The following is a 60,645-nucleotide window of genomic DNA, read 5'->3' on the forward strand; positions in this document are numbered from 1 at the left end:
AAGTGAAATCTAATGACACGTATGCACGGGGCAGGACTGCTGCAACAGTAACCACCGCGCTTTCACATTTGGAGAGAAGAGCAAATTCTTCTGTAAACACAGGATGCAGCAACATTACCTGATCCAAGCCAGCCATGCCTGAAGGACAAGCATGCCACAACGTACAGCAGACCCAAAGTCAGCCTTGGCTTGGCAGTGCTCAGAGGCTTAGACCTGGCTTAGAGAACTAAGGTGCAGACTGTTTCTTCAGCAGTTTTGCCAGAACTTTATTATAATTTGGTTTCCACATTTAGGAAAAAAAAAAAAAAAGTGATTTATTACATTATTGCAGTGGACATTTTGGCAGAGAAAGCAAGCACACTGAAGTATGCATCTGTTATTTCCGAAAAAAGTGAAACAATTTCACTGATCTGGTTTAAAGAACTGGCCTGGACTGCGCAGAAGGCAGCGTTTAATTCAGATAGAGGATGGAGGAGAAGGGCAGAAATTACACACTGGGGGCAAGAAACACGCAGGAATCTGCAACCAACTTTTCTAGTTTGTGTTGAAGAAATTATAACAGGGAAGAAATTTCAGAAAACTGACAGCACAATCCACTGTGCTACAGGAATCTTCTCTTGCATCACTCAGAAGGATGCCCTGCTAAGATATTAACGTTGCATCCCTGTAATCCATCAAGTTCACATGCTATAAGCAAAGATCCAACAAATTTAAGAGGAAAAACTAGGATTTTTTTTGCTTTAAATTTCAGTTGGTGACTGTGGATCAGAGGAAATCCTTCAGGCAGCACGAGAAGGAATTGCAATGGAAAAACCCCAGGCTGCCACTAGGCAGCCGCTGCCATCTAGTGGGTACCGCTCGTGGACAGATGGACACGCGCACTGAAATGAAGACAAGCATCTCGTTTTCAAGTTGATTTTTGTAAATGGAAAAAATGTATAAAATCTATCCATACGTTAACAGATACAGGAAATTACACAATCCAGTTTACACCTAAAGGAACAGCAATCAGTCCATAATAAGAACAAGGAAAAGTTCCAATGCTGTAACTGGTCAGGAATCACTACAGGGCAGAAAATGGGCCAGGGTAGGGGTGGGGGGTTGTTGGCCTTTTTATTTTTAGGGGGGTGTGGGCATGTATGTTTGTGTGCAGATAAAACTGGCTACCTTCCCTACTTCCAAAAGAATGAGACAATTTCAACAGACATGTATTAGGAACACTTTTGAAATGTATCTGACTCTAGCATTAACACTGAATATTCAAAGTTTCATATTATTACAACAAAATGTTTGGACACTTTGGCCTCCAGGAAAAGGCAATGGACAGTAGATATTATCCAAGAGAAATCCTGCACCCGTCTTAGAATTTATACCATTGATTGAGTTAAGGATTTTAATTTTTTATGATTTTTGTCTATCCTGGAACACTTAAAATCTGTGTATCCTCAGCTCAGACACTCACAAAGCATGCAGTGACTGTTACTACTCAAGGAACGTTAGGAGGGTATGGAGAATGCACTGGTGGGCATTGGTCTCATTATCAGTGAACTCATGTCTATCGTTGCACACAAGCCACACCTGGCAGTAGCTTTCCCCTCACACCTCCATTTATTGGAGGTCTCAGAAGACAAGGCTTGAATGAACGGGCATGGAAGTTCAGGTACCGTTTTAAGGAACAGAAGAAAATTGCTAGCAGGGGCCGGGTTGTGGGAATGCCTGCCCTGCTACTGGTGTACCTGTGGGTGAACAGTGTCAGTCTAGGGCTCAGGAAAGATGCCTGATTGAATTTTAAAGAAACAGGTAGGCACCTTAAACCGTGAAGAGACAGGCTTCCTGTGTTTTACAAGTGTATTCAATATACACACACAAAGCAAGACAGTAAACTGTGCTCATCCACCCAGAAGACTGCATCATTTTTCTGGACACGTAGAATGGACAACCCCTTTTCAAAATAACAACAACAGTAATAATAATAATAATAATAATAATAATATTAAAGCAGAATTGCAGAGTCCAGACTGCTGGGTGGTCTGTGTTTAAAAAAAAACAAAACACAGAAGAAAGAATAAAAGCTAATGCTGTAAGACAACTATTCCCTTTCAAAGCAAAGGCCACATGAAACTGTGTTGCTCAGTTTGGTTTTTACTTCATGCCACCTGTAAACACAAGACTGGATATTCAGTTTCTGGGAAGAAATTAAACCACTTTTACATCCAGAGTAAAAGAACGGCCCTTCCTCTGCCTGGATCACAGATCATCCAGGAAAAAGTAGCTGGGGGAAAGCTTCCTTTTCAAATTTGCTCATTTCATTAGAAAGGTCATATCTGAGCGAAAGAGCTTTCCACAAAAGCCCAAGACATTTCTTGATGTTATTTCTGCCCTCTGTCTCTAAAGCTTGCTATGGGAACTAACACTTTCCATTCCTCACCAACAGATACATCACCTTTTTGGCACCAAGGGTGGAATTTCTTCCTAATGTATAACTTTGTGTTATATAAAAGTCGATTGTCTAATCATGCAAATCCAACAAATTCCAAAAAGTGCCAAAAGACAGCTTAACTCTTTGTAATCTACTACTTAGTTTGTACACTGCCATCGGAACCTCCCACAGAAGATCCTGTTCTCCTTACTTAGATCTGACAGTATATTTCATATATAGCATTTCAACCCGTTTCTGGGGGGACAGAATCAAAATCTAAGCCCTGATTCCATTGATTTTTATTTTTTTTTCTCTCAGAGCTCTGAAATGCATGGAAATTTCTTTGATTTGTTGAAGAGGTCTTCACTGAACAGCCTTATTAGAGAAAAACTTACTGATTCAATCAAATAGAAAATAAAGACAAAAACAGGTAGTGGTAGGTTTCTCAATCTTTGCTCCTGTCCTTGGAGATGAGTTTCACCGCTACTGCATCTTCCCCAGCTGGATCTTCTTCCAGGCTTCTGATGCTGTGAAAATGCAGGAGTCGAGGATCCCAGCTACAGTAAACGTTCCCCCAATGATGGCACATATCTGAAACATACAAAAGAGGAAACAAATGTTAGTGAGGAGGCAAATATTTACGCAGCTTGAAACTGAGAGGGAAGATATTGCCTACTGCTAGGGTATCTTCTGGAAGCATGGTAAGAACTGAGTAACAGTGCAGTAATTACATGACAATCAGTCAGGAAAAATGTTCTCTGTAGTGGAATAATTTAGTGTTATCCAGAATCATCGTAGCTTGAGCCAGTCATAAAACCCAGCTCCTAGGAGTACAGCATAAACGCTGTTCTTTTCCAGGCTGAACTCCACCTAACAAAGCTTTCTAGAAGCTCTGTGTTGCTCACGTCTTCCTACTACTGTTTTCTATTATAAATATCACGTCCTTGTAGTCTTTTCCCTATTTCACAAGATAGAGCATTCGCAAACAGGCAAAAGACACTTAAATAGCATGTTAAGGATAGTGACTAACAGAAAAAAGTAGCTACCGGTGACACCTACAGCTAAGTCTGTCTAACACTTTCCATTACAAGGGCTGCTTACAAAAGCACTGCCAACTTAACCACTCGTGAGCCAAAGTTTTCCATACAAGAAGTCTCGGGTAGAATTATATAAACACATAATCATTTTCAAGAACAGAGGTAGGGAAAAGTTTAATCTCCTGATAAGCAGAACAGCCTAAAGCAGTTCTCGAATGCTAGAAAAACACGGCAGTATTCTGACATCAAACTAAAGTACCTTGGCGTGGCGCACCCAAAATCAGGGGGCACCAGTTTCAGCCATTGCACCACATCGCTTCAATTCTTTTTATCTATGAAATGGGGACAAGGCCAAAACTGCCTCCCAGGGAAACTGCGAGGGAAAACGCATTTGAAGTGTCCAATACCACGCCAATAGCTGTCTCAGAGTCCTTGTGGAAACGCACAGCCCGAAGCTGGGTTAACACAGACCACCCGAGAGCAACAAGGCAGTAGGCAGGTGAATACCGTACGATGGGAAGAAACGGTGCTCACGGGGTGCCTCCCCACCACACACACTGCGCAGGGCTGGGTTCACATGGAAAGTGTGATGCACGGTAACGTAACCTAGTAACATTTAACAGCTAAGTTATAATTACACAGGACCTGGCATTTCTTAACGCCCACATTTTTTGGCTTCCTAACTGTGATGCTCTTTTAATTTGGTCTTTTGCATGTAATTCGCTGTGTAGGATTAGGTGGCTTTGAGAAGGAGAGACGGTGGGTCAGTGAGGATGGGACGCAACGCAGGGCTTACCTCCTGAGAAGGGCCTGCCTAGGAAAAGAGGAGCTGGCTGTGAGTGAGAAAAGCAGGGCTTCAGGGAAACGCAATGCAACTAACCCAGAGGGGAAGCGGAGCCACACTGACCTACCGTACCCCAAAAAACACTAAATCCCATGGGCAGAGTTACAGACAAAAGAGTAACGTAAGAGCAGCAGCATTGGGCTCGGCATGGAGTTAGCAACGGCAACAGAACAAACAGGTCATTAATGGTGAGTGAAGGCAGCAAGAAATAAATCACTCATTTACACGCATATTTATAACCAGGGTATTTGTGTGCAGTGAACTCAGTGAGACGAGGAGAAGCAGCAGGGACAGCAAGGCAAGGTAAACACGGCTTTTTGAGGGATGGTTGGCATTCCAGAAGATAAAGGCTTCAGAAACCAGAGCAGCAGCCTGAGGCAAAGTTAGTAATTTTAGGGAACAAGGCCAGTTCCTGCCCTCTGTGTCCCCCAATCCCCCACAGCATGACACAGGGTGACTTTTCAGGGAAAATGACAGCAATGGAGTTGGGTTAGTTCAGTTCAGAGCAGCTCAGCTGACGGGAGATTTTACACTGCAAACAGCAAAACCGTCCAACACTAAGATTTTGCATCATATGGTAGGAAAATGTGATTTCAGTGCAGCAGCGCAAGGTAGCGGGGAAGAGAAAAAAAATACATATTCATCTGCACTGCTCTGTGCTGCTGAGTGTTTATGACTCACACACACCTGGCATTCGCTTGGAGCCTGCCTCCAAGCACGCACACAGTGCTCGGCTTTGTTGCGACAAAAAAAGGCAGCGCTGGGGTTGGTCTCTAGGTCAGCACGGAAGCTGCACCACCACACTTCTGGATCATCGCTGCTCTAATACGTACGGAGCTCTGTTCCTCTGCAGCGCTGAAGGAAGTCAGGCATCGTGCACTTATTCATATTTAACGGAGTTTTATGCTGTGAATTATTTGTGCTTGGCCCCAGGAGTTTGACTCAGGCATTAAAGGAGGAAGGAAAAGGAATATAGAAATGTAGTAATTACAGAAGTGAGAGACAATGCAATGTGGGACATACAAGAGGCTTTTTAACAGCATACGATTATGGGATAGTTGCTGGGATGCAGGCTAAGTTTAAAGCAAAACGCCAGCAGATATGCAAGAGGCAAGGCTGCAAGCAAGATGACAGAAAGGCAAAAGTCAGATGTGACTGTGGACCTTTGGCAGGTCTTAAATCTGGAGGTGATTTAAAGGACAAAGACGACCAGTAGGAGCACCATGTAATTCCCAATACAGTAAGCTGCAGAATTCCACCCAGAGGCTTCTGGCTGACCTGCAGCACATCTTGTAAAACAACACTATCTTGGCTCTAAAAAAATCCATGGGACTGAGTCTGTGCTACCTGTTGGCAACAAGTCCCATGGCTGAAATAATTCTCCCTGCAACCGTTTTTTTACCACTACTTCCAGCTTAATTTTTTTCATACCTAGCAGGCTGACTAGTCCTGTCATATCAGGAAAAAAAAATACAGTTTTTTCTTTTCTTGGATTTCGAGTGCTTCACCAGAAATTTGGCTTGTTTTCTGCCTGCTGTCCCCCTCCAGTCCCTAGGCTGACCTCATGATAAAACACTTTCTTCAGCTTGGCCACTTGCAAGAACTCATGAATTTTCAGCAGTGAAACTTTCCCCTTTGCACCACAACCTCAACCACAAGGCTATGAATGGCTTCTCTTTACTGGGATATATCTTGATTTTACACTGTATGATTTAATAGGCAAAAACTCCTGTGTATAACACTGTGCTAGGTGTGTGTGGTTAACCTCAGGATCCATGGCAAATTCACAATGTGGCAACAGTGGCAGCATTGATTTACAAGCAATTCAAAATGCTACTTAGTACTGAATTTTTTGAAGCGTGACACATAAAGTAAAATCTATCCTAAAGCAATGCCTTTTGTCCTACCCAGGAGGCACCTCTAGCATGGTACAGAAAATAAGGATAATTCTGAATACCACAAAAGCCAAGGAACAGGCATGAGTTTGAGTGCTGAAATACACAGTGCAGGGGTTCAGCTGGGAATACAGAAGACCAGGGACCAACGCTAGGCATGCCACCCTTAGCAGCACTGAAATTTTTGGAAGGCAAGCACAACACCAACAAAGAGCATCAGATAACCTTCCCAGCAGCAGAATGAAATTCCTTTGGCTCTGCTGAGCAGCCAATACCCTTCTCACCTGATCACTCCACATGGGACCGTCCCTCTTCAGTGTATCTGCCCCTCCAATATCAACACTGCTTACCCTGACACACCATGCTACGTCTCTAACCCTGCTAAAGTTTCTTTTAAACCCTAAGGATCCTCTCACCTCCCCAGGACACACTTATTTTGCTGGAAGTCACATGGGTGCCTTAGTAAGCAATCTGCTCGATAAAAGCTGTCACAGCACCCACCCCAGAGCCCCTCTTGTCATTTTTAAAACCCAGCAGCTGCTGCTCAGAAAAAGCTGACGCGTTTCCACGGCCCCATTCAGCAACGACTCCAGATGCCCCAGCGCAACAGGCCAGATGCCTGGGCCAGGCAGGTGCAGCCTCAGCCCAGTGGTGATGATCATTAACCGGTCTCCAAAGCAACTGTGATGCAAAATGCCACGCAGCAAATACAGGAAGGGGCTAGAGCAGCGGAAAGGACAGAGCAGATCGTGTCATCAAAACAGGGCAAAGAAACCTAGGACAAAAGGTGTGTTAATCCTCTGCAGCCCTGCTCCCCTCCAACCTTTCCGGTGCCACTGGAATGCTCTAACACCCACGCCAAGTCAGAGCTGCCCTAGCGTAAAACTTTCCTAGCCTAAATGAATGCAAGAGCAGATTGTCTGCACTAGGGCCAGACAGGCCATGCTGATAGCCACGGCACGGCACCTGTAACAGGATCAGCTGCCTTTAAGTCAGCCATGTCTGAAAAGGGTCTGGAAAACCTGTGTCTGACACGCTGCATAACAGCTCCTGCAGATACCATTGCCATCCGCATGACTCCACAGGAAGGATGTTAAATTGGCATGGCCCCAAGTGAGCTGCTTCAGACTACAGCCAATTAAGACTGAAGTAGACCAAAATCAATTCTTAACCTCTTCTTCAGCAATCTAGCAGCCAGCATGCACCTAACTTTACAGACGGGACAGGGCAAAGCTCTAACTGGGTGATCCCAAATCCAGAAGGTCATCGTGGCAATCAGGGAGCCTCTCCTCTGAACTCCTTATGTGAACTCCGAAGCACAGCATCACATTCAACAAAGATGCTATTTATATGCATACAATGGCATACCAGCAGTAAATCAATACTACCAACAGACACGACAAAGAACAGTGCCAGCTATCAGTGATTTCTAAACATTGTTTCCTGTTAAAAGCACCTCCACACTTCCACCCCCACCAAGAAGCTTAAGTAACCTACGAGAACATAGTGCTAGGGAAAGAAATAGAGGCAGTATGAGATGCCAAGTAATAAAATGCTGATGTTTGACCTTTTTTAGGATTATCTTTGGAAGCCAGACAGACACGCTAAGAAGAGAAGGTCTTAAACCATGACTTTTAGGTTTTGCTTCAAGCCCCTTTGTCTTGGTATGTGTGTATCCTGGAGATCACACACATCTCCGATGTTAAGTGAAAAGAATTTGGTGTTTATCAGAAGCTGCAAAATCAAAATCCTTAAGTGCAACATAGCCACACTGTTTATGTTACTTCCAATTAAAATATTCAAACAGTTTAAAAATCAAAATCCGAGATCTTCATTCCAGACCATTTATCAACTACTTCATGTTGTATCGTGTCTCACTGGCACAAAGAGACTGCAGTTTAAATTTTAAGCCAACTCCCTCAAGACATTTTTTTTTAAAGTTCTGGAAGATCTTGAAATAACTCTTAGCCTATCTAGCAGTTTGGACAATACAGCTTTGTTACAGGTGCTGAGAGCAGTACTACAGGATGTGATCTGGATAGATCAAAACACAGCTGGTCGGGAAAACACCTCTGGAATTTGATAATGCTGCTCTTCTCCACTTCTGCCCAGGAGCAGAAGTCTGGAGCTGGCCTACCCATTTAAACCAAGCAGCTATACTGAATAAAACAACTGCCTTGTCTTCTCTCCAAGTTAGACCTCATCATCAGAAAGGTCATACTGAAGCCTGCTTTACTGCACGCCACATTAGTTTTAGTTCCAAGTTTCTGACATGCTACAATCATGCTCATCCTGCCTAGATAGAGTTTGGCACTTCTGTAATAGGGTAATTTTCTTCCTTCTTGTGTCTAACTATTAAATCAAATTGTCAGAGTATAGGACTTACCAGTTACCTCACTTACACCTCAGTACAAGTGTGGTGATGCACTGCTTTATTTCAATTATGTCTCTGAAGCAGAATTTATTTCAATTATGCTCTGAAGCAGAAACTCAATTTTTCTGGGAAAGTTAGGCTCAGAAAAGAAATGGAAGGCAGGCAGAAAAAAAGGAGAATTAGAGATTTAGAGTAACTCACCGATGTGATAAACCTGTACAAAGGCTGTCGCCTCTCTGTGTATTTCACTGTGATGGGGCTCAAATCGTAACGAAACCAGATAGCTGGGATAATGCGGCCAGTGTGACTGTAGGCTACATACTCCTAGAAGAGAAAGTGGGGAAAAACGTCACAAAGTGTGAGCAATCTTATTCCACGTACAGCATCTGCAATAAAACTGCTTCTGTGGATCTGGTCCTTAATTGACTGTTCTGTATTAATGATCAGACAAAGAAGTAAACAGTTAATTCCGGTATGATATTTTTTCCCCTATCCTTCTCAAACAGGAAAATAATTTCTTCACAGTCTGATTATGATATTGATGGGAACAGACAGTGATGAAGTTATGCTCACCTTCATTTGAAGTTACAGAAGTAAGGAGAAAGACTGTCTGTCACTGATTAGTCTAGCTTAGATCTGCTCTACTGAAATGCAGGGAGTCTCTAAGTGGTTGCAGGTGAAGTTTTTGTACTGTCAACATGTAAATTATATGCTGGGAAATTCATCAAACAGAACTTCGTTTGCAAGAACCTGAAAATCCCTGCTTGTCTATGCACTCAGAATAGCAAGCGGCAATTCCTGTCTGTGAGGCCCCCTTCACATGGGGACCAACAACATGAATGCTTTGCTCACTGCTCAGTATGAACCACACAGAGCCCTTAAAGCGTCTCTTTTAAAGACCCATTTAGCGGGTTTAAAAATCATGCTGAAAGCCGGCATGAAGCTGTATACAGAAAAATATTGACAAAGGTTACAAAAATATTTCAAGCTGGTTCAAGAGAGACATCTTTAGATTTCCATTGATAATCTCCTTTAATCCATTTAATTAAGAAGAGGTACAGTGCTATGTGTCAGCCACAGGACAACACCGTGGTAAGACATAGTGCACAATGCCAATGTAGAACAGATGCTAACATCAGCTTAGTATCAAGTGTTACATCTTTCTGAGCTAATATTTTGTCTGTGCTCTCAGTGGAAACATCTATCAAGCTTCAAGCAGCAGGACACTGATCTCAACTGACAAGCAAAACCAAAGAAAAATCTGCTAGGAACTCAGTACAGAGCCATCAGCATTTGCATGGCACACACCGCCTCTTTACCCAGCTGCTCTTCCCTTCTTTTATCCCTATGACATGCCTGCCAACTCAGATGACCTTTTCAGTCTCAGTTCTCCTTCATGCAGAGGCAAAGACAAGCTCATATACTTTGGAAAGATGAAGAAACGACAAGCGATATGACACCCATGAGCATGATACAAAAAAGACAACTGCTTTTCCCTTTGAGATCAGAGGGAACCAATGAGCCAGCATCAATCTCTTACCAATCTCCTTCGTTGATCTCATATAACTCTTAAATTTTGCTCTATTTAGGTTGGGTTTTTCTGTTCGTTTGTTTATTTCCCCTCCATGAATGAGGAGAAAAGTAAAATGGTGCTGAAATGTCAGAATACTTTCAGGACTCTTATTGCAGACATTTTCTGCAGCGTATGTTGAGAGAGTGGCTACCTGGGGAAGTGAGGAAACAGGATCTAGTAGCTAAAACTTTCTTCATCTCGTAATACTAGCCAATCTATGCCAGACTATTCCAATGGCTTCCAATTTCTTTTTCCCACTAACGAGAATGGCAAAGACTAAAAACAGTGATATGAAAATTTTTATTTTTAATGGGAAGAAAATGCAGAGGCAGTGCTGTTTCTCTGCACTTCAGTTTTGACAGAACTGACTTCATTTCTTCCTTCCTCTCCTGTTTTCTACACCAGCAATTCTACCTTAATGAGTCAGTCTTGGCTGAACTCGCAACCACGTTCACAGAAGTGTCAAAAGCTTCTGCTGTCTGTTTTCCAAATTACTTTCAGAGCTTGTGTCACACGAGTCTTATCAGAACAGCAGTGGTGACATAAAGCAGAAAGAAGACATTGTTATCTGAATAGAGAGAGACATCCAAATCATTGGGACAAGCAAACCCCAAAATCACTAGACAGGAACACTAATCTGAGAAGTAGCCCATGAAAGTGCGTGTTTGAATCTCAGTTATCACACACTAGCCGTCATTAGCTATTAGAAATGGATCCTGGACTTTCACTTAGCACCTGGGTGGCAAATTATTTTAAATTGAATGAGGAATTTTACCTTAATAATTAAATATATTTTTAAAGAAGAAAGTTCAATACATTTTATTATTAAAATACAAGTTTCTACACATTTATTGCAAATTCATTCAAGAATTATAAAGTTACAGTAACTATCATAATCCAGTATAATAAAGTAGATAACGTGAACTAGTCAAGCTTTGCATATTTGCTGCTGCAGATTCAATGGCTGAGTATCAGAAATCGACATTTGTAAAATGCTGAAAATTCTGGTACAATTCTCTTCTGCTAATTCAGAGGGTGTTATCTCCTTCATTTCAGTTTATTTAGCTACTTTTATACTGGCTGTTTTCTGAGTTAATAAAAAAAATACTGGAATTGAAAAATTAAAGAAAGCCCAAGAAATCTTATCTCCCCTTCTGACACACACTTAAAATGCAATGTAATAGGAGAGATCTACTACTTATAAAATCCTGAAGAACAAAAAAAAAAATCAGAAATGAGTCTCCTCCCTAGTCAGCTCAACTGAGTGACTTAATTTCATAAGCCAACTAGTAAACCAGAACCAGGAGCAACAGAAAGCCCTACTCTAAAGAGCTTCAGTTCCTCCTTCTCCCAGCAGAGGCTACTGCTCACCTACAAACAAATGTACATGGCTGTAGAGCAGAGGAGCAAGAGGGACGAGGAATGACGACTGAAGATCCTCCATGCATCCACTGGGCTGCAATGAGGAGCTTCTCTGAGAACTACCTGCTGCTTCTTTACCTTATTTGCTACAGTATATTGGTACGAGTATCGCTGCTTGCCGCTCATGTCTTCATACACCGTTGGGACTATCTTCAATATGTAATCATGAGAGGCTAGAGCTGTAGTCAGAAAAGGAAAGGAAAGTATAAATTAGTATTCAGAGAACAGAATCACAGCATGCATAGCATTTCAAAGTAAATATGGGAAATCAACTAAAACAAGTACGATTACAGAAAAGGTATCTCCTTCCTCATTACCTTCCAAGTTTGGATCACTTGAAACTTCCTAGCTGTTTGCAGTTAAAAATGATTAACACCACGAAAAGCTGTCCTGGTTAAATCAAGAAGTAGCTAAGGTTAGAGCTGTAGCTCAGCTGTTTTTGACAAAAAGTGCTGAGGCACAACCTCTGTAGTCCTATTTCTTTTGTGCACTCATCTCTACTCCTTTCTCTTCTTCCTTCTCCTACAGCTGCTTAACAATTACTCATTTTACATTATTTAAATGGATTGGGCCTTTTTTTGTGTCTGTTGAAACAGTTTTAAAACAGAATTTAATTTGTTTTTCTTCAAGATCCGTTGGTTAAATGTAACACAAAGGCATTTGACTCTTGGAGGAAAAAAAGAGCTATCTTCATGAATAGCCATAGAAATTTGTTCCAAGAAATGGGCAAAACTGATATCCTACAGGAACATGAAGAATTGAAGGAGAAAAACTGAGCTGAATTGTAGCATACATTAGAAATTTATTTCTGTGGTGTTGGTAATGAAGAAGGGCAGTGAAAAACAATCTATCCTTCCATCCACTGGGCAGAACTTATGGTAAGTGTTAACTTACAATACAACAAGGAAAAGCCTTGGTGGTGGTGGCAGCAGCAAAGGGGAGCTACAGGAATAGAATTTGGATAAATAAACATGCTCTAATTCTACAGCAGATGGTCATACAGCAGAGGGCAACGTCCAGAGTGCAGAAGGACTGCAAAGAACCTTTTGGATGAAAACTTCTCTATAGTACTAGAGAAAACGGAAATGTCTGTCAGAAATGTCTGGATCATTTTGGTTAAAGCAGCAAATTAAAGACTTCTGGATACACCAGTGTTGCATGAATGGCCCTGTTTTCCCTCCTGCAGAGAGTGGCTAAGACCTGTAATCACCAAGAATACATACGATTTGAGCTGAGTTTGTCTGCTCCCTCCAAGGCATTGAATGCTCCATGAACATTCTGGACCTGGAAAGCAGAAAGACACATGAAGAAACTATGCTCTAACTTGTCACTCTTGACCTTTGCTTCCCTATCCTACCCTGTAACAAGAAGATCAGCCTGATTCAACGTTTCTAAAAACAAAGCCTCAACCCAGTAAAAGATGACTTGAAATATCTCTCAGTGACCATCAGCACAAGGGTTGGTTCCAAGGAAAAAAGTTGATTTCACAATGTCTTACAAGATGAAACTCCAAAGCCACTCCAAAGGTAAAGGAATTGCAGTTGGAGGAGGCCAATTGTGAAACAGCATAGTGAGATATTTCTTAAGAGCTTTGCATAGCTAACTGAAATTCACCTATCAGGCCGAAGGGAAATAAATGGGAGTCAGATTCAGGATAAACTCCAGAGTCCTCCTGCAAAGGTAGCTTATGTCAGAGCAGCTGGGTTTGCACAGCTTTAACTCGTTAGCCCACCCCTCACACCATGCACACTATGCCCTTGGAGCTGGGAAGGACACATGCCAACACTGCCATCCATTCAGCTTTTCCCAGGCACGCAAGTATCTCTTTGCCTAGAATAACAGGATTTCCACCCCATACCTTCCACATACTGTGATCATCTGGAATCTAATGTCCACCAACAGAATAATCAATTTGTGAACTCTAAACAAGGAAAACCCCACAGAACAGCTGTGGATTCGATGTCGCATCATTCACATAATGTACAGTAAGCTATACAGAAGGAACAAATAACTGCAACCTAGAAATTCCTGACCTTAACTCAGACAAGAGGGAAGAAAAGTTAGGAAGAAGTATTCAGTCATGCGTGAGTTTTACCTCAATAACAGGACAACATAAAAGAATTTCCTTCCCAGACCCTCTTAATAACAGTCAGCATGTGGATGCATTTTTCTGATACTAGTGGCTGTTTCCCTGTTCTGAATGCTACAGAGTAGATGATGATTTGGAGGAAGAAGAAACTGCACTAGTTTCTCTACTCAGAAAGGAAACTAAAGACACAAAATCATCAGCAAATTCAACTAGCAAGGTGCTGGTAACAAACACTAAGTGAAAGGAACAGCAAAACCTCCTACAGTGCTTTTCGCTCTGCTGGGATTTCAAATATTTTACACAACAGCAACTATTTCTGAACTACACCTGCACCTACACATTCTTTCTCAGTTACTATACATACATGGACAACATCTATGTAAAAAAGCCTTCGAAGAAAGAGAAACCACCGGCTTGGGCTATGGCCATGTACCATGCCCAATGCTGCTGAGAAGTAAGCTGCTTACTGCATATCCGGGCCAGAGATCTTAAGACCATTTAAACCACTCTAACAGTAAATATTTGAGTCACTATTCAGCAAATATGTATCCTGTGAAGTACCTGTATGTTTGGACTTACGTTCTTGTCCTTGGTTCCTCAGCTTCCACACTTCTGTTTATAAGTAAAAGCTGTCTGATCTGCTGTCTCTCTAAAGGAGTTTGCAAAGCTGCAAAGTACAGCACTTCCACACAAAGTCACCAGACATCTCCACAAGCTCCTGTTTCTGTGTCATCAGGCCCTTTGCTGCACTTGCTTCTCCTGCCTTTGCAGCACGGTTGGCACCTGTAACTCAGCCTGATGTTTTACCATGATTTCCCGTGTGGAATATTTTGGACTCCCATTGCTGTACTTGCTGTCCGTAGACTGCTAATTAATCTCTGCTCTGCAAAGTGCACAGGTGTGTTCCTTGGGGGAACATACTTGTTTGTACCTTGTTAAATACCTGGAGGGACTTCAAGAAGCAATAAGATTTTGGCCACAGTAACAGAATTGTTTTGCAACAGAGAATTTACGCAAGCCTGTTTAGCTGGACATTCTCAGGACTACACTGCAGTACACTAAGGCCAAACCTAGTGCTTTGAGTAGTGGTACTGAAAGCAAAGGGGGCTATTCAGTTGTTTGTTAGTGCCAACACTTGATCCTCACGCAAGATGGACCTCCAAAAAAAAAAAAAAAAAAGATGTTTGCCAGGGCTCTGAGCACCCTAGGCTTTAGCCTCTACAAATGCATTCAAAGACATACATATAACTTGACTAATCAGGCAAAGTCAGCCTGAACAGCAAGTTAAAATAACTTCCAACCTTGTAACTATCACGGGAAGACAAGACCTCTTGTGAAAACTAGTATTTTTCAACACACAGGTCTGGCACCCAACACAATTTTACAATTTAAAATGTATAATCTCCTACTTTCCACATCTGTTTCTTTACTTGATTACCTGTCATGCAATAAGCTAAACAGTTTGAGTTTTGGTATTGTTTACATTAGAAAAAAATCTACAAGAAGCCTGCCACTATTGTACATGAACTAACACAGAAGAACTGATGCTCATTCAATGCCAGACAAGATTTAAATCTCTGTTTCAAACAGATTTATTTTTTTTTTCTGGAGAATGCAGCATGCACCTTAGTGACAGAGCTAGCAACAACCTACAAAGAACTAAGTCCCAGCCCATGACACACGTGAATCAGACAAGCCCCTCAGCCCCCTTTAAGTAATTTGAGTGTATATTATATCAAAGCAGGTGGAAGACAAACCAAAAAAAATATTTAAAGATGCATCTACATAGCTTTAAAGCTCTCCATACTTGCTGGCTCTCTACACTGCTTGCTGAGTCTTGATAGCACCTGTTTGGTGAACACACACTTCTTTAATTTGTGCTGTTAAACTCATGTTTGCCTACAGGATCAGCAGCACCTACATGCTCCATTCTTGTGTATGGAGATGATGAGTAGTTATTTTGAGCTTTGAAAAGACTAATCGGAACTTGTCCAAATCATGAGCCAACTACAAATCCGCTAAACAGGTTTCTCACCACCAGCACAGAAGACGCTCGCTCCTTTGCCCCCAACTGTCCAGGCTTCTCGTCTCATTGATGCTGATTCACATCAATAAGAATTGATGCTACATCATGAATTCAGCTACACTGCTCAAAGACTCCATGATAAAACAATGGGAACACTACCTTATAGCACCGATTTCCCACGCAAACTGCAGAACTCCCTATTAGCACTTACCTAATATTTTTCATAATCTCAGTGTACTTTACAGACATTAAGCCAAGCTTATTTATATGCTAATATTTCAGCGTTCCCACACAAGATATTTCCTAAAAGAAGCCGGGAGCAGAGTCAGAAGACTACAAAGCAACGCTTAGACTTGTTAGCATGAAAAAGGGTTTTGGAAGTGGGTGTACAAGAAGCAGACTAATGAGACGTCTGTGCTGAGGAAAGAAGATTACAGAGAGACTACAGGTAAGCAATGTTTAGGGTGAGTCGCAAACTGGGTGTGCACATATATAACTCCCACCTATGATGCTAGCTACTTGGAAGTAGGCTAGAAAAGCACTGTAATCTGTCCTTATTGAGAAATCAGGAATTATTACATAACTTGCAACACCTGGTGAAACTCTATCCACAGGGCAAGTGCACGCGTTCAGCTTCTTCCCAGCAGGGAACTGGCAATTCTAAGTCTAACTTGTGTTTCACAGAACAAATTTGACTAATAGGTGTCTGCTATAGAAGCCTGGTGATGTGAATTAAAAAGAACTTGCTTGGTGCCACAGTAAATACAGAAGAGAGCACACATCTTCCCTCGGTATACTTACTCACTGCTCCTCTGCAAAGAGGGTCAAGACATGTTTGCTAAATTAATACTAAAAACAGTACTGCATGGTATTTTACAGAAACACTCCCAGCAGGAACACGGCCCCAGTTTTACAAAGGCACCTTCAGTTTCAGATGAAAACATCTACAACTGAAAACTCTATGACTGAACGCTGCTCTTTCCTGAAGTGTTGGCATGCAAACACTTGCGAACTGTTCTGGACTGAGTGCGCATTGCATGAATCCATGGGATGTGCTTGCTTATTACCCAGGCAGTTCATTCTTTTGTTCTCCCCACACCGTACACGGCCCTTCCATAAAACCAAACAGTCCAATACCCAAGTTACTCTGTTTGCATTCAGTCCCCTAGAGAAAGGAAATTTTCAGGGAAGCAAACTCACTTGTAACTTGTCCCCAAATGAGAGCTTGTGGATGATGTGAGTCATGTCGGGATTCTGAGGCTGCGCAGTGGCACTGTGCGTTGACACATGAAAGTTACCAGGGACCTAAAATTAGTCAAGACAAGGAAGACAGGATTTCACATTTTATCCCTCAAGGCATTGCTAGGCTCTGTGATATGAAGCTGAAATGCCTGGATCCATCCAGCCTGGCAGGCTGTATCTACTTAGCAGCGGACAACTTCTGGCATGTCAGAGAAAGGCTCTGAAATATCTTTCTGCACGTGATCAGCACCACCATGTTTTATACAGAGCAGAGATCTGTTACATCTCAGGAGTCAGGCATCTTCTCATTGCTACCGCTGCTGACTAGGAGGTGATGAGTGGATCACTCCCAACTTTAGGGATTCCTAACACTTAAGGCTATGTCTTTCTTTCCCATTAAAATAAGATTCACGTCTCTGACAGGCAACAAACAATTGCTTAACATTTTACTCCCACATCTCACATTTGTAAATGGGCCCACTGTCGCAGAACAACCTAAGAAAGCTGTGCGTACTTTTTTACTGTAGTACCGGTCATGAAAAAAAATCGTATTTGAGAAGATTGGTAGTTTTTTTTTTGACATATAACTCATTCTTACCCAGAAGAACTTTGGGGCACCCTATATAAACTATGCAAGATCTTTAGCTTACAGCCCTGGCAAGTAGCTGGCTTCTAGACACTGGTTCTGCCAATACAGAATTTGCTATATATATTTTTTTTTTTAATTGAGGGAAATACAAAGTTCTGAAAAACACAGATTTCACCTAAGGTCTCAGTTTCAACGCAGGAGATGAGCACTGGTGTCATTCTGACTGGATCACTCTAGCATGCACAAACTTTTCAGGTCACTAGACTCACACTATGAAGTCTTTCAGCAACTTCAGCTGAACGACTGTTAGAGAGCAAGCAAGAAAATTTTCCTAGAGAGAAAAGGCTGGGAAATTCAATGGTTTTCATTTGCAAACCCTTTGGCAAAGCTGGAAATCAACCTGACAGTGCCTCAGACAACAGCAGGATGACAGCTATACAGCAAGGGCCCATTGTACTTACTGCAGAGACTTCACCATCAGGGCCAAGGGAGGCCACATGCTGGTTACATGTGCTTTCAGGAAAGCTAAACTAAATGACTTGAGGAACACCAGTGCACTCCTGGGAACACTTTCAGGCGTGGACATAAGCTGTGTCATCCACAGGCTTGGTAAACAGGGTGGCAGAGTCTGCAGTAAGAATTACACACAAGCATCTCACTGTTACCTTGTCCTTCCTCTCCAGGTTTGATGCCCTGCCATGTACTATCATGTGTCCTGGCTCTAATCAAGCCACCAGCTGCTCCTACAACTAACTTACATAAGCTCTTTAAAAAGAGGAGTGTCTTTGTTATGCATGCTTATGGCCCCACAGAATAATGCCCAACTGCAACACTCGGTCACGTTTCAAAGCAGGTCTGTGTCCCACTCTAGATACCAGCTCACACAGAAACCCGTAAAACTTCTGCTAAGGGTCTGAAGACTTTCCCCTCAGACATGAGAGACTCAGGTTTTCAGAGACAGAAGCCCTGGGTCAGGCCCCCTCCCTCTAGTCCCAGGCACTACATGGGACAACGTGATTAGTGGCTTTGCACAAACAAAGCAGAGAAGGGCGCTCCTCACGCCCACACACAGCAACCCCCTTTTGAGTTGCTTTGGTGCGCACAACGCACAACATATACCACACAAATCCCAAAGTGTTTTAGCTCTACGCTTTCGGGATTAGCAGAACAAGAACTACCTTTCAAGAAACCCTTTCCCAGTTTTGTGAACTACCAGCTGCCAGTAGTTTTGGTGGCTTAGAGGTCAGGAAAGAAACGTCTTCTTTTTAAGTCCCTAATCCTTTCCATGCCACAGAATCAGTAAGAGGTTCTGCCTGTTATTTTTAGATGCGATTTAACATGACCTGGGAGGAGAAGGAAGTAGGATTTTGTAGCCTGTGGTACATGAGGAGGCGTGAATAAAGGGTGTGCCCTTCTTAGGACATCACTGGCCCCACCACTACCTCCCCCACCCCATCTAGTCATCTCTAGCATTACATAGCAAGATTATTCAATTCTGAACACACCCAGCCCAGAGAGGAGCCTCCTCCAGGCCTGGATTTTCATTCTTTGAGGCAGAAGCAAAGCATTCCTACAAAGCATGCGCACAGGCCTCATGCATGTATTCCAAACATCTCAGCACGGAGCCGTTTCTGTTATGCTGGCATCCTCTAGCAAGAACATTCCTGTCATTCTGCAGCTCTAGGAACAAAAGAGCGCTAGGATAAAGACACTGCCAAAGACCTCTGCATAGTGAGTCACATTTTGGAGGTGCAAAAATCGTGACGAGTCAACACAGAAGCCATCGGCATCCGTAGGGAGTTCATAAATCCCCTAGACATCAGGCTGCTGCACTGAAAGAGACAGTACTGGCCGCAACACAGAGCCACTCTACTGTTAAGGAATGCTATCTGGATTACCTGCTTTGGAGAGTAAGTCTGATCTAACATGTCCTCTGTGGCTCTAACTACACAGCCTCCTCTCCCCATATTGTTCTGCAGCACCAAGAGCATCAACCTCACCTACTGATTAGGGGCATGAACGTAATCCCTGCAGGAGAGACACGAACACAGATTTTCACGAGCTTTTTACAAATAGATCTTCCTAGCATTTCCCCAGCCAGCCCAAACTCACCCATTGTCACATACTCACCTTGTTGATGCTGAAATGTCCCTCAAACCTGCAGCCATCCCCATTATTGAGAGGTATCCTCATCGAGTTGTCAATATGACCCACTTCATGCCTTCCCATTTCATCCTGGATGTCTAGTCCAACTACTGCATGGGTAGTAGGGGAGGAAACAAAAAAATCAAAATCAAAGAAATAACAGAAAGGTTGCATAGGAAAAGCGTGCACTGCTTTTACTGGGAAAAATTCCACATCTTTTTTCTTCACACATGACTAAACTGTGCTAATAACATCATCTGTCAAATACTGCTATACCAGAATGAAGTTTGTAACCACACTCTTCAGACTGCTTATTTGACATAAATATATCTCCTATGACCTGCCAGGCAACTTCAATCTCAATTACAGAATCAGAAAAACTTCAGGTAGAAAAGGCAGGTGATTTGTGAAAAGGCAATAAATGGCTGGTGCGCTCAGAGTTACAAATGAAACCTGGGAGGTTTCTGGCTTCCAGACAGTAAAAAGTCACTATAAAAAAGGAAACAAGACTTAGAAAGAAGCCAGCAAGGGGGATCAGCCACTAACACGGGCTGCAGAGAGCACAGGGTCCAAGAAAACAGGTGGCCTGGCCTGGAACACAAAGCAGTTAAATACTGGCAAAGGTTGCAGTGACTTGATCTCCATCCACCCTGTTACAGAAGAAGGGTCACTGTACCAACTCAAGCCTAGTCCAAGTAGTACTTAAAATACAACAAAAACCAGGTAATTGAAAGGGGGTACTCACATTCACAATTCAGGTTTGGTAAACTGATGTTCAGATTAACTTCTATTTTACCTCCACTGTCTTTGTCTGGGTCATCCACATACAGCTCATTAACTCTAGAGGACAGAAGACACAGGTGGATTCAATCACAGCTACTTTTCACAGGAGAAGGGAAAACAAACAAACAAACAAAAAAAATCAAACTCAACAACCAGCTTTGCATGGAAAGGGAAAAAGGACATTTTGAGGCACAGGATTTGACTGCATGACAGCCTGAATTACAAGACAGAGCAGGAAGAGCCCTCCATAACTGCACGGGGACAAATCCCTTTAATTTTCCTTATCGCTTGACAAGTGCAGGATATGGTGGCTTTAGGCAACTACTCCCTTGTCCCAGCAGAAACAAAACTGCTCTGATGTACGCTTCCTGCCCCTTCCCTAACCTGGGCTTCCATGACTGACACAGACCAAGAACCTAATGCTGAAGAGGTGGCAGGAGGTCTGCTAGCCCTCTGCACACCTGGGACATTACTCCTTTTAAGAAAGAAGGAAGCACGTGCTTTTCCACTTATTTCATGAATAGTTTTAGAGAAAGGCTGCTCTCAACTATCCCACAGGAAAGCTTATTTGTGTAACTAATTGCCATTTGTTATTGCCACCCAGTTGACACAGCAGTGGCAGGAGAAGGCAGCACGGCAGGCCACTGGGCATGAGAGTCCCTCTGTGATTAACCATGCCATGCAAGAAAGCTGCCTGCGTTTCTTCCTTTTTCTTCACTTCCCATCACTGGTACTCCATTTTTGTGTGCCAAGGTCTCCTCTTGCACTTTTCCCCTTGTACCTCTCTCCTTAATGTTTCATTTCAATCTGTGAGCCATAATCAAAAGGAACGACTAAAATTGAGGAGAAGAGGATTCAAGCCAGGAAACAGATGGAAGGAAACATCCTGGACAGCAGGATCTAACACACTACGCAACAGTCTCCCAACGAGTAATGATGTGCCAGCACTGTGGGTGCTATGAAACAGATTTCACAGAAGACAAAATAGAGATACAGTAAAAAAGAATACAAGAGTATAAATATTGATTGTTGGCACATGCAATCCATCTGAGATGTAAAATATAAACCAAAAGAACCAACAGAAGCACAAACAAATGAGCTAAAATGTCCTTGAGAATCCAATCCAGCAAAACACACCACACTGACCCAAGAAGATGCTGAGGGTACCTAACAACTCTTTCTCTCTCTCAAAGTCTGACACTGTTCAGCCTCATCAAGTGAGAAGATTTGACAATTTATCCTCCAGCAGGACAGATAATAAAGCTATGGGAACTTACATTTAGGCAAGGTGCATAAAATAAACTACCTTCGCTACGAAGTGCTCTGTTTTATTTTTATTTAATGCTCAAAGTGCACAAAACCCTTTGACAAGCCCTTGCCGAAGAATACATATGCTAATAGACAAACCAGACTAAGGGCAGCTAACAAGACAGAATCAAAGTGATTTTTGCTCTGGTGATACATCTCTGGACCATAATGAACTGTTTGCCCTGTGGATTCAGAAGAAACAAGTCTTCAGACTGAGAAACACATGGCTGCCAATTTTTTCTGAGGTAATTACTCACGGGTCAGTGGGGTTTACAGACACTCATTTAAAACCAGCACAGCATTTGTCTTCAGCTTCGCAGCCCTACCTTTCTCTGTTTTTAATTGGCTTGACAAGTTGCTTGCAATCATTACTCAACGTATTTTTCAAGTGATTAACAAAAATGACACAGAGGGAGAGGCAAGATTGCTCATCAGCGACCTAGTTAGAAGCTTCTTGGCTGAGCCTTCTCCTTCCAGGTGGAATGCACTAAATCTTCTACGTGTTCATTACTGGCAGATTGGGTAGCGATCAGGATTAAGTCATATGTCCAAATACGGTGGCGAGGAGCACTCCAGCCAGGAGAGGCGTTAGTTCCCCAAAGCAATGCACCTTTCTGCATTCTCCCATCCAGATCCCAGTTGCCAGCCAGCCTCTTTCGTAACCACGCCTGGCTTCTCCCCAGCTCTCCGCCATCCGAGATGGGTCCATGCCCAGCCAGCATCGCAGGCAACCCGATTTCAGTGGCAAAAGGGAGCATCTGCACCAGGGCTAGCAGGGAAGCACGTGAGGCTTGGCACCTGAGCTGATAAATCCCAGCTCTTGGGAGAAAAATACTAGGAAGGTCAATGTTTGTAGTTGCTGATTTCCAATTCTGAACAAGCTAGAAGATGTGCAGTCAGGTGTGCTGCGTGAAGAAAACGCCTGTACGCCTTTCAGTGACAAGTGAGCAAGAAGCGGTTGCTGGTACAAGTCGATGGATACACTGCGCACACAGAGCCTTTACGTGTAAAAGAAGCTTTTACATCGGAAGGCAAAGCGGTGAGGTCACTCTGTTGCAGACTGGATCACTGAGGCAAAGAGAAGTAGGCCAGTCTGCCCACGTCACGCCGCCCATTAGTCGCAGAGATAAAGGGAACTGGCGTCCTGTCCTGAGCTCCGGTCACTGGACTGATGGCTCCCAGCCTGTCTCTTGGGCAAGGCTCACAGCCGCTTCCTCCTCCTCCTCGTTACCTGGTAGTCCCCTGCTCCTCCTATCCATGAGGAATTTCACAGCCCTGTCTATCACCGTGTAGACATCTGGCAGCTTACAACAATCTCCTCACTTCACCTCCCTCGGGCCCGCAGCGCTGCCTCTGGTGGGGCACCCTGCCTGCTGGCCTGTGCTGCTGCCTCCTCCCAGCTCATTAGGAGGGCCTGTGCTAACAAACCCAGCAAGGTTTCTCATCAGGGGCTCCAAACCGTACCCCTCACACTGATCTGCTGCTACTGAGGTGCATCTCACCAAGGGGAACCTTGGGCACAGTGAGAACATACCACAGGCCAAGCTTGCCAGGGCAAACCTCTTTCAACAAACTGGAGATTTCACTCCCAAAACACTTTCTGGAAATCCCACAGGTAAAGCAGACTTCCAGGGTCAAGGCTGCTCCTTCCAGATCTCCCCCTGAAAGTCTGGATGGAGTTGGCAGAGAACTGGCACTCACATCTCAGTTGCTATCCTCCTCCTTAAGGCCAAAAAAAAAAACCCCAAAACAACAAATTGCACACAGCCTAATTATTTCATCGGACAGTTCTGGGATGTTGGGGAAGCCAGTATTTGCCACCTCTAGCAACTCCCCCTGAAGGGATAACGTCTCCAGAAGAAGAAAAGTTGGCTGTAATTTATACCTGTCTCTTCTGGAATGTAATGTGTCCTAGGATTAGAGCAACTGTGCCTAACAGTGAATATGGGACAGTCAGAAGGGAAATAAAATCTGAGGTCGGACAGGACTCCGTAAACACAGCTGCTTCTATAGCTCTTTACAGAGGCAGCATACAGGGTTGTATTGTGACTCCAGAGGTGGCACATATCTCCTCCAAAGACCCCAAGCAAGTAGGAATTGGTATTTTACTGGTCGATGTTAAGGTCTGTTTGAATAGAAGCGGTATAATAAAGCAGAGGCGAGATGCAGAGCTATGAAAGTATAACAAGGGCAATAGCAAAAGTAGGAGGTACACCTCTCCCTCCCCAGGGCCTCCGATCACTGCTTCAAGGAAACGGAGGAAAGTTTCTCTACGCAGCAGGGGCTATGATCTACACAGAAAGAATCTGCTTCACTTCTAGAAAGAGCCACTGTGAAATACTTCACATTCCTAAGCAATGCTGCTTGGTGATAGATGTTCATCCCGTTTGCTTATAAATTTGTAGCATTACACAGAAACAGTCATCTAAGATTGCAGATTGTGCAAGCGGCACAAGAGACAGAATGAAAGGGGGGAAGAGCAGCAAGAGGGCATTTCTTTAAGATTTTATCCAAAGACGGCCAGACTTGTTCTCCAAGCTCTGGGACTTAGATTTATGATACAACAGCTTTGTTTCCCCAGAAACAAAACTTCCCCAATAACTTATTTCCATCCAGCAACCCCGGCCACCCTCATTAGACACTTGAGCACTTCCACAGCTGAAGAGCCTGCGGCCCTTTGAATACAAGAGGAGACAAGACGAGACACAAGGCATCAGCCTTTCAGGCCTTCACGGTCTGCCTTGGGTGCTCTCTAAGCACATCGTCCTTGTCCTCCGTCTTCCTTGGCTTAGCATTTGCTTCAAATAGTATTTTTTTTTTTTCCCTCTTTCAGAGGGAAAAAACAAGCACTCTCCTCCCCAGTCATCTCCCATACAGACAAAAAATACAACCACTTACTCCAGCAAGCTACATTTTACCTTCTCCTCTAAATCCCAGGAGGCATTCTCCCCTCTCCAGCCCAAAGCTTCTCTCAAAAGACTTTCTCAGGCAAACTCTCCAAACCCTCTTGGCTCTGCTTGCCATTTCATCTTATCATCACAACCGTCCTAAGCCTAGAGTCCTGAGCTACCTCCTTCTCATTTGTGCCAAACAAGAGACGACCCAACAAAGGACAAACAAACCATCGTGTTCTCAATTTGTGTGAAGAAAAAATAAGCAAATCCGCAAATTCTCTGCTGTGTAATAAATTGTGCACATCTATTACTCTGCCACTCGTAAGCTTCCTTCTATGCTCTGAATCTCAATCGATTTGTCATTTAGAAGGTCTTTGTCCCACATTAGGTCTTTGCTCAGTGTGTTTTCTATGCTTCACAGCTGTCCTACAAAGGAAGGAATTACAGTTCTCCAGGAGGCAGGAAGAAGAAGGGTTCAAAAGACGTCAATGTATATTTGAATCAGAAATTGCAAATGACATCACGACAGCACCTTCCGCTTCCTGCTAACCCATACACGTACATTAGGACAAATGGCATAACGACACTTCACAAATATATAGCACCTTATATTAGGTAATCTCCAAGTTCCTACGCAAACACTAATTAAGCTTCTTAACACCCCTGAGAGGTAGGCAGCTAAGCATTACATCCTTCTACAGAAAACTGTCTATCCCAAGGTCAGACTGTGGAGAGAGCAGGATTGCAGCTCCCATTCCCCTCCAACTACCAGGCCGTATTTCACCTGCTGGTGTAGCCTGCTCCAGCATTTCATCTGCCTCAACTGAGTGAGTTGGAGGAGTTGAAGTTGCATCTCCTAATGGTGTCTGGGGCCTGGAATTGTAGCACTGTGCTCCTGGTGCATGCAGCACATGTTCCGAGGCTACGGTTTCCTGCAGCAGAAATGCTTATTGCACCTGCTGCTTACAAGAGGTACCTCCTGACCCTGCAAGTCATGGTGAGAAATCATCACGGGCCAAGAGCCACAAGACACATTTCAAATACCTTGGAGAGCTAAGGGACAGAAAAGCTCTCAAGGTAGGTATGATAACAATTCTGCTTCACCACAGGACCATACTCGGACATGCAAATGAATCCAGCGTGAACAAGCAACGTTGGTCTCAAAATCACATGGCTTTTTGCTTCCTCCCATGTTTGGGGTACCCGACAGCCTGCATGAACAGTTGAGTTGTGCTGCATGGCCCCGGCACGGGAGCCAGGCTGTGTGATATTCACAGACCAGCCAAAGTATTTTTCATAACGATTAAAGCAAGCAGGTGCCCCCACAGTGCCACAGTCACCTTAAATGAACGAGGGATTTGGACATTGCTGATGATTTATGCTTGTATAGAAAGGCAGTATTTTTATTACAGATATCCTTGCTTACATAATTAATTGCCTTGCGGGGGGACACAGCCTTCCAAGCAACAAACTCGTCACTTCAGCCCGTTCAGTGTCATTACTTCAATTAAAACAAACAAACAAAAATAAATAAATAAATAAAACACCACCCACACGCCACCACCACCACTACCAGAAACGGTCTTCTGCTTTCTACACAGTGTGTTGTGGCAGATGAAATGTTGTTGAGCAGAAACATTCATACCACAAATACCACATTCATACCCTCCTACCCCTTCCCCTGGCTGCCACTGCAAGGTAGTCTAGATTAGTTAATTACATCTTTCCTTCTTAATAATGGAATACTTGGAAAACTCTTATTGATCCTACAGAACATAATTCATGACCTAATTACGGCCATAAAAGTACAGGATTATCATCTTGCCGGCTATTAACTTCTGGAACTGATCTGGGTTAATTAGAAAAGAGAGGTGATTTCTACGTTCTTGATTTGCAACATGACAGCAAGATGAATGAGGAAGGCCGTTAAAGGTATGCCAAGCAATTTCTACCCTTCAATCTACTCTCAACCTGTCAATCCTGCCCAGGAAATACCGGACACAGTTAACACTTTGGCTTTATGTCTGCAGCCATTTGACTCATTTGCTCAGTGGGACAAATGTGTTTGATACTGCCAGTTTTGCAGATGTTCAAATGCGGGACAAGGACCTCCTTTTCTTTATCTGTCTTTTACAGAATTAAGGAGTTCAATCTAAGGTCTTGTTTTGGACCGTTCTGAAGTCTTCAGTCACTCCCAGTATGGATCGAAAAAAAATCATGAATATCTTTGATTTCCAGTTAAACTCACCCCCTCCTTAAGGGCAACGATAGGTTGTGGTTGAGTAAAGAAACAAAAACCTCTTCCCTCACCAGAACTTCACTGTGCTTTTCCTGAAAAGGATCTAGTCCCACCTTAAAACCAAGCTTTGGTTTTCTTCGTGGCTGCTCAGAGGACTGCCTGCTAGGGTCATGCAACGGATCCTTAACATGAGCAGCTAGGAGTTTTCTAGCCTGCTCAGGGCTCATCTACACAGGAAGCCAGTAAGCAGCAAAATAGGATGTGCAGTTATAGTGCATTACCTATGGCCCATTAACTTCCTGCATGTCTGCCATAACGTGTACAGCATCTTAATTCAGCTTCCTAGCTGAAGTAAGCTCCCCGACACGGACGCAATCTGAACGCTCATTAGAAATGCCCACACGCTGAGCTGTGACGTAACCACCGTGATGCACGCTGGTTTCCTCACATTGGCAATCTGTTTGGGTTCAGTGTTATGACTGTTATCCTCAAGATGAAGGTGTAATTTCTTGGCTTTCTGCCACCCAGACACGTCTTTAGTAGTCGAGACTGTAAGCACTAAGACAACGGGCTGGTCAAGGAAAAACAGATTTGAAGTTGGGCAAGAGTGACCAGACAGACTTCTAGTAATAGCAGGAATTTAAGTTGCTACAGTCACATGAATGTAGAAGGAAGTCCAACAGGGGGGAGAAACTAGCAAGTATCAGGGCTTAGTGTGGTGCAGAGCTGACCTTACTTTCTCATGGCACAGCGAACATGAGCTCAGCAAACCACACCAACCTCCTGCTTCAGATCCATATACCAAAGAAAGCCATTGGTAAGAGCCAGACAGTTAATCCTCTGGGTACCACTGCTGTTGAGGTTGCTGCTGACTTGCCCTCAAGCAGGTTGTCAGTGCACACACACCACACACAATTACTGGCTGTAATAGGGCTGTGAGGTAAGTGCGAGTCCGCATCAGCAAACCTGGTACTTCTCTGATGTAAGGCACCAGGCCAACTGCTCTCAGTTTCACCTTGCTATCAAAAATGTGCAGCTATCCCCATGCATTCTGGCTCTGTAAAGCACATGACTGCTTTAAGGGAAATGTTACACAAGAGGAGAAGGACTGATGCAGCTGGCACTAGCAAAGCAGGAAAGCTCACCCCATGCTAGTGCACACGCTGGTTAATCATTCAAATCCTGGCTGACCTAGGAAGTTTCAAGATGGGAGGGATATGTGTTGCAAGAGATATAACAGATATAAAAAAGAAACTTGATATAAAAGAAACTTGAAACCTGCAATAAAAGGTGATGGGAATTGAACCATTTGCACAAAAGGAATCTCCTGCATCTTCAGAAGTATTTGATTTGTGGGCAAACAAGGCTCAAAAAATATTTCTGAGCTAGTATCTCCCTTGTTATCTGCCACCACCCAGTTTATACTGGTGGTACAGAGTTCTCACACTGTTCCAGACCACATATAGCTCTACACTTCTACACCCATGTTCCAAACCATGAGACTATGCTGCCTCACAACATAGTGCCAGTAATGCGCTAGAGGGAAAAAAAAAAAAAAAAAAAAGGAAGCACGAGAGGTTAACAACATCTTCGAACACCTTTAAGGCATGGGTTTCCCAGAAGAGAAAGCAATGAGTAAGAAATGGAAAAAGAAAAGTGTACTTCTGCTTTAGAGTTACTGAACTGGGAAGCACTTTGCTGCATGACATTCTGAAGTATTTCCGCTGTTACAGAAGGAGCCTATTTACAAATGCTGTGGCTGATCTGTTCCCAGCAAGAGATTTTGCTGACCTATAACTCATCAAAAGGAGGTTTTCATATTCAGCGAGCTGTTGTGTTGGACTGTCCATGACGAAGCAGTTTCCTGCATTCATTTGTTTCAGTCTCTTCCATGACATCCTCTCTAAAATTTTACTGCTTTATTGCTTGCAAACACCTCCTCCCTCTTCCCAGTTCCTGCTGGGAAAAACAGTTTACCAACTCTCTGAGGTTTGAACAAAAAGCCTGTCAGCTGAGCATTCAGGAACTTAGCGCACCTCTAACATCTTTGTGGAAAATGCATCATCTTGTTCAGAAAGTCACAAGGTGAAACAAGCACCAAGAGGCGTCAGAGAATTATACAACTTCGCTGTTCAAAAAGAAATCTGTAGTCAGGAAACTATCGTTACATAAAGGCACAGATACTCTATTTGATCAAAATTAGGTAAATATTACTGATTCCTCCGATAAAACATTAACTAAAAAAATCATTCAAGAAAATGAGATCTAAGAGGGTAGCAAGATAAAGTACTATTTTACTTGAAGCAATTTGTCGTGCTTTTCTCTATTTTCTATAAACAACAAAACCAAGAAAATTTAGTTCCTGATAGAAGTGGTTTGATAAGGTGACCCTAGTATTTCACAAGCAAATGCATGGAACTGAATTCAAAGAAACTTTCAAGGATTAAGGGACATGATCTCTGAAACAATTGAGCAATAGGCATAAAAAATAGCTAGAGCTAGATTACACTACTATCTTAACGTTAAACACTACTCAAGGTTAAAATTATTCTTGAAGTTAAACTCACGACCCAAGTCAGAGATACATAAAAACACTGAAAAATTACATGGTTATCACAAGCAACACAAAGCATGGTCAGTGAAACTATGGCACATGAGTCCAATGGCTTTCAGAGCTTTTGTGCTCACAGTGACATGTGTGTCTATCAACCAGTACACAAGTCTGACAGAAGTTCCACCCTTCCTAACTCTCCAGGAAAACCGCATCACAGTCCAGTGAGCTCACTGCCACATCAGCAGGATGATGGAGAATGTTTCCTAGAACCCCAAAGGTACTTAGGTTAATAGTTACTAAGAAAAGTCAACTTTAAGACAGGAGGAACATAAGAACAGGAAAAAAAAAATCCATTTAACTAAAATATTTATTCTATGAGCAATTTTTAAAAGCAGAAATAATTTCTGTTTTGCTCAGAGCAGGTCCCAAAGAGGTCACTTAGGGACAACAACTCTTCAGACAAAAAACCTGTCAACTAAGTTTTCAAATAAGGCTTAACAGGTACAAAGAAAGAAGATAAAACTCATGGCATGAGTAAAGCTACCTAAATGTATTAGACATCCAGTTCTACCTGACATAGCAAAAATGGTATTACTAACACTAAACTAGTAAGCATTCCTATTTTATGCAATTCATTTTCCCCAAAAGCATCTGTGAAGACATCCAGTGAAGACTGGCAAAATGGGGTACCCATTCTACCCACAGGGAAGTGAGGGGAAAAGACGACATCTTGTCAGAGGTCTCACCTTATCTGCAATGAGACCCGACAGTCTCAGAGCACAGCCCACATGATTTCAACCAGTTGGCACCACACGTTTAAACAGGAGGCATCAGTGAAAAAAAATACACTATTTTTCCAGAATCACTTTGAATCAAACAAGTATAGAGAAAAGCATGCATTCAGGAGGAGAGCAGAAACAAATCCCAGACGAGGACAAGAAATCAAGAAGTTAAGGAGAAAGAGGGAATGTCAGCTGACTGGCATTGATCTCAGCGTTCACAGTGCCTTACACCTATCATCAGAGGACTGAAAGGGGATGAAAGCCTTTTATGGGATCTGTGGTCGCATCAAAAATATCCACCTTGCTCAACAGAGAAATCTAGCACGCAACTGAAAAATGATCAAGCAGGTCTGGAACAATTTTCTCTAGCAAAATTATTTTAGAACCAAGTTTGCCCAGTCTACCTTAGTAAGTCAGAAAGCTGTATGACTGTCTGAGAATTTTAACTCAGCCTAAAGGAATCCTAAACTATTAGCCAAGTAACTGGGCCAGTGAAATTACTGGCATATTTTTCCAATATAACAGAGTAAAGCTGTAAAGAACCATCTATAAACATACATTCCGACAAAGGAAAACTTGATTTTTACTTACATTTCAGTGGCTATGAATCCGGTGAGCTCAGACAGGAAGAGAAACAGTATGAAGAGACAGCAGCAGACAGAGACTGGAAAAGAGGAGAGTAGAGGAAAAGGTTAATTTCATATCTCTAACAAAGACACAAACTGTTTTCACGCAGGCAGATTATTCCCCCTGTAAATATGCCACCCAGACACTTGAGAACTAACACTCTTTTGAGACAATGACCGAGATAAGGCCATCAGAGCAGTGACTTCAATGGCATGCCAATACCCAACATCCTGCTGTGTATCTTAACTCCAGTCAGCTATGCAGTGTTTCGTGAATTAGGAGACATTTCGGTTCTTTGTCAAGTTCTAAGGCTATCTGTAAGTCATCTCGCAGCCTCCCTCCACTAACCACTAGACTGAGTCGGTACAGCAGAGACATTGTTATAATAGACTAACCTAAATAATGCCTGATACTTCTTAATTTCTCCATTTGCCAACAAATTGACTCTTTGGAAAATAAAAATTCCTAATAAAGTAAATGCTAAGTACCTGGACAAGGCCCATGTCATTTCTAAGAAAGCCAACCTACGGTTAAAAGAAGGGAGCCAAAAGTTACCGGTGTACTACTGGTTACTCTTCATCAGAAAACTGTTCAAAGCATTGCACAGTGCTCTTCATGCAGCAGTGACAGGCAGTGTCCTACACAGCAGGGGCTGGAAGGAAGGACAGCTGGGAATCTTACTGAGTAGGGACGACTGGAGCAGACACGGATGTGCCGGCTCGAAGAGACAGGGTTGCAGTGTGCATTTACATACAATAAAATATCCAAGTTCACTGTGAATCACTATACAAAAGAGTGAAGTGGGCAATGGCATGCTATTCCAGGATTGTGGCAACAGGCATACAGTCTGGTTCACCCCTCAGTCCCAGCACAGTAACGATGACCAAGCACTCTTTGGACAAGACCATTTTACCATAGCCACTAATTAAGATTGAGAAATGCATAAGAAAAAAACGGGTTCCTCAGCTTTATTCCACATGACCTATACAGCCCGAATATCCATGCCGTTGGAAGGCTCAAGCCACAACTGGCCGGGGAGCAATTTTAACCAAACTATTGTGCCTGGCCAAACTGCCTCGGTAGAGACCGTGAGAGGCATGTGAAGGAAAGAGGAGGTACTTAAGGCAAATACTGAGACAGACGCCGGAGTGACCCAGAGCCTTGTGCCTCATTCATCACATTAGTCAGCCGATAGTTCTGAGGAAGGAGAAGTGCACTGCTTCCCCTTCCTCGTCCGTCCCTCCAAGGGTGGGTTCATTTACTGACCCTTTCAGAAGTGCAACGGATTAAAAGAAATGCCCAACAAATTCATTAGGTAGGATGAAGAAGAGGAGAAAATGGAAAAACAAAGTCAAAGACCAGGAGGAAATTGGGAAGCAAGAGGGGATATTCATAGGAAAAGAAAAACCTCAGATGGTCACACATTTCCTGGCTGTGAAGGTACAGAAGAACACTGCTGTAACCCAGCTGAGCTGCTGGCACAGTGCATCATGCAGCATGGGGGTGGAGGAAGGTCTACTTAAAGCACAGCAGCAAATTCTTCTGAGAACATCTACTCCTACGTAAGAGCACAAAAAAGCAACCAGTCAGACACAAGACTAGTTGATCCAGTGTTTCGTACCATTAATCACCCAACAGCAGACACACAAGATCTCTGATCTTTGGCAGAAAGCAAGGGAGAACATTATGAGAGAGACAACTCTTTCTTCTTTAACTGCTTCCCGTATTCCCCTCTGCCCTGCTACCATCCTGTAAGGGCTTCCCACAGCATCAGCCAGACCTCTGTTCTCCATCACTTCTGCACAGCCTGGTACTGCTATTGTAAATTCCCTCCCAAAGCTTTCTTTCTCTTCGCACTTTTAACTTTCTTTTCTGCCATTTCCATCAACAAACTACCTTCTCCTTTCCTGGTATAGAAAGCATTGTCTCCCTCAAGCTCACTTTCCAATTCAACTCTTTCAGTGAAGACTTGTGATGATACTTACCAAATACAGTGCCATAAAATTATAGGAACCCGTATTTAAGAAGTCCCATAAGAATACCCTGAAACACCTGTCAGGGACCGACTTTCAAAGGCTTTCTATACTTTTGCCAGTCTTTGAGCTGCACAGTCAGTTTTCAACCTTAAAAAAGAGATTACAGATAGTGGACATGACGGGGTCTATAAAGTCATGAGCAGCCTGGAGGAGATGAATGGAACAACCACTCTCTGTCTCTTCTAGTACAAGAACGGGATGAAAGGTGACAGTTTAAAACAAGAGGAGGAAGGTTTTCCTCTGCATGACACCTAAATAAGTTCTGAAACTTCTTGACAATGGATGTTGTGGACACTAGAAAAAGTCTGCAAGACTTCCAAAAAGAATCTTCAGAGCAGGGGGGTGTCTTTGGCATGAGACTTTTGTGAAAGTTCTGTGTGTTTAACTGTCTCGTGCCAAAGTTTTTTCCACACAGAACATGCACTCCTCTCCCTCGTGTGGAACTGCAGGCACACACAACATTCCCAGTGTAACAATCTACACACACACTGCTTCAGCTACTTATTCCATAGTGAAGGACTTTACCTGCTGCCATGTATGGCATGGTGTTCCTGCCACCCACAATTCGATAATTGTATTATATTTGGAAAAGTAGATTACAAACTGGGATCAGACAGAATGATAAAAATTAATGCATAGAGCTTAACTGCAAGAGCACTGCGATGTTCCCACACAGCTTGAAAGACCAACTAAGATAGTTGGTCTTAAAATTCTAGTATGACAATATGATCAATATATCAAAGGTTGTTGGCATTAGGCACACAGGAACACACTGCTGTTGGTTGATCAGAAACCCCAAAAGGATAAGAAGTTCTCTCAAGCATTTTTTCCTACTCTGTTTTCTAGAACCTAACCCTTTTGTATGTGTCCCCTTCTGATATATGCTCCATCGAGGTACATTCCTGACTCTTCCTCCCCACCCTGCAAGAAATGAAAGAAATGCAAACTGTTTAACACAGCACGCAGACTGAGAACGTGAACCCATGCCTATATTAAGGCATAAAATTAATAGTATTTATTGTACAATGAAGCAAACTGCTACGAAGTGCAAGGATTGGGTCTCGTTACGGATGCCATGTGAATCATAACTTTGATATTTCCTGATGTGTATTTAAAACTCCAGCCTCCATACAGCATGGAGTATTTCTGGATAACATTACCATGTGTGCATACAACATGTGCACGCAAACTATGCGTCCACACTGACTGTTCAACAGAAGGATCGCTACAGCAGCTGCCTGAGTTGCAAGCCCCTCTCTTTAAGAAGTCAGACTGCTGCTGTCCAGCTGCCAGATGGCATGTGCCACTGCTGCCTACATACCCTAACACGGCCAATCTGTCACCATGGCAGTCAGGTCTGTTAGAACAGCCGTGTGTTGGCATCACATACACACTGAGCAGGGGTGGGAAGGCTCGCAAAGACTGGCACAAGCACCCGGTGGAAGAGGGACAGCAATAGCACGGCTGAGCGGCACATAGACTACAACGTGGTCTGAAAGAAGAGATCTGTATTGAGAAAAAGGGATGCCTAACTACCGTGTGCATTCGGAGAAGTCCAGAGCAGTAGGTGTGTTCTGTGCAAAACCCACTCACTGAACTACAGGGGATGTTTCTTGTTTCCTTAGTTCCTACCAACTTTTAGTAGCCAGAAGGGTTTCTACGCAGATCTGGAACACCTTACATGAAGTGTTCATTGCAACTTTTGAAATTACAAAAACCTACACAACAGAAGGACTCTCAATAACCCTCCAGTTGGCTTCTGAACTTGGCTGTGTTCGAGACTGTTACAGTATTTTGGTGGAGAAGAGCAGACACTTATTCTGAGCTGCGTCTTTCCTACAGGAGCTGGCCACTTCATCCATGGTGGTTGGAGGTAGTGTTGGTACTTACATCTCTTTTCTGTTGTAATTTTATCTATTCCTTCTTCGCTAATAAACCTCAAGCTTCTTACAGACCAAAAGCAACTGGAGGAATCCTGCAGAAAAGCCATTCTCATTCCAGAAAGCCTTCAAAGCTTTCAGCACCAGAAGTGATACTGAGCTGAAGTCTCAAGAGAAATCACGTGAAAAGGGCTTAGGTCAATAGTCAGCTACTACAGTTTGTATCTGCTCTGTAAACCTTGGAAGACTTAAAGAAAGACAAAATACAGATGCTGCCATAGCCATTTCAGATTTACTACACCCTACCAGATTTTCTATGAGGAAGCACCTTCCCCTGCCTACAAGTCCCTATTATTCTTACCATCTGAATTCCCTGAAGCATTTATCACAAAATCATGAGACCTTCCCAGACTTCAAACTGGCATGGCAATGGGCCGGTCTCATTCATGGCCTCCTACAACACTCAGGATTACTGGATTTCAAATTACAAGTCACAGGCTTGGTCAGACAGAAAGCCCATTAGGAAAGCTGCAGCCAGGATCCTCATATGCAAAGCCACTACAGGTTGTTGGCTGCCTGTGTGGTTCAAAAGCTTCTATCAACCTGTCTGCAAACACTGACAAAAAGAAGGAGAACCAGTTAGAGAAGAAAATCAAAGCCTGAGAAGCTGCAAATAACAATAGAAAGAAATAAGTCAGCTAATAATTTTAAGTAAGAGTCACAGCCTCCAAGCCTTCCCACAACACACTTATCACTTGAGCTGTTTACTGCAGATCTGAAAGCCTAACACTGCTGGATGGCCTTTGATGGGTTTTTTGTTTCTAAAACATTCTTTTTTGCAGGTGATTCATAACAAGACAAATTCTCAAAGCAAGCCCAGTTACAGTGTGGGAACTCTTCGTTTCCAAAACAGAAGAGAAGGCAGGATCACTAAGCAAGTTCAAAGTGTTCTTGAAAGAACACTAAATCTCATACGCCTCTAAATTACTAAACAATTTTATTCAAGCTTTGTTCACAGTCTCAGCAAACCTAGGAGGGAGTCAACATGCAAGTAATTCAGTGGTCAGGAGAACAGGGAGGACAAGGACTCCATGAAAGTAAATATTTACAGTAACATGCTATCTTCACAGAAACACAAAATAGTTGAGGCTGGCAGGGACCTCTGGAGATCATCCCATCCAACGCCCCGGTGTTGCTTGGGGTTGGATCTAGTTGTTTTGAGTATCTCCAAGATTGGAGACTCCACAACACTCTGGGCAACCTGTTCTAGCGTTCAGCCACCCTCGCAGTTTCTGCAGCTCACAAAAGGCTTTGCTTGGTGCCCCATCGATTCACTGCTATTGACTCAGTTCTATTTGATGCCTGTTGTCATCAAGGGATATGACATCACTCACGTCAGCAATGACATACAGGGCTACTGACCCATCTACAAGAATGGATGAATGGAGCACAGCTCTACGATCAAAGGAAGTCACTGTTCAATGGAACAGGAAAGCTGCAACAGGCGTCTAATTACAGACTTGGCAGGATCAACCTGATCAATGTTTACCTCTGCACAGTGCACTCACTGGATACGATTGTGTGAAATTGCATTACTCAGCCTACAGCCTACCTCGGGAGAAGGAAGGAAGGAAAAGAGGCCCAAGGCAAGAGATTCATATCAGCTGAAGTCTATGTATTGATACATGGGAGTGAGAGTGGATCACTATCGGTGGTTTCTGACAAAGTAACTTTTCTCCTTTAAAAGCATGAGAAATAACAACAAAGTAAGCTCTCTGCTCATTAATCCCATCTGCAATGTCAGACGAATCCCCTGAGTATGTCGTGACAGAAATATCCGTTTCCCAGACCATCCTCCCTGCTGGCCACTGCATGTTGCCATCCAACCGGCTCTTATGGATCCAGGAATCAAACCTGGATTCCCAGTTTGCAGTAGCTTGGTTCCTTGTGTCTCTTCAGCGAGCAAAAACTTGAGCTCAGTAACTGTGAACCCAACTGTTATCAGCTGTTTTTCACACTAACAGGATGGCTATCACAGAAAGGCAAAAAAACCCCTGCCATCGTTCACTCCCCCAGTGTTTGGAGCAGACTCATAGCTTCTATTCCTGGGAAGATTAGCAGAAAGCTTCACTAGCTACTTCAGTAGCTAGCAGAGTAGGTATTTCAGCTTTAGCTTTTAGGAGCTCCCTTTCATAACAATATATCTTTGCTACTTTTTGTTACCGAGATTCCAAATCCATGCAAACTACCCTGTCATTTAGTGCAACCTTACAGATTGGGTAAAATGAGCTGTCTCAGCAACAAAGGATACCGTTTCCAGTGTTTAATATCCCTTTAAAAATATCTTTAAAGACACAGAAGCCAAAAGATCTTTAATTTTAGATCAGGGGTATGCAAGGACAGCAAAATGAAGTGCTACTTACTAATAGCCCCTGTGTAGGTTGGCTGTGTAAGGTCTTTTGGCACCTTCCTGTAGATGTCAAACCTGAAAAAGGAAAAGTAACAGCCATAAAACAGGTGGAATATTTCAATACATTTCACGTCCCCACAGGGATGAACGATGCTGAACGTTTTTCCATCCAGCTTTCCAACAGCATTTTTTCAGTTTGCAGACGGATGTGAAAAGGAAAAACCAAACAAAACAAAAAAAATCCTTTTTCTTTTGTACAATTATGTAACTGCTTTGCTTTTTGGCTCCAGTTTCCAGAGCACTTCCCTCCACCTCCCTCTGCTTTGCTGTCATGGATCTTTGCAATCTGAGCTGCTACAGGTGCCAGGGAAGAAGTCATGCTGGACAAGTTTATAGACCACCGTAAAAGGAAAATGATACCCTACAGACTCCTGAATATAATAAAGGCCTCACAAAAAAATACAGGGAGAGACAACCTACATTGCACTTAGTGTTTTGTATCCCACGGTAGCCAAAGACTGCCAATACCAAAGCCAGAAATCAAGGTGTTGAGGCAAGAAACCTACCCTTGGACATTGGATACACAGGAGAAGTTAAGTTAACCCAAGAAGTCTGCTACTCCCCCAGCAAAATCCAACTTAATATTAGACAGTTGTTTTGATTCAGTCATACCTTTTAATATCCATATGGCTCAACTTTGCTATTTTAAACTCTCTGTGGTTAAACTTTCACTGCCCTTATGATGTTAGCTGTATTATTTCCTACCACCTTGTGTTGCTGCATGTCCAGCCGCAATGCAGCACTGACATCAGTTTTTCCACCACTCAATAAAAATTAATTAATGCATTAAAAACACACACACCCTAAAGAAGGAAGTGACTGGTTCTCCCCCAGAATAGACTTTTTTGGATACGCCATTAGCGAGTGAGATTTGATGCTTTTTCCAGTCCTGAACAAGCATGAGAGATGCCGACTTCCAAATTCCTGCTCTATCCAGCACCAAGATGAAACAGCCCCATGTTGATTCAGTGCTTCCTACTACACCAAATTTTATATTCAGAGCTCCAAAACTACATCAGCTTTCTTTCCTTTACTCTGTATCTAATTAAATCATGGGTACAATGGGTGAACAAAACAGCATTTGCCACGCACATGATTAGGACACTATTGCTGTGCTTGTCCAGGAGTCAAAGCTGGAGGAAGAACGGGTAAGCCAGGGAAGGAGAGCTGGTATCATGGTAGCTCATTTATGCAATTCAAGCCCTGAACATGCTCAGCCATCCTATTTACCTACAAAATAGGAAGAGTACATCCCTCCAGGGCCTCATGAGGATGAGCTCAGTATCTGCAGCACATCCAGGTCCCGTGCTGTCGTGGCCACACCAGCACAGAGCGAGATGAAGCCAGCACACTTGCTAACAGCACATAGCTCTTGCTCACCAGATAAAATTGACAGAGCATGCTGCACAGGATGCGTATGGAGCTATATGTTTTTATGACTCCGCTCCCTGCTATCCCCTAGATGGATCAGTAACATTCCTGAACCAAAGAGGCCATTTATGGATCTCCAGCTGCCCCGAGAACATCTGGAAAGAGCTGTTTACATTCCTTCCCCATGCACCACAGCAACAGCAGCAGCGGATGATAAAGCAGCCGGGAGCAGCTGGTGACATCACGGTCTCACGGGCAGAGGAAGTAGCTGATCTTTCCTCCTCGCAGCCCATTAAATGCTGAAAGCTGGCGTCGTCTCACTACAGTCACAATAATGGAGCAATGGGGAGAAAAAGCTGAGAAACAAAGAGCACAAAAAAAAAACAGAGCTGTTTGGTGAGTGAGCAATTAGAAATAGGAAATAGCTCTACAGTGGATTCAGTAAAAACAGCAGTATGTGGATACTATAAAAGGAAGTTTTTTCTTACAATCAGAAATATTTACGAGTTTTAAAAGGATGACCTACTGCAGGTTTAAAAAAAGCAACCTAGCTTTTTAAATAACTCAGTGGAAAGCCAATGTCACAGCATGGCTCTCTCCTTTCTGTCATTTTAATCACATAAGTAACAACCAAAACACACAAATCAAGTTTACGTGGCGAAAGTAAGCTAGGAATAGGCTACACTAGAGAAAGCTGATGATCAGCGGCTGCCAGCCACATTCATCTCCTGGCTTTAAGTGCTTAAAAGGCAGTTCACCCTCTCAGCGTGCTCTTCTGCTTCCCATCTCTTCAGCTACGTTACGTTCCCTCTCTCCTTCTCATGCCACAACTAAGAAAAGATTTAAGCAAATCTCCAGATCTGATTTGCCTAGAGTTTTGACAACTTCTAGGTCTATACTTAGAGGCTCAAGCCTCCCTGTAAGGACAGTATGGCATATGTGCAACATTTGTCTCATGAGGCCCTTAAAGCACTTCAAGGATCATTTAATATACGAGCACAGTGAGCATACACAGCTAACAAGGCGAGAGCATTGAGCAAACAACTTCTCAGCCTTGAATTTACAGTCTGGAGGATCATACAGAGTACAGAACAACCCAGGAGGAGTGCACGAATGGGTACATTTCATAGAATTAACATGTTTTTAGCTAAGGACAGACACTAAGAACCCACACTGAATCAAGAGTGGACAAGGCCTCCAAGAGAGGCCACGAGAGCAGCCTGGATGGCAGGGAGGAAGGAGAGCTCAGCCAAGATCTGACAGATGAGTGCAGGAGCTTGAAGGATGATGTCCAGAGCCTGGCTCAAGCAGCAGAAGGGAAGGCCAACATGGCAGGTTTATTTAAGCCTGGAAAAGGATGCTGAAGTGGTCAAAACAATTAACAGGAAGGGAATGGAAAAGAGACAGGTTTGGAATTAGAGACAAACACTACTGGCTCGCTTTGCTCACTGACCCATTATACCACTAAGTCCAGGAGACTACCAGATCAGAATAAAAAGGACTGGATATATGTAAGTATCCTGACAGAACATTCATCTGCTTTGAAAAGACATGCTCTGGATTAGGAGGGTTTATGGTTTGGTAACTGAAAAATAGTCTGCAGGGTACCAGGCATCTTCACATAACGTGTATGGCACTGGCCACAGATTGAGGAAATGTAACTTAGTCTGATCCAGGAAGATGAAGACAGCAGTTGGGTTTGCACATTTAGAGAAGGACAAAGGGGAAACCAAAAAGGAGAGCAAGACGTTGAACATTAAAGAGAATGATGGAGATGCTGACCTGGTCAGGGAAAAAAGGCATCTTCAGTTAACTCTAATTTAAACTCGGAGTTAAAAGAAGATTAAAAATTGCACAGGATTCAGTGACAGCTAGGAAAGTATGTTTGAGACAGCAGAGAGATGAGATCCCAGCAATAACTAGAAGATGGTACCGCAAGACTGCTAAAACTATTTATAATTAATTAAAATAAATAAATCAAGCAAACTTCTTAAGCAATTTTGTGAAATTGGTAAGAGTTACTGTAACAGGAGAGCCTATGCCCCAAGAAATCAGGTATTTGTGAAAGCCACAGCTCCTATCAGAACTAAGGTTTAAAAATCCAATTAATTTCTATGCTTCACTCAAACCCCTCTCCTTTTGCCACTGGCTTCTTGCCTCTGTCATGGAGTTCAAAGCAATTCCAGGGGACCACTTACACTGTCCTGGGAAGAGGAAAGAATGAGGATTAGCCATCACAGATGATTTGTAACCTACGAGGGAGGAGGCCTGCAGTTGGATGCATGGAAAAGGGGAACAGGTTTTACTTGCCCTCAGGTCAGATGTTCCTGCAAGCACCTGCAGTAAAAATTCCAGAAAGCCTCAAGGTTCCTGACGCATTGGTCACTTGGAAGAGTATTTATACCCTGGGAACAGACAGGAACCTTGTGCCCTCTTATGTGGCAAAAGCTGCCTTACCAATTTCTGATACCAGCACGTTAAAAGCAGTGGAAGGTATTAGTAACGCTGGAGGAAGACGGGATGTTCGGAAAAGTTATACCAGACAGCTCACGATGCAGCGAGACGCACTGTACTACGCTGTGAATACCCACTTTGGTATTTGTGTAGTTAGATGCTAAACAATCACAAGAAACCAGGGCGTAGATTTACAGCATGTTCATCACCTCACAGTAACGGCGAAGGGAACTCAGCCGGCAGTATCGCGTAGTGCTTTACCCCACTCTCACAAAGGGATGCATCACTTTACGCTTACAAAGCATGCACGCGGACAGTTTCCACAGGAGGGACAGCAGGTTATTTATATCTAGCTTTTGGCAACTTTCTTCCTTTGCTCAGAAAGGCGAGACTTGTAAGGCAAAATAACATCCTACAACTGACACGGTTGTAGGATGGCAACAACAAACTTTTCACCAGGAAAGCTTCTCCTCCAGGTCACACAGATCCTCATAAAGGGAGAGCTGGACAGGCTAAAGATAGCACTGGGCTGTCATCAGTATAACAAAGGAATTTCCTGACACATCCAGTGTATCTATTGTCTTGTGTTTCAATGGACAGCATGGTTACAAACAAAGAAACGAAAAAAGGCTGGTGGTAATGTCAGAGTTCCACTGGAACCAACATCGATGACTAACGTCAGGGAACGCTACAATACTTTTTTCCCCTCTCCAAAGCTGGAAGGACAAAACCAGAAACTTTCTCACCTCCCTGACGGGAATGTCAATGAACTGGTCAAGCAGCATGTTTAACAATGATCCTCCTGCAGCTCTTCTTTAGGAGGCTCAAACAGAATCCACAAACCTTAAGATGATTAAAGGAGATTGAAGGTAGAGCTAAGGCTGTCTGACGGACAGGTGTGCCATAGTCCTCTCCGAAACACAGACATGACATGCTTGGTCTCATCGTCCTGCAGTTGCACAAGTGAATGGCCAGGTAAAATTGCAGACAGGCGTACCTCGATGGACCCAAGTAATAGATGGCACATGTAAAGTGCCAGCAAGTATCAGGTGAACTTCCAGCTGTATCTAGACTACCATGGGCTGTTGCTATTCAAACATTTTTTCTTTCCATAGAAGTATGTGCTCTTCCTGTTGAGTTTTCAGGGTCTCCTAGGGCCACAGAAAGCATCAAAATGTTTAACAAGCCCCAGGCAGATGCAGCAGCACTCATCTGAATGGGACAGCCACGAGCAATTATGTCCAAAGCCAGCTCAGCAAAGGTGCTGGTAGGTCAAACCAACAGAATGAAGCAAGTCGACATCACCAGCCTTGGGGTGGTTCCTGACTTTCCTTTCAAATCCATCTGATTGACAGAGAGGGCAGAGGATGCCTACCCAAACATTAAATTTTCTTCTAGAGTGAATACTTAAAATGTCTGCCTGGAGAAGAGGGATGAGCTCACTCCTGCAGCAGGAGCTACTACAGGTTGGGCTTCCTGCCAAGGCGTGCTTTGCATACACCTGAACAGTTTCAAGTCTGGATCTGAAATATTTCAGGAAATTAAGTAACAAACACTTTATTCTGCTCAAGATTACCCTGAAGAGAAAAATCCTGTCTGTTATATTTGGAGTCTGAAAGAAGCTTCAATAAAACACTACAGTAACATCTCTGTAAGATGCTGTTATCTTTTTTTGGGAGTAGGAAGTAAAAAAATTGAGGCAATACAAAAAAAACAATACTTGTAAGTAGAACTCAGTGGTGGTTTGAATGTCTGGTAGCAAAGGGAAACTTTGATATGTAAAGGAGCTAATATCAGAGAAAGACAAACACAGATTCCAGTTAACCAAGTGGCCAAGCAGAAGCGCAACGCATTCATGTTGCACTTGGTCACAGAACAGAATCTGGGTACTGCAAGTCAGCAGCAGATTAATTTTCCTCCCTTACCACTTCTCAGGTGATTCAGAAATTTAGCTTTAATGCTCGCAGACAGGGGAAAAACATTTTTATGCTTTAGGCAGAGTTTATTTCTCCCCAGAAAAAAACGAATATTTAAACATCAGTCTTCTTTTTGAAGAGTATTGGCTCTATCACAGGTAGGTCTGCAGCACATACTGAAGAGGGAAGGTGTCTAGAGGACACGATCATATATTACAGCAAGTTACATTTCTGCTGTCAAAAACAATTAAAAAACGATATAAGGTCTGACATTCCACCTCTAGCTGGTCAACAGTGGCGTAAATACATCATGTCATCTCGTCTTAGCAGCAAGGGTCTGTGGCTGTGATTCACACAGAAGAATGTGGGTGTTTAAACAATGCTTGGTTCCTCCGCCTCCCATATTAACCAGCTTTTCAAAGCATCTGTTTTTCAGCAGATACCATATTTGAAGTTGAGGCCACTAATTTTTGGTGGCATTACTCACTCTCAATAGCTGGTTCAGGGCACAGTGAAAAACTACCTTGATTTTACTATGCATCAGTAGCTTTGATATCTGTTTGAAAAAAGAGACGATGTGGTACTATTGAACCAATTTGCTTCATTAACTAATAACTCTACTTGAAGTGACCTGCCAATTACCATACATTTAAAAGCAGAAATGTAACTTCACTATTAAGTTAACTGAACAACCAAAGTTTCAAAGATTGGGGGATTGGACTAGATGATCTTTCAAGGTCCCTTCCAATCCCTAAAATTCTGTGATTCTACAGCAGATTTGACTAAACTAGACAAAGAAGGGGCTATTGAGTACAGATACAGGAAATCAACTCTGAAAATAGTATAAAGATCCTCATTTTACTACAATAAGAAATCTGAAGAACTGCAGAGCCCGAGTTTGTATTCCAGCATGCTGCAGGTTGGAGGCCCAGTACTAAACGTGTCATGGTTTTGGCTGGGATTGAGTTAATTTTCTTTGTAGAGGCTCATATTTTTTGGATTTCTGTTTTTTCTGTGTTGGATTTCTGATGAAAACAGTGGTGATAACACACTAATGTTTCAGTTACTGCAGAGCAATGCTTACACAGAGCCGGGGAATTTTCAGCTCCTCATGCTCCTCCCCAGCAAGGAGGCCAGGGGTGCGCAAGGAGCTGGGAGGGGAAAGAGCTGGGAGAGCTGGCCCAGACTGGCCAAAGATAGAACCGGAGCAAAGCAGGAGTAAGGGGGGATGTTCAGAGTGACGGCGTTTGCCTTCCAAAGAAACCATTATATGCATGCTGAGCCCTGCTTTCCTGGGAGTGGCTGCGCACCTGCCTGCTGATGGGAAGTGGTGAATGGATTCCTTGTTTTGCTTCGCTTGTGCAAGCAGCTTTTGCTTTACCTAGTGAACTCTCTTTACCTCAACCCTGAGTTCTGTCACTTTTACCTTTCCACTTGTGTCCCCCATCCCACCTGGGGAAAGAGAATGAGCGGCTAGGTAATGCCCAGCTGCCTGTCGGGGTAAAGCACAACAAGAAGGACTCATTGAGGATGAATAGGGAGCATCAAAATCCACCAAATACAGCAGTGTTTCCCAAAGAGACAAAGGGTGTGGGGGAGATCTCCCTAGGGTATTTAAGATATAAGGGGAAAAAAAAAAGATTAAAAAGAGTCCACTGGTGAAGCCTTGCAACCTGAACTGTCCCAAGGGGCTTTTAGGGTCAATAAAAACTCCATCCTCAATTGGTTCCTTCTTGGCAAGAAACATTACTGCTTGGAGAAACAGAGGGGCTGCAGGCTGAAAAAGAGAAAGGCAGGACATCTGTGACACACACAGACAGACAGGTTGGTTGTCCTGAAGTGAAGATTAGTTTGGCATTTGAAGAACTATTTCACACAAGAAATGTTCCCTTGCCACAATACAGGGGAATATAGATTTGTTAAAGTTTTCAAAACTTGTTTCCTCTTGTGCTTCTGCCCACATGCTGGTAATGCCCTTACCCAATTCAACAGCAAGTAGCACAGCTCCTACAAACAGGAGATATCTCCAAGTGCAATACTGCTGCTGGTTTTTTTCCTATTTGTCAAGTCCTTCTTGCAAACCAAAGAAAAGTGAATCAGTGTGGCTGCAGGCCTCAAGTAAAAGCGATCCAAGAAGCCTTGATGTCAGTGTTTCTCCACGCATACGCCAATTCCTGACTAACACAACAAAGCTTGCCTGTTCCTTACAGAGTCCATTCATTACGTACTCCCCAGTAAACAGAGTTATAATGTGGAAGAGAGAACTTCTACCGTTACACACTGTACTTACATTCAAGAAACAGAGAGAGGTATCTCATGCGGATTATACACTAACAAACTCATTAAAAAAAAAGTTTGTCCTCAAAAGAAGATAAGGCACACTATTTGTTGATTATACTGCCTTTTTTTTTCCAGATGGGTAGGACAACTGCCACACAGGGCATTTCTAGGAACACACTAGGAACATCACTTGAAACAACCACCGCAGACTGCGTTTCATAAAATCTACCTACACCATGGGAGGGACTCAAGGAACAACACAGCTGTCAAACAACCTTGGACAGCCAAATCCACGCCAGCATCCATTTCATCCTCAGTAACAGTCATCCTGAGGCAGCTCCACCTGGTAACAGGTTAGAAAACATCGAGTATCTTTTCTTGGTAAGCAGCTAGATATTCTAAATCTAAATTTAGCCATTCTGAATAAATTCATTTCTAGGCCACATCCTTCTGAATTACACTATACGCTTTAATTACTTCACGCAGACATCAGTGAATTCAGCCAACTCACATTTTTATTCAGATGCCATAGCAGAGAAAAATCATCTTTAACTCTTAGAAGGATTAACTTCCACTGGAGACAGGGACATAACCCTGGGATTTGTCACTCTCCACATGCTTTTATTCTTCCTCTTGCTGCTTACCTATCTGCCTTCTCAAACACTTCTATTTTATTGTCGTGTTACAGGCATATGATTCAGAGCACGGAGACGGTTGGTTCAGTCACCTTTATTCAGCTCCTCACAGGAGCTCTAAGCCTGATGCACAAAGACACACAACCAGCTCTTCCCACAAGATCCATGTGCCGCATCTATTTTTAAGTTTGTCATTTCATGACAGAAGAGCTGCATTAGCAGTTCAGGAAACCAAGGCAGGTGTGAAGCGAGGAGAGCAGAATGAGCAACCTCGACCTCACTCCAGGAGCCACGTTTAAGTACACAGAGAATGAGCTGGGACAGTGGCCCCCAGGAGTTTTCAAGCAGTTCGCAGCAAAGCCGACTGCACAACTTTCTTTTCTCTCATTACTGCTGCTACCACCTCTGGGAGAAGCATCCCTGGAGACAGGGGAAGAGTTTATGGACTATGATTCACTCGGTACCTGCTGCTATTAAGGCTCTCACCAGAGATACCACTTACAGTTTAGAACCCTGCAATTCACTTTGCATGAAATGATTTATCATTTATAAGGAGGACACGGGACGCAAGAAGAAACTCAGTCATTATAAATATAAGTTAGATTAAGTCCATCTGACATTCAAAGACAACTGTGAGCAAACAGACCCTATTCCCTCTCTCCAGGAAAATTTTAGTGGAGGTTGTATTACGAAGGGGAGCTTAGAATTTAGTCACCATGTTTGTCTCAGAAGCCTCCTTCTGCCCCCCCAACATCAGGGTGGCTTGGAGGGAGAAGAAAAACATAGTAATACAGACGCCACGCTGGATGCCTTCTATGTGCATTCATGGAATCAAAACAAAGCTACAAACACACTGTTGTCAGAGCAAGATCATTCAGGCTGGAGACTAATGGCAGAAGGGAAACACCCTTCTTTTAGTCCCCAGTGGCATTTCTAAGAGAAACCTTCCCACCAAAGGCATGCTGTTTTGTGTCAAGGAGCATTTGTATCCGTGTGATATGTGGCTGCTTGGGCAAGGAGATGTCCGTTACCTAACCAAAGCCTAAGAACCAGATGTACAAATCACCTAAGTGAAAACCTACCTCTCCAACAGCTCGAGATGTCGTGGGGTCTGTGCTCACTGATGTATTAGAAGTCTCATGAAGCAACTCAGCACTGGGTTACAGAAAATACCCACCAAAACATCCAGTAACTGGCAACCCCCATCCATCTGCTGATATTCATCAACACAAGTAGGAAGGAAAACAGATTCTCAGGCTGTAGCCACTAGATGGGGAAGGGAAGAAATCGCTGCCCCAGAACATTATACCTCAGTGCTTCTTTAATGGAGACAGAAAGACAGACAGATGACAGACAGAAAGAAATTAGAAAGGCATTCAGAATACTCCAATGCTACCAGAAGAACAAAAGATTTTTAACCAAAAGAAAAAAAAAAATCAAATCACTCAGCTAAGAGTGATTTTTTTTTTTAAAAAAAAAAAAAAGCTGTTTAACAGGCAGCAACCATTTCTCAACCATTTCTCCATTTCCTTGGGTCACTGCTCTCAAATAATGGCTTTGGGACAATTCATCCCTGCTTGTCAATAAAGCTGCTTTAACAGCTTTTGAACACTGGGCAGTAAGAGCAGGCCCGGCAATGCCAGCAGAACAACACAAGCTGCCAGGCATTCAACCCTAGCTTGCTAGCTTTTAACCTCTTCAGAGGCCATTTAACTCCAAATAAAAACAAGCAGGCTAATACATACGCCTTTACTCCACCAAACACAGGCAGGTCTCCCGAACACGGAGCGGACCTTTCCGGCTTTGTTCTTTCCTACAAAGCACATCACACAGCCAGATCTTTAAAAGCAAAGCTGTTACTTCTGTGTAATGAACAAATCCAAAAACACCAATTTAGTTTTCAGTGCAACTGTTCAAGCTGAGTGAAATGTCAAGGTAGAACAAACAGCACAGCCAGTCAGGTTTACACACACAATGCTCTTTTGATTAACGAAAAAAATCTACTTAAAAATAAAATCCCAGTCATCCACTTGAAGGTGGGGGGGGACAGCGACTGCTATCATTCACCGTTGTTAAAACCATACCTAGAACTACTATGACCATGACCAGAGAGAAAAAGATTATTCTCTTTACTTGTTAAATCGATTTTATTCGACAGCATAACAGCAGGCCGACTCCTAGGATATGTGAGGTGGCCTTAAGGACCAATTACCCTGTTCCAAGCACCTAACGACAGAATGTCTGAAATAATCACAATAGTAAAGAAGATGGCCCCAGAGAACTGCGAGTACCTGGGACAATGGTGATAAGGGAACGAGCAGGGCAAGACTCCCCTCTGCCTACTGACCCAGATAGGGCTCGGACGTCATTAGGCTGGCGTGGGCGAGAGGACAGGGACGAGCAGACGGCTGGACAGGTGACGCAGCACAGCTTAATGATTGTTGTGGGCAGGATTGTGCACCTCGGGTGTCTGAAAGCTGCCACACAAAAAAGTCAGACCTGGTCTGACCAGCAGTTTGAAGCGAATCACGATGTTAGGAAAGCATGCGCTGAGAGTAGGTGCCATCTCTGATGGAGCTAGGGACCCCTAAATGCCACAGAGAAGGAACCCACCTGATGTGTTGTATTCCCTCCTAAATAATGTCAGAATAAAGAGGGTCCAATTCCTCACAGGAACATGCGAAAGAACACTGAAATCAAATTACAAGATTTAGGAAGTAGAATTTCTGTCATAACTAATTTGCTTGGTTGATTTTATTTCAGTTTTAATTGGGAAGCTTCTCTTGAAGCACATCTTTCTTACCTGACTTAAAAAAAGCAGTGACTTCCAGCTGCCTAGGCTTTTCAGCTCCTTACAGCCTTCACTGTAGCTGTTTGTTCTGGACATAAATCCAGAATTTTATTCTACAGATCTGTCAAACGAAGAATTTATACATACCAGTAAATCCACCCTAGAACAGTCAATAGGAAATTGACAGATGCCTTATACTAACACCTTCTTCTACACATATAAAGGAAGCATTATTTTTTCAATTTTTAGGGGGAAATACCAGTTCAAGATTTCTTTCTGAAATCCTTCCTTTAGAGCTCATGCCGCTTTCCTGCCCATCCAAAGGCAAGCACCTCCTCTGACGACTCTGCAGGCACACTCAGCTCTTACCCAATCCAGCACAGATAAAAAGAACCAACTCTTCCAGCAGAGTAGGTGAAATCTATCACCCTGTTTTATAAACCGAGAAGAACAATGGCAGGAAGTGAGCAGCAGGGGAAGAAAATAGGAACTGCTGACTCTGAACGCTTCATTTTGAGATTGATAATTCTTTGTTTAAATGAAATTTCTGTGTTTCCTGTCTGACGACAGATGAGAACATAATGTGCAGAGAGCAGCTCAGGACAGCTGCTGGAACAGAGACAGACTGCAATCCCATGGATGGGATGCAGCAGTGGGAGCCAACAGACCTGAACTCTATCCTGCTCCCAGCACTGACTCACGGCGTAATTTCTCCTCCGGCCAATTAAGTCTTTCTTCTTTAGCTTCTTCAGTTTGCGGAGAGGCACCTGGTGACATCTGCCCACTTTTCATCAAGCACGTTGAAATCTACAGACTAAAAACTCCACAAAAGCATGAAGTATGACTGATCAAAGTCCTGATTTCTTTGAAAGCCTCCAGAAGGAAACCTCCAGGAAGATGTTTATGAAAACAAACTGTGATATGCACCGTAAGAGCCAAGCCTTGATTCAGTAGCAGGGTTGTGCCTAGAGTGCACGTTTATGAACAACTTTGATTAGGAACAGTTTCCTGAACTGGGACCCAAATAAAAAAGATCCTGTTAATGTAAGTGTTTACACATGGAAAGTAAACACATAATATACAGCTATCAAAGTCGGGCCCTGAATATGAGTTCAAGATGCAAATAAAGATTCAAAGCAGGACTAATAAATTGATACTTGTAAATACCAAGCAGTTATTAACACATTTAATAAGATTAACACCTGCGTAACAGCAGATAACATACAAACATCATTAAGTAATCAGCTAGTCCTCATTTACACACAATGAAGTATTAACACCAATACTGTACAAGTTGAGCTTTAATGAACAAACTCTCAAGGCTTCAAAACCACATTGGAAACTGTTTAATCCTGAGCTGCCTTTTTTTTTTTTTTTTCAGAATTTTGAGCCAATTCTGGGATGCAAAGGACTAGACAAGGAGGTGGAGGAGCTAATACAGCCTTAAACTAGCTTATCTATACTGCAAGCAAGCAAGGTCTGGAATCCTCAAATTTTGTACGACTTACATTTCATCCCAACATCACACCACTTTTAAAGCATAATCCTCCAGCAATTTTCTTTTTTTTTTTTTTTTGACCTGCTGACTCTCCACACTCATAGGCCAAGAGTGAAATGCAGGAATAGGTTTCCTTGCCAGCCAGCTCCTCCCTCTTAATTCTAGTTCCAAGAACATAATGAAACTAACAGAGGAAGCTTCTGAAACAAGGAGGAGTACTGAGAATGAGAAAACAAGGTTAGCCACGAGGACTGTCATTCATTATATAATTCAGCCTTTGGGTAATTGGACATTTAGGGAAAGGGGCCGAGAGAACCTCGGAAGTATGCTCGGCGGCAGCTTCTGCGGCGTTATGTCATCTGGGCTTCTAGCTACTTGGCAGGTATGGGATTTGTATAGGAAAGAATTTGAACAGAAAAATAGCAAAACCATTTACTTCTAGGACAAAAGACACTGAATTCCCACAACACTTGCAGAAAGAAGGTACGAAATGCTTAGATTCTGCTCCTGTCTCAACTGGTTTCTTACCAAGGAGCTATTTCTCCTGGTTCCTCCCTTCTGCCAGCCTCCCTCACTCCACTGTGCTGTCCTGCACAATGTATTTTTGTCAACCATCTGCTAAATTTTGTGTTCTTATTCTTTCAGTGTGAAAGGAGCTTGGTCTTTATCGCCCAGGAACACATAGCAATTGCTACTGCTGAACTACCCCAATTGTGCAAACTAGTTCAGATGTCACCGAAGAATGGAAGAGAGGAAGCAGTACAACACAATTTTTTTCAAAATAAAACATTAGGCTCAAACATATTTCAAAGATAATTATGAAGAGGAATGTACTTATAATCTCAGATACCCAATGGTGGAGTCCTGCCAGCAAGCGTTTTATTTCCTCTTAGGCAGTGAGGCAGGTGTCAAAATGAAGGATGAAAGAGAAATGTGTTTTTAATAAAGTGAGCAAACTATACTCTGCTTCATCAAAACAGGGGAAAAGAGTCACGAAATAAAAATGTTCAAGTAAGGGGACTGGCATTTAAAGGGACCCAGCCCTTCACTAGACTGAAAGTAAGAGATAATACTTCTGTGTGGTACCACCGTATTCTGGAGATCTGAGAGAATGGAGGAAGAGAGAAGAGAGAACGCGATAAAATGTATATAGCTGCTCCCCAAGCTAATTAAATTCCTCCAATCCTTAAAAGTAATAATAATAATAATTGTAAGATACCTTTCCCACATTTTCTAGAAGTCACCAAACATAAAGACATTGTTTCTGCCCAGTACTGCTGAACACCTTGAAACAAGTTGTAAGATTAAGACAGCATCAGAACCTTGTACCTTTCCTCTGTGGAAGCTGCTTTCCGAAAGGTTTAGGCCCCATCTGCCCTAGGACAGCACACAAATCGGAGATTTGGACCGTGCACCTCTACGTTCCCCAGAACTGCACGACGAAAAATAACCTCTGCCAAGAAAGTGGAGGGAGACTAAAAAAACAACAACAACAGAAAAAAGTGAGGCTTAGCTCCATCTTCATAAGGCTTCCCCCCAAAAGCACAAAGGCTAGTCCACACTGCTGCATGGCAGAAGACCTTTCCGTATCAGCAGGGAATTCCTGACGTGACCAGTTCAGGTTCTCCTACTTAGTAAATTCCAATCTAAGAGAAGAGAACTCCTGTCTGTGCCTCCTCAACTTAGTGCCATTTTTCAGCTGCATGTAACTGTACTCCCTACAAGCAAGTACAGCTCAGAAGTATCAGCTGGCTTCCCCGTGCAGCTCCTGGCTTTGACTCAGTTTTCAAGAAGCCCCCATATCGATCCCACCCCCCTACAGAAACCTGGCCGACACAGACCCAAGTCAGAGCCGCAACCTGCAGCTGGGACCGGGTTTATCAGCGCTTGTTGGTCGAGATATCTCTTGCCACAACCCAGCAGCCAGATTCAGGTGCCAGTTCAGTTTGCTCACGTTTGATTTAGCCATGTGGAATCAATCGGTGAGGCTCTGGGACCTGACCTTTATCTGAAATCACAAGGTTATATTTACATTACCGGCTGCACTGGTATTCTAGTGGTCTATGGAGATGGACAGCAATTAAGAACGCAAGTGATCTGCCTTAGGACATGACTATTAAACAAATACCAACCAATCATGACTGCCTGAAATCCTGTTAGCAGTTCTGCATGCCTGTCTACATGAACACAGCATTTCGAAGCCTCCTGTATTAAAAGCCACCCTGTGTTTCTACCTTCTCTGGATTAAACTACATACACCTCATTTGGAAATAGCCTTAAAAGAAAGCGAAGCAAAACAAGGAACATCCAAACACACAATTCAAATGCAGCCAACTGCACTGTCCATCTAACTGCAGTCTTTACTGGTTCGTGTCTGCCATGAGCAATACTAAAATAGTCAAATATTTCAGCATAAGATTTTGTAGATCGCGACAAGATTGTTGTTAATAGTTTTTTTGGCAGAATAAGTTTTCCATTCCAGGGGCAGCTGGCTTGGTGCAGGAATACCTAGACAACACTTCAGAGCTTGTGCTTGGATAGAAGACAAAGAAAACAGATGATTTCTTCTTTCGTTGCAAGACTATTCTTTTCTCACCACCTCCGCTGTTTGAATTACATACCTAAAAAAAATACACATGCACACTTCAAAATACAAGCTGTACAACTTGTGCAGCTTCTCTCACTCCGTGGGATTGCTTCAACTCTGTTTACTGTGTGATTCAGTCATTTTTACAGCAATGAACTATGATGCCATGAAGAAAGCATCTGTGTCATCAACGAATGAACAAAGCAAGACAGTTAAAGTTCAGAAGGAACAATTCAAAACTTTCCTACAAAGCCAGACTTTAATGCTCCTGTACTTACTCAGCGGGAGTAGGTAACTTTTCCTATTTTAAGACAAGTAATGGATTAAGGAGACTTGGGAAGAAATATTTACACACATGCACTCTATGCATAATCAGTTATTGGGGTCATAAACATCAACAGGCTCTGTCTGTACAACTCTGTGTGCCCATCCGACTGCAGAATAATTTTTCAGGTGCTCTCAAAGGGCTATTGTCGAAACAAAGTTAGTCACGCTGCTGCCTGGCACCACAACCAACCCTGGCGCTTACGTAAGGCGGCAGCAATAGCCCTGGGAAGGCTTGTTTACCAGCACCTTGCACAACGCAGAGAGGAGCACGCTTGCCAGGCATGGTTAAGTTCACTATGAAAATATGCTTGTAGAGCTACCAGGTGTGCTGAAACGGTCAGCTGGCATTTCAGAGGCTAAAGAAAAAAGTGCGGGTCTCTGCAAAGTGTAGAGAGGCACCCATCTAACCGACACAGAACGGTGTTACGCCACGAGTTGGAAATGTAGAAGCTGCTTTAGGAAGTCAGCTACCAAGTAAATCCCATGGAAGATTTAAGATTTTGAAGAGAGTTATACAAGAGGCAAAGTTTAGGGCTGCAAAAGGGAGCATAACCACACACAACTTTGTAAAGGCACATGCAAACCTTGTTGTTACACCACTGCTGCATGCACAAGTCATCTAACCAGGAGAAAGCATCCCAGCTGGCCTCGGCTGCTCATTCTTCTTTCTTATCCTCCCCAAGCCGTTTCAGCCAAGAACAGGTGATACCTGCTGCTATCACCACTGCATACACTCTGCGGGACAGACACCGTGAGCTCATTTGTAAAGTTCAGCGAGTAACTGTGCCAAAGGAACCACTATGTATTTATGTGGCTTGTTAAACAATGTGCTGAGAGAGAGCAAACAGGTGGATGGAGTGCTGCAGTCTGATGGGAAACTGAACCGCCTCAGACTTCACAAAGAGACTGCAAATTAAAGCTCCTGAACAAATATGTACTTTTCCACCAGCATCTGATATTCGTTAGGCAGTGCCAAAACGTCATTTAGTCATTATTTTTGCTTTACAACTGGAAAATGTTCAAACACAAGCTGAACAACTCCCCAAAAAGTTCAAGCAAAATCTTTCTGTAACCCCTCAGATTTCAAGTTGTGACCCCCACAAACCTGTCAAACAGTACGATTACGAGAGCTTTGCTCCTTCTTTCCTTAAGCCTGAAGACTAAAAGCAAGCTATTTTCCTTCAGCTTACAAGTGAATGGGAAATCGTTGTCCAAGGGGTTGCTTAGTTCAGAAAAAGATTTTTCTCTTCAGACTCCAAATCGCCGACAATCCGCCAGTTTGATCTCACTAATCTGGTGGGGAATCGAAGGCGGACAAACAGACCTCCCTGATGCTGCTGAGGCAGTCTGCATCGCCAGTTTCGCAACTGTGCCAGGTCAGTTGTCTCGAGCACCAGTCTGCCTATTAGCCATCACACCTTGCAGGTCGAAATTAAAAACATTCATAAACATACTGCCTCTCCTGAAAGCAATCATGTCGAAAGTGTGTCAGCCTCAGTTAAGACTGGACAATTTGATTTTAAAAAAGACTAAGGGGAAACAAAGCAAAGACCTGCCTGTGCCCCAAAACGAAAAAATACGTATATATTATCTAGATTTGAATCAGAATACCCATGCAGAAAGTATCATTTATTACAATCCTAGCAAAAAACAGCTGACTGAGGGGCCCCATTGCACTGTGCAGAGGGAATAAGAGTCTTTGCCACAAAGAACTTCCACTCTAAGTTAGCGCTTAAATCAAAATCCCTTCTAAGCCTGGTTCCTTTCCCACGACCTCCAAAATCCAGGTATAACATACTGGTGAACAACAGGACTTCACTGAGGTTATTAAGCCATAAGGGGAAAAAACAACAACAAAAACCCTAATCAAAACATCACAATGATCAGTATTGGGAAATAAATTCCGAATTGTTCAGTTGAATATAACACTGAGGATTCACAGATATTTGCTGCTCTATGCCCATGAAACAGTGGTTAGAGCACAACTGAGAATTGCCCGCAATTAGAACAAAAACTTGATTTCAGAATGGTCTATTTTAGTTCCTCCCAGTTCAATCAGTTATGGCTACCAAAATAGTTCGGAAGTTTCAGTAGCTGCTACAAAGCCATCAGTAACTTTCATGCAAATAGGCAGATGCCAAGAAAAGCCACCAGGTTCAAAAGCAACAGAACTTGCAGCACGTTTCTCTATGCCACGTCCACCTCCAGTGTGCAGGAGTCACTTCATTTTTACTTCTGTAAATCCCAGCACCAGAGCAGGCTCAGTTCCAGCACTGTTGTGCACCACCGAAGCTAAGCCTCCCTGCTAAGTGGATCACACAACATGTGAGAAACCTGGCCTGCGATCACCATTCAAGATGACCCAGGCTTTATAGTTTAATCTCATTATGATTTTTTACATCTAGGGAAGCTGCAGAAACACAGGTGACACTGAGTTTTAAAGGCTTGAGGGGGAAGTACCCTTTCTGCTCCAGCTGCATACCTCAAAATCCCCAAACAGGTATGAAGCTGCTTTGCCGACACAAGTTCTAACACACGGGGGAAATGCAACAAGCAAAAACCTCTTTTGCTCTCTCAGCCAAATATGTTCTAAAAATTAAGAAGGAACCGGGCATTCCAGAAATACAAACTGATTTAGTAGTTCTGCAGGAGGGCTGGTGCCTCGTGACAGGCACTGAACAGACCTGTACCAAAGCCTCCAGTCTGGAAAATAAAAGCTTGATTCCTTACTAACATCACAGCAGGACAGTAGAGATTAGTGAACATGAAATGCTTTGAAAAGTGAAAAGCATTAGGCAAGTACTAAGGATTACTAACAGCCTAAAGTTACTCGGGACAGAATTAATTATTTATTCACTTGAAATTACTGTAAGGATATTCTTTTATTTATAATTTAAATGTACTTTTTAGCAGCAAAAGGTATCATTGATAAGCCAAGAACACAGAAGTCTTACAGAAAAAGAAAAGTACAGTGCAAAGCAACAAAACGAACTATTTCCACATCTGATACCAACCAATATGCCTCACACCCTGAACCTGGGAGACAACTTCCAAGAAACTGGTTTAAGCACTTTGGGTTCTTCAATCTGGACAAATTTGAACCTAAAGTCTAGGAGATACAAAAGATTTAGTCAAATGGCTGGAAATGTTTTGATTTTTAGTTGAAGAACAGATATTTTTTTGGTGAAACCTGTGGCTTCCAGAAAAAAACAATACCTTTCCACTTGAACCTCTAAATTTTGGACTCTAGAAGATATGTAGGGGCGGTTTTACAAAATTTTTTTAAACAATCCAACCCTCTAATCATACAAAAGTGTAACACACACTTTAAAGTATTTAAGTATTAAAGTATTTTAAGGTGCCAAGCTGTACCTTGCAAAGGGAACATCCAATTGAAATCTCTGAAAGAAAATCCTTGCATTTTACGTGACAAAAAACCTCTTCACCTCTTCATTGAGAAACGTTACAGGTGGTAACTTTCTTTCTCTAAGAATATTGTGCTGTATGTTATGTCATTGTCAGGAAGCAACTGTAAGTTCTTTAATGCATGCATCATTCTTTACCTACGACAGCAAAATTTTCCAACCTCAACAGATTTTGTTCCACTGGCAGCACAATGAACAAAAACCACATCAGCTAAAAGACTGTCTCTAACCTTTGAAAAAATTTTGTTCCTGAACTCCGTTCATGTTGCTAAAACAGGAAACCAGTTTGTTGCACATGACAACAGTCTCTCTGTACAATAAAATATAGTTCTTGGCTATACCAACTGCAGCCTTTTGAAGTCTCATCTCTGCAGAAAAGATGAACCTCAGTAGTATGCTTACATCATACAAGCAGGTGCTTTGAAATGTCTACTTCCAATCCTCCAACCTGGTGACACAGAACTTACTTGGGACTGTGAATCTTTAAAATGCAGATTAGAACTGATGCCTCTATGTTTTTATAAGTCAGTAATCCAAACGCTGAAACTCAGCTTTTATTCAATGCCTTTATACCATTCCGAAGTTTAGCACTAGTGCTTTCTCTTAAGACAATTACTCTTTATGAGCCCTGTTTTCCATATGCACATTTTGAAACCCAACAGAAGTTACATTTTTAAGACATCAGAAATAACATTTTCTTTATCTGCTATTATAAAGTGACAGCCACAACCCAGGATTCCTTATTGTTCGTGTATTCTACAAGTCTGAAAACAGACGGCAACAGGACTTGCAGCTGGCAGAATGTCTCCAAAGCCGAGAAGAATTTTTCTACCAAGTTTTAGACAAAAGCAGAAACAGGGCTCTGGGACCCGGATCCCACATGATCCAGCAGATGCTGTTTCCAGCGTCAGCAAGTTTTCATTCAGAAGCAACTGCCTCCATGTTCAATAGTGCCTCACGGATCACATACAAGATCATGTTAGCCTGTATAAATGAGAGGCCTGATTTAGAATTACAGCAAAAACACAGTACACAGCTTTTGTTTGGGAGAACTAAAAAACAACACACTATCGCTGTTTTCTCCAGTCACCTCAAAGGGTCGGTTTTGTACGGCTCATGATGGTTTAACATGTGAAGCACCAAGAAACACCTGTTACCTCTCAATTACCCCAAACTCGTGTATTCTTATTGCAGTCCTAATGTTCTGATGAAACCTAGGTGAGACTTATCCGAGCAGTTTGCACGTAGTGTGTGCGAACCTGTGCACTTTGCATGCCATGTGTATGAATCCGTGCAGTTTGCATGTGATATGGTACAAATCTGTGCACTTTGCACGTAGCGTGTATGAAGTGCATACAAATCCTTGCACTTTGCATGCAACGTGTATGAATCTCTGCAGTTTGCACATAGTGTGTACAAATCTGTGCGCTTTGCACGCAATGTGCATGGATTTGGAAAGCCCTTAGGGTCTGGAGGGGGTCAAGCGGGAAACGAATCGTTACTCCTCCGGCTCCACCGTAACCCAAGGGGTCTCAGGGGATTCAGCTGCTCCCACCAGGAGCACTCCAGCCCCGGGGCCCTGCAGGCAGGCAGCGCCTCGGCCCCTACCTGCCCCGGAGGAGCCTCCCCGGGGCCGAGGACGCTGCCTGCGGCCGGGCAGCCCCCGCCGCTCCACCCCTGGCACCCGGGGGCGCCCGAAACTCCGCACGCCCCGTTCTCCTTTGCACAACGCCATTATATAACGCTAATTACCGCACGCCTGGCTTTCCCACGTCCCTTTCCAGCCCTACTTCTCGCCTCCCTGCCGCTCCTCCCTAACCCGGACGGCTGCTCGGCTTCACCCCGCCCGCCTTTACCGAGCCGGGGGAGGCCGCGGGGCCGGGCGGGGAGCGGAGGCGGCGGCTCCGGCCCCTGCTCCGCCCGGCCGGGCCGCACTCACCTCCTGAAGTCAAAGGGCATGGTGCTGGTGGAGGGCGCCGGGCTCAGCTGCGGGCCCCCCGGCCCCGGCTCTCGCCCCGCTGCCGCCGGCTGCAAGGCCCAGGAAGTGCCGGCCCCGCCGCCGCGCTGCACCAGCCCATTGGGCGGCCCGGCCCGGCCGCCGCTTCCGCCGCCGGGTTAACGGGCACCGGGGGGCCGACGGCCCCGGTCGTGCCCGCGGGGTCCGGCCGAACCCGCCCCGCCCGGCCGGAGGTGCCCCGGGGCCCGTCAGTGCCCCGCAGCCCCGAGGCACCCCCCCCACGGCACCCTCGAGGCACCCCGCGGCTGTGAGGGGTGCTCATGTCTCCCTCAGCACCCCCTGGGCCCTCTCGGCGCCTGCAGCACCCTGCCGAACACCCTTGGGAGGCCGGGCACCTTTGGGAGCCCAAAACCCTTGGGAGCCGCTGTCCCACAGCCTCAGGGCCCCTGGTCTGCAGGGAGGTGATCCCGCCTGGCTCTCCCCTGGCCTTCCACAGCCACCATCCGTGTTTGCGAGAGGCCACCGGCCCCTCAGCAGCCCTCAAAAAAATTAAAAAAAAAAATTTGAAAAATCAAAATCACAGCCTGCCCTGGCTGATCCAGTGGGAATGGCAAGGCACGTGGGCCGCAGCGTGGCGGCTCACATGGGTGCGGTGTCGTGGGTTTGTCAGGCATCTCTTGTGCTTTCAGCATCGCAGTAATGACAGCTTATGTTTGGGGACAGAGGAAAGCCGCGGTGATAGACAGGGAGATGGGTCAGGGTTCAAAGTGACCATAAAGGACGGAGGAGCACCCTCGCACCGCTGCTGCACCTGCTGACACGCGCTGGATGAACTCCTTTGGTGCCAGCACGGCTCTTTGCTTTCTCTTGAAAATCTCTCTGCAGTTTTATAGGAGGCCAAAGACTTAAAGTAAGAAAAAGCTCCCTATTCCGCAGGCAAGACATTTCCCCATCGCCAGCATCTCTCTGATCTGCTGTCTTGCCATTTTGCCTGAAGCGCTGATGCTTTTGTCTGGCTTCATCCCTGCTGGGTTTAATGCAATGCACATCACTAGTGCCACACTGCTCCGTGTATCAGCCAGCACCACAGGTTGTTTCCTAATGTCTCCAGCTAATAGCATCAGCCAGGGACTTTTTGCTGCAGATAAACTGTGACCACTACTGCAATTGGGAGTGGTATCACTCACATGTTTGATTACAGTGCAGGAACAGAACACAACTACTTTTGTCTTCTCACTCTAAAAGCAGAAATGGCAGCAGTCTAAATATGCTGTCTGCTAAATATTGCTTTTCTTCTTGGTTCTGCAGCTTGCTTTCTCTTTCTCATGCTATCATCATCTCCATGCTTAGAGATTCACATCTTTCCACTCTTTCCCTTCACCCAGAAACCTGACCCATACTTGGAAAAAAAATAATCCAGATTGAAACAAGCAGAGGAAAACTACCTAAGAGTCAGAGCTGTTAATCAATGCCAATCAATGCCATAGCCTTTCAAAGGAAGAGACAATAATTCTTGCTGGGAGTATTTAAAACTGAAGTGGAGGAATCCCAGGGATGAGATAACAAGGCACAATCCCTCAGAAGCCCCCAGGGAACAGATAAAAATATCTAATTGTTTTTTTGATCTCAGACATCTAAATGATCCAAACTGCATTGTGCAAGCATATTCAGCAGATTGCAAAGTGATCAGCCACGAAATCCTGCTGCACTTTGCATTGTGCTCCAAAATTGAACAACACACTGAAATTAATGAGACAGTTCTCATCTCTCATGAGGTCAAACCAATTACGTAGGCATAGCCAGCGGGTACTATCTGTATTGGAAAAAAAAAAAAAAAAGCAACACACAACAAAACAGTGCCTATCAAGTTCTAGTTACACAACCAAGTGCTAGTCTGGGCTCCTGGCAAGGCCTGGATATCATTAACTGTTATTAACCATCTGATGCAAAGACAAACTCTGTCAGGAGCCAAGATAGTGCTAAAGTGGTTACAGAAGCACTTAACTTGTACAGTAGAGAAATCTGGAGGTGGCCTTGAATGTTCTTGTTCCTCAAGTAGTAAGAGCTCACATTGGGAAGATTTTATTTGCAACTAAAGGGTCAAACTCTGAAGAAACTAATGGACTCAGAGCAGCGCCAGGACAGCTTTCCAATTTGATCCAGTTCGCTTACATCC

At 43.5% G+C, this 60,645-nt stretch overlaps 1 protein-coding gene across 3 annotated transcripts; it reads right to left on the bottom strand.

The window, feature by feature from the left end:
* Nucleotides 1–904: 904 nt before the first annotated feature.
* Nucleotides 905–58,600, bottom strand: ERGIC1 (endoplasmic reticulum-golgi intermediate compartment 1). Of its 3 annotated transcripts, XM_040573052.1 has the most exons (10): nucleotides 58,452–58,598; nucleotides 37,182–37,243; nucleotides 30,807–30,879; nucleotides 20,401–20,495; nucleotides 19,641–19,765; nucleotides 16,880–16,984; nucleotides 12,788–12,848; nucleotides 11,643–11,743; nucleotides 8,771–8,893; nucleotides 905–3,010 (listed from the first exon to the last, which is right to left on the bottom strand). In XM_040573052.1, the coding sequence occupies exons 1-10, from the start codon at nucleotides 58,469–58,471 to the stop codon at nucleotides 2,903–2,905; spliced, it is 873 nt and encodes a 290-aa protein (XP_040428986.1). In that variant the 5' UTR covers nucleotides 58,472–58,598; the 3' UTR covers nucleotides 905–2,902. The 3 variants fall into 3 exon arrangements, with proteins under 3 accessions (XP_040428986.1, XP_040428988.1, XP_040428987.1); XM_040573054.1 differs by lacking the exon at nucleotides 16,880–16,984 and having other exon boundaries at nucleotides 58,452–58,600; XM_040573053.1 differs by lacking the exon at nucleotides 905–3,010 and having other exon boundaries at nucleotides 11,514–11,743; nucleotides 58,452–58,600.
* Between the last annotated feature and the right edge of the window lie 2,045 nt (nucleotides 58,601–60,645).

This window comes from Cygnus olor, chromosome 14 (genome assembly GCF_009769625.2).
Source record: "Cygnus olor isolate bCygOlo1 chromosome 14, bCygOlo1.pri.v2, whole genome shotgun sequence".
NCBI lineage: Eukaryota > Metazoa > Chordata > Aves > Anseriformes > Anatidae > Cygnus > Cygnus olor.

Excerpts from the sequence above, each read along its gene's own strand:
- ERGIC1 (XM_040573052.1), bottom strand. The coding sequence starts at position 58,471 with ATGCCCTTTGACTTCAGGAG. Across the intron at positions 37,244-58,451 it reads ATGCCCTTTGACTTCAGGAG|GTTTGACATCTACAGGAAGG; the intron begins GTGAGTGCGGCC and ends TTCCTTTTTCAG. Across the intron at positions 30,880-37,181 it reads AACCTACACAGGGGCTATTA|TCTCTGTCTGCTGCTGTCTC; the intron begins GTAAGTAGCACT and ends CCTCTTTTCCAG.